We start from the raw sequence: 72089 nt of genomic DNA, 5'->3' as shown, positions 1-72089 counted from the left end.
AAGATTTCCATCCGGGAAATATTTCGCACGGAGGATATCCGCCCAGAGTCTCGACTCATTTTGGGCAAGGCGCCACCACAACTTGGTGAGCAAGGCCACATTCATTAATTTAGAATTCCTAATCCCCAAACCACCGAACTTTTTAGGTCTGCAAACCGCCGCCCATTTCACCAAATGGTACTTGCGTTTAGTCCCGGTTCCTTCCCAAAAGAACCGGGATCGCGGCGTGTCAAGCTTGGCATGAACACCGTCCTCAAGGAGAAACATCCCCATTGTGAATAGGGGGAGCGAGGATAGGCTCGAGTTAGTTAAAATAAGCCTAGCAGCCGAGGACATAAACCTCGCTCGCCACGGGCTAACCCGATTGGCCACTTTGCCATATAGTGGCGCCCAATCCGCAATGGTCAGATTCTTGTAAGAGATCGGGAGGCCAAGGTATTTGATTGGAAATCTCCCGATCTTGCAATTGAGCAAGTTGGCAATCCGAGTACTTTCATGATCCGCCATCCCAATGGTGATCACTTCGCTTTTTAGGAAATTGATCTTAAGCCCCGACAAGATCTCAAAAGCGAGGAGCAGCAACTTTATCGAGGCGATACTATGGTCGTCAGGTTCAAAGAGAAGCATTGTATCGTCTGCGTATTGTAGGTGGGTAAAGCCGCCGGGGATGAGGTGCGGGACAAGCCCTCGAATGTGTCCCGCCACTCTGGCTTTGTTAATCATTGCCGCTAGGGCATCCGCAACAAAGTTAAAATTAGTGGCGAGCTCGGGTCGCTCTGCCGAAGGCCACGTTTGTTGCGGAAGAACTTGCCCACTATACCGTTGATGGTAACCGTTGTGTGCCCACTACACACTATGTGCATAATACGGTGAACGAAACCCGCCTCAAAACCCTTTTTGAGGAGGACCTCACGCATGAACTCCCAGTTCATGCGGTCGTAGGCTTTCTCAAAATCCAGCTTGAGGAGCACACCTTGTGACTTGTTGCGTTTTAGCTCGTGTACTATTTCGTGAAGCGCGATCGGTCCTTCTAGGATGTTATGGTGTTTGAGGAAACCGGTCTGACTAGAGCTAATGATGCGTTGCGCCACCGGGGCCAAGCGCGAGGCATAGGCTTTGGCACAAATTTTGAACGGGACGTTAATCAACGTGACCGGCCTAAAGAGCTTGATGTTATCGGCCCCTTTCACTTTAGGTATCAAGCTAATAGCACCGTAGTTAAGGCGCGGCAAGTCGACCGTACCCATAGCGAAACCGTTCACTATCTCGAAGAACAGATGCTTGAGGCAGGGCCAAAACTTTTTGAAGAACTCTACAGGCCACCCATCCGGCCCGGGTGCCGTGTCGGTTTTCATGTCATCCAGAGCTTTATCTATTTCGTCCGGGAGAAATGAGAGAGCGAGCCCTTCATTCTCCTCCTGCGAAACCCATTCCGAAGGTTCCCACAAGTCCTCGCAGAGGCAAAGCGATTATTCCTCGGCCGTCCCCAAAAGGCCAATGAAAAACTCATAAATGTGGGATACGATTTGCTCGTTGGTCAAAAGGAGTCCACTGTCGGATTGAAGTAACCCACTTGACTAGTGTTTGCGTCTCCTTTCGTAACCCACTTGACTCCGCCCCTACGTCGCCAATATTCTTCCTCCGCCTAAGAATTGCAATGACTTTGTTTTCTAGGGCATATCTATGGGCCCATTCTCCCTATGAGAATGGCCGGCGATCTGCCTCCACATCCAGCGCTGCAACCTCATCGACAATCCTAGCACGTTCTTTTTTGGATTCACTGCCGTGGTTAGCACCCCACCCACGGAGGAAAGCCCGGGATTTGCTAGCCGCCGCGGTCCAACATTCTGCCGGTCCGTGTTGCGGCCCCAGTTGTGCGCGGATCGACAGCCAGCGCTCGACAGCCATTTGTGCAAACCCTCGAATTCGAACCATGCTATTTTGAAGTAGAATCTAGGGCTACGCCTAATGAAAACCTCCCCAGAGGAAAAAATCAATGGCACATGGTCCGACCCGATACGAGTTTCAGCCACAAGCGTGCATAGGGGGAAAAGCACCATCCACTCGGGAGTAAAGAAGACTCGGTCTAACACGCTTCGCACCGGCTGCATCTTCTTGTTAGTCCAAGTAAATCTGGCCCTGGTCCTGGCAGCTTCGTGCAATGCCGCCGCCGCAATGGCATTATTGAACATGGACACCCTAGTCTAGTCAATGTTAGCATTGTTCTTGTCCACCCCCGAGCGGATTAAGTTGAAATCGCCACCTACCAACAATGGCAAATTGATAGCGCGTTTGGCCCCGACCAAATTTGTAAGCTCGAGCAAGAAATCCGCCGAACGGGCGTGATCAGCAGGTCCGTATATGCACACAATAACCCACGAGTGACCCGAGGCACGATGATTAATAGTAGCCGCAAGGAAAAATACACGAACCTCCCAGCTCAATACATCACAAACATCACGGTTACAACCCATTAAAATGCCGCCCGGGTGTCCCACCGAGGGCACCCAGTGCCAATCGAAACGCTGCAGGGGATCAAAAGCAATAAGATCGCGGAATGAAAAGTCCGTTTTAATCGTTTCCTGTAGTGCAACCACGTCGATCCTCTCCTTGGCCATGTACTCCTTGAGCTGAGTACGGTGCCCTCCGTGGCCACAACCACGAATGTTCCAGAACATGTAGCGCATCTAAATAATCCTATTGCGCAGGCGCACACCCCTGGAGGTCACCGCTTTGGCCACTCGCTTCCGAGCAGGCATCCGGCTGGAGGAAGGAAGGTCAGAAGCCGCCCTGGCTTCTGTCCCCACAAAAGGCTCCGCCTCGACACCAGCCCCAACTGGTACGATGGCGAGATGCTTCTGATCAGCGCAGCGGGCAGCCGCAGTAGCGAGCATGGCCTGCGCTTCTTCCCGCGCACGAACAAGCGAAATGATATCAACATTAGGCGCACTGATCGCCACACCGCTATCATCGAGAATACTAGCGAGATGCTCGTCCGAAAATGCATTCAAAATACGGTATGAGGGTGATACGTCTCCAACGTATCTATAATTTTTGATTGCTCCATGCTATATTATCTTCTGTTTTGGACATTATTGGGCTTTATTATAAACTTTTATATTATTTTTGGGACTAACCTATTAACCGGAGGCCCAGCCCAGAATTGCTGTTTTTTGCCTATTTCAGAGTTTCGTAGAAAAAGAATATCAAACGGAGTCCAAACGGAATGAAACCTTCGGGAACGTGATTTTCAGAACGAACGTGACCCAGACGACTTGGACCCTACGTCAAAAAAACTACCAGGAAGCCACGAGGTAGGGGGCGCGCCTACCCCCTGGGCGCGGGCTCCACCCTCATGGGCCCCACATTGCTCCACCGACGTACTCCTCCCTCCTATATATACCTACGTACCCCCAAACTACCAGATACGGAGCAAAAAACCTAATTCCACCGCCGCAACCTTCTGTACCCGTGAGATCCCATCTTGGGGCCTGTTCTGGAGCTCCGCCGGAGGGGGTATCGATCACGGAGGGCTTCTACATCAACACCATAGCCTCTCGATGAAGTGTGAGTAGTTTACCTCAGACCTTCGGGTCCATAGTTATTAGCTAGATGGCTTTCTCTCTCTTTTTTGATCTCAATACAATTTCTGCCCCTCTCTTATGGAGATTTATTCGATGTAATCTTCTTTTGCGGTGTGTTTGTTGAGACCGATGAATTGTGGGTTTATGATCAAGTTTATCTATGAACAATATTTGAGTCTTCTGAATCTTTTATGTATGATTGGTTATCTTTGCAAGTCTCTTCGAATTATCAGTTTGGTTTGGCCTACTAGATTGATCTTTCTTGCAATGGGAGAAGTGCTTAGCTTTGGGTTCAATCTTGCGGTGTCCTTTCCCAGTGACAGTAGGGGCAGCAAGGCACGTATTGTATTGTTGCCATCGAGGATAACAAGATGGGGTTTATATCATATTGCATGAGTTTATCCCTCTACATGATGTCATCTTGCTTAAAGCGTTACTCTGTTCTTATGAACTTAATACTCTAGATGCATGCTGGATAGCGGTCGATGTGTGGAGTAATAGTAGTAGATGCAAGCAGGAGTCGGTCTACTTGTTTCGGATGTGATGCCTATATACATGATCATGCCTAGATATTATCATAATTATCATAACTATGCTCAATTTTGTCAATTGCTCAAAAGTAATTTGTTCACCCACCGTAAAATACTTATGCTCTTGAGAGAAGCCACAGGTGAAACCTATGGCCCCGGGTCTATTTTCGATCATATTAATCTTCTGACAACGAGCTATTTCTGGCGCCGTTTTTATTTTACTTTCTTTACTTTGCATCTTTATCATAAAAATACCAAAAATATTATCTTATCATATCTATCAGATCTCACTCTCGTAAGTGACCCTGTAGGGATTGACAACCCCTTATCCCGTTGGTTGTGAGGATTTATTTGTTTGTGTAGGTGCGAGGGACTCGTGTGTAGCCTCCTATTGGATTGATACCTTGGTTCTCAAAAACTGAGGGAAATACTTACGCTACTTTGCTGCATCACCCTTTCCTCTTTAAGGGAAAACCAACGCAGTGCTCAAGAGGTAGCAAGAAGGATTTCTGGCGCCGTTGCCGGGTAGGTCTACGCAAAAGTCAACATACCAAGTACCCATCACAAACCCTTATCTCCCGCATTACATTATTCGCCATTTGCCTCTCGTTTTCCTCTCCCCCACTTCACCCTTGCCGTTTTATTTGCCCTCTCTTTCCGTTCGTCGCTTTCTTGCTTGCCTTGTCGTCATGACTAGTTCCTTATCTTCTCCGTTGTCTCCCGAAAATGAAGTTCTCAATTTTAAACAAAGGGAGGGAGAAAATCTAAAAGACGCTTGGTATAGAATTTGCAATGCTCAAAATAGATCTACCAGGAAGCAATCTACTTCCGTTCTTCTCCGCAATTTTTATGTAGGTGCTAATCCTTGGTATAGATATATTCTTGACACCATTAGCGGAGGGAATTTCTTGGGTAGCCATACTTTTGACTCTTATAATGCTATGATAGATTTGTTTGGCTCACCACCTCTTTTGGTTAATGGAACTATTTTAACTTTGGAGCATGTAATGCAAAGACTTGAAATTATTGAAAATAAAGTTGCTACCGTAGAGCTAATTGAAAATATGGATAAAAAGATCCACAACAAAATTACCCAATACGGATCTAAAGTAGGAGTCACTTTGAAAAACATTAAGGAGAAGGAACCCATAGTTAATGAAAGAATAAATCAGGATTCTACTAGAATCGATAAACTTGAGGGTATCATTACCAACTTGGGAACCGCTTTTTCTTCCGTAAAAAATACTCCTAGTCCTCCAACGAAAATTGCCAAGCTTATGTATGTTCCTAAAAATAAGGGTGAACCCTCTAGTAAGGAAACTGCGGATCTCAAATCTATAAGTATTCATCCCGATCTTTTTGCTATCATTAAGGAACCATTTGCTATAAATGAATTTTTTGATCTTGTGCCTAAAAGTTTGTTAATTAATAAAAAGAAAGAAATTCCCAAGGATGATAGATGCCTCATTGAAGAATTGCCTACCAAAGATGGCAATACCTAGATCTATCCTTGCTAGTATGCCTAGCTAGGGGCGTTAAACGATAGCGCTTGTTGGGAGGCAACCCAATTTTATTTTTAGTTTTTTGCTTTTTCCTTCTGTTTAGGAATAAATATTTGTTCTAGCCTCTGGTTAGATGTGTTTTTATATTCTAATTAGTGTTTGTGCCAAGTTAAACCTATAGGATCTTCTAGGATGATAGTTATTTGATCTTGCAGAAAATTCCAGAAACTTTCTGTTCACGAAAATAATTGTTAAAAATCACCAGAACGTGATAAAATATTGATTCCAATTGCTTCTGATCAATAAACAAATTGTCTAGGTCGTCCTATTTTGGCTGAGTTTTCGGAGTTCCAGAAGTTTGCGTTAGTTACAGATTACTACAGACTGTTCTGTTTTTGACAGATTCTGTTTTTCGTGTGTTGTTTGCTTATTTTGATGAATCTATGGCTAGTAAAAGAGTTTATAAACCATAGAGAAGTTGGAATACAGTAGGTTTAACACCAATATAAATAAATAATGAGTTCATTACAGTACCTTGAAGTGGTCTTTTGTTTTCTTTCGCTAACGGAGCTCACGAGATTTTCTGCTGAGTTTTGTGTTGTGAAGTTTTCAAGTTTTGGGTGAAAGATTTGATGGATTATGGAACAAGGAGTGGCAAGAGCCTAAGCTTGGGGATGCTCATGGCACCCCCAAGATAATCTAAGGACACCTAAAAGCCAAAGCTTGGGGATGTCCCGGAAGGCATCCCCTCTTTCGTCTACTTCCATCGGTAACTTTACTTGGAGCTATATTTTTATTCACCACATGATATGTGTTTTGCTTGGAGCGTCTTGTATGATTTGATTCTTTGCTTTTTAGTTTACCACAATCATCTTTGCTGTACACAACTTTTGAGAGAGACACACATGATTCGGAAATTATTAGAATACTCTATGTGCTTCACTTATATCTTTTGAGTTATATAGTTTTTGCTCTAGTACTTCACTTATATCTTTTAGAGCACGGTGGTGGATTTATTTTATAGAAACTATTGATCTCTCATGCTTCACTTAGATTATTTTGAGAGTCTTAAATAGCATGGTAATCTGCTTAAATAATCCTAATATGCTAGGTATTCAAGAATAGTAAAAACTTTTTTATGAGTGTGTTGAATACTAAGAGAAGTTTGATGCTTGATGATTGTTTTCAGACATGGAGGTAGTGATATTAAAGTTGTGCTAGTTGAGTAGTTGTGAATTTGAGAAATACTTGCGTTGAAGTTTGCAAGTCCCGTAGCATGCACGTATGGTAAACGTTATGTAACAAATTTGAAACATGAGGTGTTATTTGATTGTCCTCCTTATGAGTGGCGGTCGGGGACGAGCGATGGTCTTTTCCTACCAATCTATCCCCCTAGGAGCATGCGCGTAGTGCTTGATTTTTGATGACTTGTAGATTTTTGCAATAAGTATGTGAGTTCTTTATGACTAATGTTGAGTCCATGGATTATACACACTCTCACCTTTCCACCATTGCTAGCCTCTTCGGTACCGTGCATTGCCCTTTCTCACATTGAGAGTTGGTGCAAACTTCGCCGGTGCATCCAAACCCCGTGATATGATACGCTCTTTCACACATAAACCTCCTTATATCTTCCTCAAAACAGCCATCATACCTACCTATTATGGCATTTCCATAGCCATTCCGAGATATATTGCCATGCAACTTTCCACCATTCCGTTTATCATGACACGTTCATCATTTTCATATTGCTTTGCATGATCATGTAGTTGATATAGTATTTGTGGCAAAGCCACCGTTCATAATTCTTTCATACATGTCACTCTTGGTTCATTGCATATCCCGGTACACCGCCGGAGGCATTCATATAGAGTCATACTTTGTTCTAGTATCGAGTTGTAATCATTGAGTTGTAAATAAATAGAAGTGTGATGATCATCATTTTCTAGAGCATTGTCCCAAGTGAGGAATAAAAAAAAGAGAAAGGCCATAAAAAAGAGAGGGCCCAAAAAAATGAGAGAAAAAGAGAGAAGGGACAATGTTACTATCCTTTTACCACACTTGTGCTTCAAAGTAGCACCATGATCTTCATAATAGAGAGTCTCTTGTTTTGTCACTTTCATATAGTAGTGGGAATTTTTCATTATAGAACTTGGCTTGTATATTCCAACAATGGGCCTCCTCAAGTGCGCTAGGTCTTCGTGAGCAAGCAAGTTGGATGCACACCCACTTAGTTTCTTTTGTTGAGCTTTCATATATTTATAGCTCTAGTGCATCCGTTGCATGGCAATCCCTACTCCTTGCATTAACATCAATCGATGAGCATCTCCATAGCTCATTGATTAGCCTCGTTGATGTGAGACTTTCTCCTTTTTTGTCTTCTCCACATAACCCTCATCATCATATTCTATTCCACCCATAGTGCTATATCCATGGCTCACGCTCATGTATTGCGTGAAGGTTGAAAAAGTTTGAGATTACTGAAGTATGAAACAATTGCTTGGCTTGTCATCGGGGTTGTGCATGATGAGAGCATTCTTGTGTGACGAAAATGGAGCATGACTAAACTATATGATTTTGTAGCGATGAACTTTCTTTGGCCATCTTATTTTGAGAGGACATAATTGCTTAGTTAGTATGCTTGAAGTATTATTATTTTTATGTCAATATTGAACTTTTATCTTGAATCTTTCGGATCTGAATATTCATACCACAATTAAGAAGAATTACATTGAAATTATGCCAAGTAGCATTCCACATCAAAAATTTTGTTTTTATCATTTACCTACTCGAGGACGAGAAGGAATTAAGCTTGGGGATGCTTGATACGTCTCCAACGTATCTATAATTTTTTATTGCTCCATGCTATATTATCTTCTGTTTTGGACATTATTGGGCTTTATTATACACTTTTATATTATTTTTGGGACTAACCTATTAACCGGGGGCCCAGCCCAGAATTGCTATTTTTTGCCTATTTCAGAGTTTCGTAGAAAAAGAATATCAAACGGAGTCCAAACGGAATGAAACCTTCGGGAACGTGATTTCCGGAACGAACGTGATCCAGAGGACTTGGACCCTACGTCAAGAAAGCTACCAGGAAGCCACGAGGTAGGGGGCGCGCCCTCCATCCTCGTGGGCCCCATGTTGCTCCACCGACGTACTCCTTCCTCCTATATATACCTACGTACCCCCAAACTACCAGATACGGAGCAAAAAACCTAATTCCACCGCCGCAACCCTCTGTACCCGTGAGATCCATTCTTGGGGCCTGTTCTGCAGCTCCGCCGGAGGGGGCATCGATCACGGAGGGCTTCTACATCTACACCATAGCCTCTCCGATGAAGTGTGAGTAGTTTACCTCGGACCTTCGGGTCCATAGTTATTAGCTAGATGGCTTTCTCTCTCTTTTTTGATCTCAATACAATGTTCTCCCCCTCTCTTGTGGAGATCTATTCGATGTAATCTTCTTTTGCGGTGTGTTTGGTGAGACCGATGAATTGTGGGTTTATGATCAAGTTTATCTATGAACAATATTTGAATCTTCTGAATTCTTTTATGTATGATTGGTTATCTTTGCAAGTCTCTTCGAATTATCAGTTTGGTTTGGCCTACTAGATTGATCTTTCTTGCAATGGGAGAAGTGCTTAGTTTTGGGTTCAGTCTTGCGGTGTCCTTTCCCAGTGACAGTAGGGGCAGCAAGGCACGTATTGTATTGTTGCCATCGAGGATAACAAGATGGGGTTTATATCATATTGCATGAGTTTATCCCTCTACATCATGTCATCTTGCTTAAAGCGTTACTCTGTTCTTATGAACTTAATACTCTAGATGCATGCTGGATAACGGTCGATGTGTGGAGTAATAGTAGTAGATGCAGGCAGGAGTCGGTCTACTTGTTTCGGACATGATGCCTATATACATGATCATGCCTAGATATTCTCATAACTATGCTCAATTCTGTCAATTGCTCAGCAGTAATTTGTTCACCCACCGTAAAATACTTATGCTCTTGAGAGAAGCCACTAGTGAAACCTATGGCCCCCGGGTCTATTTTCCATCATATTAATCTTCCGACAACGAGCTATTTCTGGCGCCGTTTTTATTTTACTCTCTTTAGTTTGCATCTTTATCATAAAAATACCAAAAATATTATCTTATCATATCTATTAGATCTCACTCTCATAAGTGACCGTGTAGGGATTGACAACCCCTTATCGCGTTGGTTGCGAGGATTTATTTGTTTGTGTAGGTGCGAGGGACTCATGTGTAGCGTCCTACTGGATTGATACCTTGGTTCTCAAAAACTGAGGGAAATACTTACGCTACTTTGTTGCATCACCCTTTCCTCTTCAAGGCAAAACCAACGCAGTGCTCAAGAGGTAGAAGAGGGCAAAGCATTATCTGAAGATTCGAGATTCTTGTCGGCGAGTCGAAGCTTGGCGCTCTCCATGGATGACAGCTCACCCAGCTTGGCCTTGGCCCGCATGCTGGGAGCCCGCTGCACCACCGGTGTCGCCTTGGAGCGCCTGGCCTTGCTGCCCGCTTCGGGCGCTCCCAGGGCCGCCCCCAGCTCCCCCCCAAGCGTCGCCGTCGCCGCCGGAACGGATGTAGCCTGCTTGTTGGCCGACTTTCAACTGGTCATCTTCTTGGCCTGACGACCAGAGCTGTTGGAGCCACGCCTGGGTGCCGGCGTCATGTCGCAGCCCTCGTCCAGAACGCACCCGGAGTCCGTCCCCATCACCACTGGAGACGAGGACGGCAGGAGTGCAGGAGTGATGGCCCCAACCATCTTGTTGGGCTCGGCCAGATCCGGAATTCGAGCTGAGAAGGTTGGACCCGTACTCGTCAAAGGTCAGCGCGAGGGAGCGAGCCAGCGGCGGCACGCTCACCGCCATGTCCTGGGTCGCCACCCCCCTGTTGGGGAACGTAGCAGAAATTCAAAATTTTCCTACGTGTCACCAAGATCAATCTAGGAGATGCTAGCAACGAGAGGGGAGGAGTGCATCTACATACCCTTGTAGATCGCGAGCGGAAGCGTTCAAGAGAACGGGGTTGATGGAGTCGTACTCGTCGTGATCCAAATCACTGATGATCCTAGCGCCGAACAGACGGCACCTCCGCGTTCAACACACGTACGGAGCGGGGACGTCTCCTCCTTCTTGATCCAGCAAGGGGGGAGGAGAAGTTGATGGAGAACCAGCAGCACGACGGCGTGGTGGTGGAAGTAGCGGGATCCCGGCAGGGCTTCGCCAAGCGCAAGCGGGGAGGAAGAGGTGTCACGGGAGGGAGGGAGGCGCCAGGGCTTGGGGTGCTGCTCCCATGCGCCTCCCCACTATATATAGGGGTGGAGGGGGCTGGTTTCTTGCCCTCCAAGTCCATTGGGGCGTTGGCAAAGGTGGGGGAAAGAAATCCCATCATTTCCCTTCCCCACCGATTGTTATCCCCCTTTTTTAGGGATCTTGATCTTATCCCTTCGGGATATGATCTTATTCCTTCTAAGGTGGGATCTTGGTGCGCCTTGACCAGGGGTGTGGGGCCTTGCCCCCACTACCCACGTTCATGTGGGTCCCCCCATGCAGGTGGGCCCCACTTCGGAACCTTCTAGAACCTTCCCGGTACAATACCGAAAAATCCCGAACATTTTCCTGTGGCCAAAATAGGACTTCCCATATATAAATCTTTACCTCCGGACCATTCCGGAACTCCTCGTGACGTCCGGGATCTCATCCGGGACTCCGAATGACTTTAGGATTTCCGCATACTAATATCTCTACAACCCTAGCGTCACCGAACCTTAAGTGTGTAGACCCTACGGGTTCGGGAGAAATGCAGACATGACCGAGACGACTCTCCGGTCAATAACCAACAGCGGGATCTGGATACCCATGTTGGCTCCCACATGTTCCACGATGATCTCATCGGATGAACCACGATGTCGAGGATTCAATCAATCCCGTATACAATTCCCTTTGTCAATCGGTACGTTACTTGCCCGAGATTCGATCGTCGGTATCCCAATACCTTGTTCAATCTCGTTACCGGCAAGTCACTTTACTCGTACCGTAATGCATGATCCCATGACCAAACACTTGGTCACATTGAGCTCATTATGATGATGCATTACCGAGTGGGCCCAGAGATACCTCTCCGTCATACGGAGTGACAAATCCCAGTCTCGATTCGCGCCAACCCAACAGACACTTTCGGAGATACCTGTAGTGCACCTTTATAGCCACCCAGTTACGTTGTGACGTTTGGTACACCCAAAGCATTCCTACGGTATCCGGGAGTTTCACAATCTCATGGTCTAAGGAAATGATACTTGACATTAGAAAAGCTCTAGCAAACGAACTACACGATCTTGTGCTATGCTTAGGATTGGGTCTTGTCCATCACATCATTCTCCTAATGATGTGATCCCGTTATCAATGACATCCAATGTCCATGGTCAGGAAACCATAACCATCTATTGATCAACGAGCTAGTCAACTAGAGGCTTACTAGGGACATGTTGTGGTCTATGTATTCACACATGTATTACGGTTTCCAGTTAATACAATTATAGAATGAACAACAGACAATTATCATGAACAAGGAAATACAATAATAACCATTTTATTATTGCCTCTAGGGCATATTTCCAACACCCCCATGGCCCCAGCGTCAGCCGACAAAGCACCCAACTTATCCCACGTCTCCGTATCAATTGAAGTGTCTTGAAGGCTGTCCTCTTGGTCGTCTCCCATGTCTTGCATCTTGGTATCCGGGTCCGCGGCAGCGTTAGTAGCCCCGCCAGCCTCCTGATGTGTCTTGCCAGCCCCAGCACTGCCAGGTCGCTGCCTGATGGGCGTGATCCCCCTTGCAAGTCAGAATCCTTGGGAGGGGGATTGGACGGCCCCGCTCCAGGCTCCACCCGATCGCCCCCGCGCTTGGGAAGCACCTCTCGCTCCACCTTGATCTGGTAACCCTCGTGATTGAACCATACTTCCACAAATCCGTTAAGCTTCTCCGGTGCCTTGCACGCAATCTTCATCCTCACTAGCCCCAACTTGATGAGGGACAGCTCGTCCACCACGATTGGCCGACCAAGCATTCGGAACCCTTCCTTGATGCGGTCCTCACGCCTATGCTTCTTAGGGATGCCGTGCAATTTCACCCACGTCTCGGGCATGACCATTGGCTGCACTTCCTCGTGAAGCATATCCCGCACCGAAGCAGTGATGTCATTGATGGACAAGAACAGCTTCCCACTAGACTTTGCCATATGCAGCAGATCAGCAGACGGGAAAACCACCAAGAAATCAGCGTCACCCACCTGAGTCACTTGCCAGTCCCAATCCCCGGTCACCATGTGTTGTTAGCTCTTGCTTGAGGATGCGCAGGTTGAGCTTCCCAGGCTCCGCAGATAGGATAGCCGCGTTCTCAATGCGAGCATCCACGGGCAGGTCGGCCTCGGTCTCCTTGTCAAACTCAAGACAGAAGAAACCCTCGCCAGAGATGGCGCTACCCATGATCTGCATGTGCAGTTGACGGCCTCGCGACGGGCAATGGGCAGAAGCATGACACTCTTCCTTATAGAGCACGTAGAGAGGCTTGTACTTGCACTTAGATTGGAAGTGTCCCAAGCGCCCACACTTGAAACACTCGGCGTCGGGGGCCTCCTCCCCCGGAATGGGCTCCTCCGTCGTGCCCTTGGACAAGGAGGGCAGCGCCATCGCCAGCGGCTCTGCGAGCGCCCGCAGCTTCTTGGCCAGCGGGTCACCGTGGCCCCCACCACAGTTGGGATGCGCCATCGGCTTCCGTTCAAGCTCCCGACGACGTTGGTTGATCTTCTTCTTCTTCTTACATTCCTGTAGTTGGATCCACCACGGGGGAGGAGGACCCCAATCCCCCTCGCGCCCGCCCTGGTCACGGGATCCTCCGCGCTCCTCCCGGGCCTCGCCGCCACCCGAGCGCTCCCGCATCGCACGCTTCGCCTTGTCGCGTAGATCACGCTCCCTGTGCATGTCCGCCTCATGGTCGGAGATAAAGGACTTGAGAAGAGGGGAAGGAGGAGGAGAGATCTGGAGTGTGCGGGCGGAGGGAGCGAGGCTCCGCACCTCTCTGGAAGAGGCTGGAAGCCCTAAATGGGGATCCCGGCAACCGCGCCGCAGCCATATATAGCCCGACACGGGCCTTGGAGCGGGCCGAGGCGCCATGGGCCTAGCAGGCCCCGCAGGCCCCGTGGGAGTCGGAACGATATCCGCGGCCTGTCCCACCCCAGCAGGCACCACTGTCACGGGCCTCTGTGGGCACACACGCCCAGGGCCATTAACAGTGACCGGCCCAGCCGTGCCAACCCTAGGCACCGGGGGGGAAGTCGACGTCTCCCGACCGCGCTCCGCCGCCGCCGGCGCCGGAGGGGACGGTGGAGCAGGCAGGCATGGCCAATCCTCCCTAGATGGCACTGCCCCGCCCGCAGCCACCAAGCACGCCGCCGCCTTGGATTTGATGTACCGCGCCGCCCACGCCGCATCACCCGAGCTCGCCACCGACGATGGCTGCCAGATGCGTGAGGCCAAGGCTTGTGAACCCCGGTCGCCCGGTGCGAAACGGCAGTCGCGCCCCGTACACAGACCGCGCGCCTCCGCCGCAAACGCCACAAAGTCTCCTACTGATGGCCCCGCCGGCACCGCACGTAGCAGCTGCTCCTCCTCCGCACCCATCTTGTCGTCCTCTGAATCCTCTGTCTCCAGCGCCCAGAAGCGGTTGCGCCACGAGCCAGCCCCTGCCACCGGCGAGCCGGCGCGGCCAGCCGCGCTCACCAGAGGGGACCCCGCGCCGCGGCGTACCAGAGTCCACCCCGCCGACGGAGAGTCGCCCGGCGCCCGCACCACTGCGCTCTCGCTGTCGCCATTCCGTACGCCCAACGGCTCGCACATTTCGAACCCCCTTTTAATATTGTAGAAAAGGATGAACTGGAGCAGATGCAAAATAAACAAGTGGAGAGTAAATTATTTAATAGCCACTTCAGGGAAAATAGGAGAGTAGTTTAAATAATAAGGTGTATCATACTAAGGAAAAGGTGCAAGGAGGAAGATGTTATTTTGGCAATGGGCAACACAAGAGAAAATGTATTTGTAGTCTTCAACAACATGTGGGCCTCGAGGGCGTGGCCTCCCTTAAGGCGTATATTACGAATTATTATACAGGCCTATTCGGAACTCCACATGAGTGTCGTTTCTCATTAGAAGCTGCCCAAATAGAAGACACCCCACATGTTTCAGATACTAGAAATGAGCTCCTCACCGCCCCTTTTCCTGAAGAGATGAGGAGTGTCAGTTCTAGACGGAGTATAATAAAGCATCTGGACTAGATGGATTCTCAGCTGAGTTCTATCTGATAAGTAAATAGACAGTTTTTTGATTAAATTAATCCATGAATAAATCATGAGCATGACATGGACAGCATTGATAAAATTACGATCTAACAGAGCATGTACTACGCACATAGTAGAAACATCTACGCATATCGCTAGTACTGCTACAACAGAAAGAAACACGAAGGGGATAAGCGATGTATACCCTCCAATCGGCCACACGGCGGCGGTGGCGGTGGCAGCAGCCGCGGCATCCTCGGCGGCCTTCTTGTCGGCCTCGGCCTTCTCAGCGGCGGCACGGTCGGCGTTGGTCGACATGGTGATGACGAAGGTGATGCGAACGTAGATGAACAGAAGCGAGCAGTCGTAGTTGCTACCCAAAAACCTAATCGCCCCTCTCCCGTACAGTATCCGAAGAGGCAGGGTTTCGGAGGCCTGTTCTCCCATCAACCGTGTACGCGGTGAACAGGATGGAGTCGCCGGCGGCAGCAGTAGCAGAGGAACGACGTGGGCGTGGAGGCGGAGATGAAGATGCGTTCTGTTTTCGCGGCGGCTAGGGTTGGCATTGCCCCACATATATATGTGCGGCCGCGCGTGGAGAGACGTGGGCTGAACCCACGTCCAAGTCGGTAGCCCATGATCCGACGTCTCAGATCGTGGCCCTACCTGTCAAAGACTCTCCGTTCCTGACCGGCAAAAAGAAGCGCATAGGAGTGAGCTCGGCTCGGCTCAATCCCGCAACCCTCGTCGCGTCGTGACGAGGCGTGGCGTGCCGAGGCGAGCGGAGGAGGAGGAGTGCGCGAGGGCTTCTTTTCTTCTCAAGCTCCAATAGCATGAGGGAGAGAATCCCTTATAAACCACCCCAACTCTCCTTCCACTAGCGGTATGGGACTAAACTTCCCACCACCTTGTCATGCCACCTACATGGGCCCTTAGAGATTAAATCTAAAATTGTCATATGGGCTCTAGGCCCATCTCATATTTCAACAATCCCCCACCAGATCTCAGGGGCCCACTTGTCCTTTGTTCCAAACGTTGTTTTGATATACCAGCATCTCAGTGGAGACCGATTAAGGTTGAGCTCCACCTAGACCAAGTAGTTACACTCCTTCACAACTGAACAATGGACAATGCCTTGAATTGTCAGTTTGGCGTCAAGAAGTTTCACCACAAGTCTCACTGATACGAGGCTGCCGAAGGCCGACCCCTCGGGTGGAGCATATTTGTCACACTCCTGGCCTGTTCATGAGCTTGCTAGAGATCACCCCAATCTCATAGACTGTGACCAGCAGTCAGGCTCATATAGGTGTGTTCCTCCAAAGATCGCTCTGTAGGATAGCATCTTGCTTATACATATAAGCCTTGGAACACATTAAGGCAGTAGTCATCCTTCCATACAGTTTCCGAGAGTATTGCATCTCCAACGGAGTGGGTTAGTAAAGTTACTCTCCTCAGTTCACCACTGGCTTGTTTTCCCAGGTCCTACTTCACGGGATCTCCGATCACATAGGTTGGGTTACTACCATGGCAACTCATGTGGGTCTCACACCCATCTCCCTTGATGCGCTATCTATCACAACACGTGATAGCCCTTTAGTAAAGGGATCTGCCAGATTCTTAGCCGTTTGAATATAATTCAGTGCTATCACTCCGGAGTTCCTCAATTTTCTGACAGCTTTCAATCTCATTCTTATGTGTTTGTTGGACTTCATGTTGTCCCTTGAACTCTTCACCTTGACAATAACTGTTTGATTGTCGCAGTTCATAAGGATGGCTGGAACCGGCTTCTCAACCACTGGCAAGTCCATCAACAGATCTCGAAGCCATTCCGCTTCGCCATCCGATGTGTCTAATGCTGTTAATTCTGCTTCCATTGTCGATCTTGTTAAGATCGTTTGCTTGCAAGACTTCTAGGAAACAGCACCACCTCCAAGAGTAAACATATACCCAGTTGTGGCCTTCATCTCATCAGTATCAGAGATCCAATTCGCATCACTATACCCTTCAAGTACCGATGGGTATCCGGTATAGTGAAGTCCATAGTTCATAGTACCTTTCAGATAGCGCATAACTCTCTCAAGAGCACGCCAATGTACATCGCCCGGTTTGGAAACAAATCGGCTCAGTTTGCTAATAGCAGATGCGATGTCAGGCCTCGTTGCGCTCGCTAGATAATGGAGTGAACCAACAATCTGAGAGTATCTCAATTGATCTATAGTTGTGCCTTTAGACTTTCGAATCAGCACACTAGAATCATATGGTGTTTGAGATGGTTTGCAGTCCGAATATCCAAAGCGACTCAACACCTTCTCAACATAATGGGATTGCAGAAGTGTAATCCGACCCTCATCATCTCTCAATAGCTTGATGTTCAAGATAACATCAGCCACTCCAAGGTCCTTCATCTCAAAGTTCTGAGATAGGAAAGACTTAACCTCCTCGATCAACTTGAGATTAGTTCCAAATATCAGTATGTCATCAACATACAAACACATTATAACTCCTTCGCCCCCACCATAGCGATAGTATACACATTTTTCGGCCTCATTAACAACAAAGCCAACAGATGTCAACATTTCATTAAACTTGTCATGCCATTGCTTAGGCGCTTGTCTCAGGCCATACAGGGATTTCACCAACTTACACACCTTTCCTTCCTGACCATCTATCACAAAGCCATCAGACTGTTGCATATAGATTTCCTCCTTTAGCTCTCCGTTCAGTAAAGCCGTCTTAACATCTATCTGATGAATGAGAAGACCATGCGAGGCCACCAACGAGAGTAATACTCGAATGGTGGTCAGTCTGGCCACAGGTGAATAAGTGTCGAAGAAATCTTCTTCTTCTTTCTGGGCGTAGCCCTTGGCCACAAGCCTAGCCTTGTACTTTCCTATCGTACCGTCGGGCCTAAGCTTCTTCTTGAACACCCACTTGCATCCCAATTGTTTGCAACCATAAGGACATTCAGTAAGCTCCCAAGTCCCATTAGCCATGATGGAATCCGTCTCGCTATGGACCGCATCCTTCCAGTAGTTAGCTTCTGGAGATGCATACGATTCTGAAATAGAAGTGGGATTATCCTCCACGAGGTATATGAAGAAATCATCACCAAAGGTCTTTACAGTCCTTTGTCTCTTGCCCCTACCAAGGGTTTCCTCATTATCCTCCTCAGGATTTTCATCATGTGTTTGTTTATAATATTCCATCGGAATGGCAAGTTCAGGAGTCTCCTCAGATTCCTGTCTAGAAATGCTTTGTACATCTCTCATGGGGAAAATGTCCTCAAAGAATGTAGCATCCTTAGACTCCATAATTGTACCGACCTTCATGTCAGGTACCTCAGATTTCACTACTAGAAATCTATAGCCAACACTATTCATAGCGTAGCCCAAATTAACACAGCCCACAGTCTTTGGTCCAAGCTTACGCTTTTTGGCGATCGGCTCATTAACTTTCGCCAAGCAGCCCCAAGTACGTAAGTACGAGAGTGTTGTCCTTCTCTTGGTCCACTTCTCATAAGGAGTGATCTCGTTGTCCTTTGTCGGAACTTTATTCAGGACATGACATGATGTCATTATAGCCTCCCCCCACCATGCCTTGGATAAACCCGACGTAGCTAACATGGCGTTAACCAAATCAATTAGAGTACGGTTTTTCCGCTCGGCAACCCCGTTTGACTAGGGTGAGTAGGGAGGCGTCCTCTCGTGAATAATACCGTGTTCCGCACAAAAGGCATCAAACTCTTTCGAGAAGTACTCTCCACCATGATCTGACCGGACTCGTTTAATTTTCTTTTCAAGTTGATTCTCAACTTCTGCCTTATAGATTCTAAAGTAGTGTAGAGCCTCATATTTAGTATTTAACAGATACACATAGCAATATCTAGTGGAATCATCTATCAAAGTCATGAAATATTTCTTTCCACCTTTAGTCAACACACCATTCATCTCACAAAGATCAGAATGTATGAGTTCCAGTGGCGCCAAGTGTCTCTCCTGTGCTACCTTGTGAGGCTTGCGAGGTTGCTTAGATTGCACACACGAATGGCACTTAGAACCTTTGGCTAAAGTGAAACTCGGGATTAAATTCGATTTTGCTAGCCGCGTCATAACGCCAAAACTAATGTGACAAAGACGTGAATGCCAGACTTCAGATTCATTAACACTCAAATGAATATTGTTCATGACTTTATTACATAGATCTGCAAGAGAAAGGCGGAACATGCCTCCGCATTCATAACCCTTTCCAACAAATAGTCCATATTTCGTAACAACTAATTTATTAGACTCGAATACCAACTTAAACCCTTCTCTACATAGAAGGGAGCCACTAACGAGGTTCTTCTTGATGGCGGGGACATGCTGCACATTCTTCAGCTGCACGATCCTTCCCGAAGTAAACTTCAGATCGATCGTGCCAACACCAAGAACAGAAGCACTCGCGCCATTCCCCATCAGTACGGACCCGTGACCTGTGGCCTGGTAAGAAGAAAACAATGAAATGTCAGCACACACATGAACACCTGCACCTGTGTCGACCCACCAATCGGTGGACGGCCAAACTGAAAATACAGCAAATAAATTACCGTACCCAGATGCACCACACTCATTGTTGCTCACAATCATATTGACAGACTTGGAGTCCTGCCCTGGCTTCTTGTACTTGTTTGGGCACTTGTTGGCCCAATGTTCAACCAAACCACAAGTAAAGCAGCCCTCATCCTTCTTGTTCATCTTGAAGGCCTTCTTACCCTTCTTCTTAAAGTCGGCATTCTGTTGGACACCGTTCTTTCCCTTGGGCTTGTGGGAATTGGAGTTCTTCTGATGCACCATATTGGCCACAGAAGTTCCTTCGACCCCTTTTTCGTGCGTGTCATTTGCCCTTGAATTCTGCTCAACACTCAGATGGCCAATGACATCCTCCACAGAGAATTCACGCCTCTGATGTTTCAGAGTGGTGGCAAAGTTCCTCCAGGAATTGGGGAGCTTAGCGATTATGCAGCCCGCGACAAACTTGCCCGGTAACTCGCACTTAAGAAGCTCAAGCTCCTTAAAAATGCATATTATCTCATGAGCCTGCTCCAATACAGGACGGTTTTCAACCATCTTGTAATCGTGCAACTGCTCTATAATATACATCTCGCTCCCTGCATCGGCCGCCCCAAACTTAGATTCGAGCGCCTCCCACAAGTCCTTGGCAGACCGCACATGCAAATATGCGTCAACCAGCTTATCTCCAATCATGCTCAGAACTGCCCCGAGGAACACGGCAGTGGCCTCCTTGAACGCCTTCTCCTGTTCAGGAGCGATCGTTCCTGTGGGAGTCACACCGGCGACCCAGAACACGTTCATGGCCGTGAGCCATAAGGTGGTTTTAGTCTGCCAACGCTTAAAGTACGTCCCCGTAAATGGGGACGGTTTCAGTGCAGCAGCAAAACCAGAATTCGTAAAACTCCTACACAATTTAGGTTTTTGGATTGATGAGAAATAGGCAGTTTTTTGATTAAATTAATCCATGAATAAATCATGAGCATGACATGGACAGCATTGATAACACACTGATTACGATCTAACAGAGCATGTACTACGCACATAGTAGAAACATCTACGCATATCGCTAGTACTGCTACAACAGAAAGAAACACGAGAGGGATAAGCGATGTATACCCTCCAATCGGCCACGCGGCGGCGGTGGCAGTGGCAGCAGCCGCGGCATCCTCGGCGGCCTTCTTGTCGGCCTCGGCCTTCTCAGCGGCGGCACGGTCGGCGTCGGTCGACATGGTGATGACGATGGTGATGCGAACGTAGATGAACAGAAGCGAGCAGTCGCGTAGTCGCTACCCAAAACCTAATCGCCCCTCTCCCGTACAGGATCCGGAGAGGCGGGGTTTCGGAGGCCTGCTCTCCCGTCAACCGTGTACGCGGTGAACGGGATAGGGTTGGCAGCGCCCCACATATATATGTGCGGCCGCGCGTGGAGAGACTTGGGCTGAACCCACGTCCAAGTCGGTAGCCCATGATCCGACGTCTCAGATCGTGGCCCTACCTGTCAAAGACTCTCCGTTCCTAACCCGGCAAAAAGAAGCGCATAGGAGTGAGCTCGGCTCGGCTCAATCCCGCAACCCGCGGCGCGATGAGGAGGAGGAGTGCGCGAGGGCTTCTTTTCTTCTCAAGCTCCAATAGCATGAGGGAGAGAATCCCTTATAAACCACTCCAACTCTCCTTCCACTAGCAGTATGGGACTAAACTTCCCACCACCTTGTCATGCCACCTACATGGGCCCTTAGAGATTAAATCTGAAATTGTCATATGGGCTCTAGGCCCATCTCATATTTCAACACTATCGAACTATTTGAATGATTATGAAGGACGACCTTGAGCTAAGTAGGCTAATCTTCACCGAAATAATTTGCACCCTAAAGTAAGAAGGCTTTTCGGATTGTACAATGCATGTTGTACCTACGTAATGTGGGCTTTAATTTTTTTTTAAGATAGCAAATGACTGACTTCATGGACCACTTTCATGCAGGACAGAATCATCCTCTCGATGGGGTCGTGATTCTTCATGAGTTGTACCACCATATGATGGTCCTAAAATTAGATTTTACGAAGGCATATTGTAAAGTCAAATTATCAATCCATGCTCCCAGATAAAAGAAGTCCTCCTACATGTCTTTTATTCCCGATGTTATTTAACATTGTAGCAATTATATCAGCAAGCCTGATTTAGCATGCATGTTAGAGGGTCAAAGGTCATGCCACATCTAGTGAATGATGTTTTTTTTATGGTAATCTAGAACTTTGGATGATGGTTTGTCCACGGTTGCAGCTAGCAGGAGGTACGTGTGAGGTGTACAAGGCCAGCGCACCTGGAAGCATATTACGGCGAGGTGCTAAATGTGTTGTGACGAGAGAGATATTTGGTCGTGATATATTGAGTGTGCATGTAAAACAAAGGAATCGATCCTGGAGTTCGTTAGTAGAGCATGCAGCATTAGTTTATTTTTGTTGCGGGGTAGCATGCAACATTAGCTAGTCGTGTGGATCAGCCATTCAAATAGGCTGGTCTAATGAGAAATGCATCGGCAAAGCTAACTTCATTTTTTTCTTGTACGTGTGTGTTCTTGAGAGAAAAAATGGGAGATGCTAGAGGTTGTAATAGAAAAAGGGGAGCTGAGCCATTCTCCAAAACTTTACTTATAAATATGGGAAAAGCAACCACCTCATATGCCTGCCCCTAAATACTAGAAAATGCACGATGACTTTGAGGGAAGCAAGGGTACGATTGATATATACTTTTGCTATTCTGTGCCACACCATCCAACATACATGCAACTTGATATGGGGTTTCTTCAATAATGCCATCAAAATATTTCTTCCATTATCTCCAAGATAATAAAGTGCGGCTAGGTCTAGAGGCACCGGTCAATCCAACATCAGGATGAATAATATGAGGTTTCAGGTTGCCTTGCTCTGAAAATCACCAATACCGTATCTTTCAGTTTTCCTTTTAAATGTTAACTATTAGGAGGGAAAATAACTTCCTTTTGTCAAATTTTATTTACTGATTTTGCAGCAGCTAGTATTTTATCATGCAATAGGTAAACATGTTTCAACTGAATATCGCCATTTTATCAATGAAAGTAGCATTAGTGAATGGTTTTAATTTTATCCATATGGTTGCATCATGTACCCAAGCAACTATCCTATGCTTTACTGTTCAAGAACATGCACATGAAGCCGACACATGCGCTTCTCCATTAATTGGCTACAGTCTTTATTCCTAAAGCAGGGAGAACAAATGATCAAGGTATTTTTTTCGAAAAGGAAATTATCAAAGTACGTGGAGTTAAAGTATCACAGTGCTTATCTCCATGCCTATCCAGGCTTAAGTTTGTCTCTGTGCAAGTATATACAGTATGGGCACCAACAGATAGCAACACTTCTAATAAATAATCAGGGACTGCTTTACTTTTCGACAAAAAGACGGCCCTAGGGCCGTATTTCATTGATTAATCAGGATATAAAACGTAAAAAAAGTCTTAAACCAAGGAAAAAGGTCTGGAGCTGGCTTCCAGAATTTACAACCAGCAGTCAGCAGGAAAACAGGGCACACTCTAGGTGGCTCAAACAATCAGTTGAGCAGGCTTAAGCTAGCCGCCGACCAACATATTGCCTCTTCCATGATTCGCCCCATGAGCTGTGGGACAGTGCAACTGGAGCCATTGAAGACACGGTTGTTGCGTTCTTTCCATAGAATCAAGGAGACCAAGCAGATGACCAACTTCCAAACTTTCTTCTTATCAACCGGGAGTGAGTTAAGCTGCTTCGTACAGTTGGATTTCAGAGAATGGCATGGCTGGGTCATGATCACCGTTGGCGCTATGAAGAGGAAGGGGCCTCAAAGATTGCTGATGGTAGCCATCCACAGCTGCTTGGCGTAGCTGCTTCACTAATCCGTAATTTTGTCAACTTTTTGGAAATTTTACAGTATGGTCAATACATGTATGTATCGCAGAGCTATGTGCATGTTTGAGGATGCAGCTGTGAGAGCATTCGATCTACACCTAACTGCAACGAAAATTGCATGATTTCATAAAAACTAACTCAAACATATCCAATAAGTGTTTGCGAACAGTTAAGTAAATGGTAAATGAAGACAGGCATTTATCTGATTTAATTAGGAAACACAATAAATTCATACTCTAAAACTTCTTACTGTAAGTTTCTGGCTGATTAATCCTGTAATGAGCTGGTATAAAAAACATGTAATGCGCTTCATTAATATAGAGAAATCTGCTGCCTATAGGAAACCATTTATAACTCCGTCAGGAAGTCCATCAAGCAATATCGGTGCTATACAGTTTAATATACTGCACAATTCACAAAATGCAGCCTTTTTTTTTTGAGAAAGAAAAGTTGGTCTTCATAAGCGAGTACAGCATGAACAAGATGTGTGTGATTGTGTCCATTACTCTTCCTATAAAGAGCGGAGAAGTGATGCCTAACTCGACATTTCTGAGAAGCTGGCTGACTATGAGAACATTTGGATGTATGTAGTGGGACTAAGCATGGGAGGCATCGGAAAATCCAGCCGATGCTGCTTTGTTTCTGAATCGTATCGAATGTGAGATTACAGCAGTCGGAGCTATAAAAAAAGCTTCTAGCTAAAGCTCTCGGGTGCGAGCCAGTTCTGGTAAACATGCTCCAAAATGAACAGATGCGCTGATCTGGCCATCCAAAGGATTTTGGCTGATTTGGTTGGGAGGAACGGGTTCGCTGTCGTGCACTTATCCGGGGATTCTGATAAACGCTTTTCGATGGATTTGGTTTCAACTTTCAATGCGAGGACGACTACATGGCATGGAAAGGCTTAGCTGTCACCTGTGATACTATGAAGAACTCCATGCGTTGTCTCTGTTATTATTTCCTCGTCTAGCGTTCAGCCTCTGTTCAACATTACCGTCTTCTATGATGCGAAAACAGAGCTCTGCTGTTCTTGTCAAGCATTTGGAGTTGCTGCCTTTTTGTCTGCAGACAACACTAAAACATTCCACGTGGCTGGCTATCTCTCCATCCCTAGCATGGTTTCGTGTTGGTTTATCGATGATTGGGAAAACAATTGAACAACAACAACATGGAAGTTATTTACTAAATTGACATCCCTGCCAACAGCCTGAAGGGACGGCTAGACTTTTGCCAAACTGCAAAACGAATTTCCAACAGGGTTCTCGTATTGGAAGGGGCCAAAAGAAGAACTTAGCCTATGATCAGTGGAAATAGAAACGTTCAAATCACATAATTTTTATTTTTAAATAAAAAGCAAAAAATGCAACCGTGAGTCACTAATGCCCACTCTGTTTTTTCTCATCTGACTCTACGGTATATTCCCTGTTTCAATACTGGCCAAGATTTCACCTAACGGAAACAGGATTTTGTAATGTAATACAGAGCAACCAGAGAAGCCCCTAAGCCCTGTACATTTGAGGCAGGTGTGATAATGGAAAGCTAGGTACGTCGAGAGTTCGGTGCAATTGAAGGAAGGATGATTTTCATAAAAAGGTAAACCAGTCGTACGTCAAGCGTTCGGTGCAACTGAAGGAAGGATGATTTGCATAAAAATGTAAACCAGTCCAATACCACTTGCGCCACAAGCTGTTTTTTCAAGCCAGTATTTGCATCTTCTGCAGGAAATGCGTTACAAGTAAAGGTTTACCTTGAGAAACTTTGGAGGAGAATGTTGGCTCAGTATGACAGCTTATGTTTATGCTATGTCACTAACTCTACCAACCATGGCAAGATACCGCCGCAGACTCTCATTAATGCAGCAAATGATGAACTAGGCGGTTTTCAGTTTCAGTTTCAGAAAAAATTCAGCACCAACCAAAATCACTGGAATTCAGTGAATTTCACTTATTTCGGTTTGCATTTCGGGCAAAGGTCTAAATATTCACATAAATTGAATTAAATATTTTAAAATGTTGAAAAATATTTGAATTCCCGTGTACTTTTGAAATTGCTGAAAGGATCACACCATACTAAAGACAAGTTTCATGTGTACAACTGTGCAATGTGATCCTGAAACATGTTTATACTGATCAGGTTTTTCTTTTTTTGTTTAGTTTGCGGGAAAGTGGCGAAACGTATGCTTGCGTATTCGTCCATAGGGCAAATCGGATATGATCTGTTGGTATCTGCCTCTCCTGTTGGACCGAACTGGGTGTTGGGAAGGATTGTTTAGCTTGCTCCACCGAACATGGTGCTGGGAGGGATTATTAGTTTTTTTTTTTTTTAATGTTCACCTGTGAGAGAGGTTTTGCACCTGAATTTCATCAGAAAAATTTAGGCCAAAGCTAAGAGTGTTTTACAACTTTGAGGAGTGGGGAGAGAGAGAGGGCATACATGAGGATACATGCTGGGGAGGCTGAAGCAATGCAGGTTGTATAATTCAGTACAATTCACAAGATGTGGTCTTTATAAAGGCAAGTACAGAAGGGTCAAGCTTTCTGTGACTGAGGCACCAGATCGTGTCCATCACTCTTCCTATAAAGAGGGGAAAGGATGCCCAACTTAAAGATTGTGAGAAGTTGGCGCCTGTCTGACTTGAAGTTTATCTCGCCACCCTTACCTTTTGATGCTTGTAGCAGGACTAGGCATGAGAGGCATCGGAGAATGCAGTGGATGTTGTTTTATTTGTGTCTTATCAAATATGAGATCAGAACAACTATATATATTCATTAAGCTTCTGGTGAAATATGTGGGCTGCAGGTTAATTTTGGCAAATGGATTTGATACCTCTCAGAAGCGATGATCTGAATATCCAAAGCATTTTGGCTGATCTGGGCGGAGGAACTAGTCCGCTGTCGTGCACTTCCCCGGCGCTTTCCTTAAGCGAATCAAAGCTAAACTGAATTAAATTTCAACATCTAATTGATAAGATGGCCACAAAGCTGACCGGAAATGAAAGTTGATGTCGAGGCCATGCCATGGTAAGTTGCAGCCATCTGCTAACAACACAGAAACACTATGGCTGGCTATCACTCTGCTACTATCGTGGTATCATTCATGTTTGTCCATCTTTGAGAAAACAAAATTGAACAATAATATGGAAGTTTTTTCACTACATTACCAACCCTGTCAACAGCGTGCAAGAACTTTGCAATGGTACGATAGACCATTTGTCAAACCACGAAACGAACTTCCAATTGGGTCCTCCTATTGAAGGGGAACAAAAGAGTAACTTGAGCATATGTCAAATGGATATAGAAAAGTTCAAAACATATATGTCAACATGAAGCATGAGATTTGTCATTTCTTTTTAATACAACGCAAAGTTTCTAGAGCCGCACACTCTTTTTTTACAATAATATCTACGGTCTACCCCTAGTTCAAAATCCAAGAGCGGCCAAGATTTGTTAAGTGACAATAGAAATAGGGATCGCCCCATTCCATTTGGTCAACTTTTTCCAACGACTTAAACAATGATAACATCCATTCTATTATAGACGCACGGAAGAGGGCCTCCGCTGCCTCCTCCTCCTCCAAAAAAAGCTAGGGTTCCTGCCTCTCGCCGGCATCTCCGCTGGTCCACCTCGTCTCCAGTGGCCATAGGGGCATGGGGGCGCGGTGGATCCTGGCAAGGGCCGACGGGAGGGCTCCGATTTTAGTCGGTCCTTGCAGTTTTGTTAGGGTTTGTGTCTTGCTCAGGAAGGCGAGACGGTGACGGCTTTTTGAAGATGGAATAAAGGTCTCCCCGCCTAGCCCTCGTTCCAGCAATTTGTTTAGCATCGTTGGTGGGCGTGTGTAGGTCTGTCTTCGGCAGATCTATTATTGGTGGATTTGCTTGGATATCGTCGTTGTTCGTATATGTTCGTGTGTCTTTGGGTTGAATCCTTCCGATCTACGTTATTCTTCATCGGCGGCGGTTGTTGTTCTAGTGCGCTGGTTCTATGTGGCCTTAGCACGACGACTTCCCGATTGTCTACTACAACAAGTTGTGACCGACTCCGGCGATGGAGGGGCGATGACGGCGGTGCGCCTTCGACTCGCTACAGTGCTTGTAGTCGTCGCTAGGTGGTCTATGGTCTGGATAAAAAAAAATTGGTGTTCGCTATACTGCCATGATTGAAGATGAATAGATTTGAAGTGTTCACACAAAAAAATTCCAACAACTAAAACATCGTTAACTTTTTTTAGTTTCATGATTTTTTAAAAATTGTGAACACTTTTTAGATACACGAACATTTTTTCCAAAATCACAAACATTTTTTAATCCATGAGCATTTATCATTTCCAGAACATTTTTTAAATTGACGGACATCTTTTTCACAATTCGCAACATTTTTGAAATCCCAAATTATTAAAAAAAAACTTAAATCAGATAGGGGGAAATCCCGCCCCACACTTGGGCTGGCCCATGAGGGTGCGCACGGAGCGGGGGTGCACGTTTCACTGGTTTCCGACACACAGGTCGTCATATAGGAGGTCGCGCGCCTGAGTGCAATGTGTGTGCTTGGGATGGGCTTAGCTCATAACAGGGTCGCTAAATGGGCTGGGACTCATACCTATAATTTAGATAATGCAAAAAGAAATTGTTTCAGTCCGACCGAGTGGACCGGGCCAAAAAAGGACCAGACCGGACCTGTTTTTGGGCCTCTTTTTGCATACCGGTCCGGCTGTTTTTTTCTATCGGTCCTACAATTTCGTTCCGGTCCAGGCCGGTCCACGAGCGGGCTTTTTGGCCCGCTTGCTACGTCTAGCCTGAGACGCATGACAAGGTAGAAACAAACTTGGTCAGCAGTGGGGAATCTCTACTTCTAATGGAGCTTTTGGTATGATTGCGTCCATGATTTATTTTCGTCTGGTTTATTTTCGTCCGGTTTAGTTTTGTCTCATCTTTCATCATCATATCCTCATGGTGAATTTTCGCCCATCGAATAAAAACTTTCTTAACATTTGCAAACCTTCTTAATCAGGCACGTCACAAACGGACCAAGACCACGTAGGGAGGCCCCTCGAACGAAAAAAACGCGGACGAAAAATGTAGCGATGCCCCCGATGAAAAAAACGGACGGACCGGGAGCGGCCCCCTCGCATCCACACCCGCCCGTGCCTCCCTCCCTCCATCTCTTCCTCCCGAGTCCCGACTATGGGCTAGGGTTCCATATGCCGCCGCCGATGTCTCGCCCCCTCAGCATATACGCTTTTCCATCCCCACCTAAGACCGAAACCTACTCACGCCTCTCCTTGTTCCCCCACGCCATTGCAGTCCCAACCACGAACGCCGACGCCGGCTGTCGCCGTCACGCCGCCAGCCATTCGTGCCTCGCAGTCGTCGCAGCCGGTGCTACCCCATAGAACGAGCGCCGAGGAGAAACACTGCGGCGACGTGTTCTTCCCTTCCCTGTCCGCGAGAGCAGTTCATCCCCATCGTCAGACCAGATCAACTCCTCCTGCAACGTCCAATCTTTTCATCCACACGACGACAGCTGTAGCGCAATGACCCAGCGTCTACAGCATCAACAACGCAACTACCCAGTGATGAGCTATTCCTCGTATCCCTCTCCCTCTCCTCAGTATTATACGATTCTTGTTACTTTGTGCATGTGTCTTCATTTTCGTGCCATTTAGTGTTCTTGTGTATCTTGATGTTGGGACATAGCTGCAGCAACTCATAGGTTTGGAAGGCCAAGAAAAAAGGCGTGGTTATAGAAGACACTTTATTATAAAGCTTGTGTAAGACCAGCTACAGTCTGAATGAACTACATAGCTGCAGAAACTAGGGAGTTGTTTCATGAAGTGCCGCAGAGGGTTGTTTGATCAAATGCCGGACAGGGATTTGGTTGTTGGATTTTACAGATGGTGTTTCTTCTTTTTAACAGGGGAAGATAACCACATGGGAACAAGGAGGAGGCGCCCTGTGGTTGTTGTGGGTCTGAAGGCAGATATTGATAAGGAAGGTGAGATTTTTAGTTAATACTGCAATTCGAGGAGGTTGTGAAAGCCGTCGCCTTCATGCTTCCTGCTACCAATTCCAAAGACGCCATCTCCCCTCTAGACATCGTCACATTTTCTCGCCAAGGAACAATTTGGGCCTACACACAGGTGAGTTTTTAATTTGTGTGACCACATAGATTGAATAGTTTGTTTCTTTTGGTTATACCATTGCAATGTGGTGGAGAGCTTGGTGGCTGTTTGAGCCATCCTCATAGGGGTATTTTGTACCCTGGAGCAATCAGACACACTATGTATCCAGAAATGAAATCCAAACATCTATTGTATTGACGTTACACAAATCCATGTAGTTTAGTTTTAATAACTAATGTACCTACTTACAGTGATATTCTAACTCAGATTATAGGCGAAGGCCTTGGGTCGCTTGGCATCAAAGAGCTCGAGCTGCTTGAAAAACAACTTGATTCATCCTCAAGGTACATAAGATCCACAAGACTAATTGATTGCTTTCCATATAATCATGATTTACAAGATAGGAGCACTAGCTCTTTCATTATGTACAGAAAACAATACAAATTGTTCCTTTGTACTGCATGTTTCTACTCTGTTAAATAATCATAGGCAATATTATGCTGCTAGATGGTCATGATCACTTTTGACCAGTGTTGTAGGTAGATTACACCTATTTTTGTCTTGCTTTGTTTTTAAATAAAGTTGATTAGGGTGTGTGCCATGATCAAGCAATAAGCAAAATGGAGTCTCTTCATGCTGCAAATATAGCCCAGTTTCTGTTCAATGGACAAAACACATCTCAGGTTAATGAGCTTCTCTGTACACTACATCTCAATTGAACTATATGCAGTTTTCAGCTTGACATCTCTGATTTAACGTCATTATTCTAGGACTGGAAAATGTTACATTAGAGATATTGATTCCGTAATGCAATGCATCATATGTCCTACAAACTACGAATAATTTGGCTGTGTGAGCCCGGCCTCGATATGTTACAACAGAAAAAATGTTGATCAATTTCATGATTGCAGACATGACATATGCTTCATCATCTCACTGATCTCTAGGGGAAGGTATGCTCTTAAGAAAATAAATTTGATTATAATATGTATTCGTAAATTTTCTCAAACAAATTTGTTCAGACCTAAAATTGACTATTCCTAACAGCGCACTGAATAAGTTTGCAGGAAGAGATCTTGTGTGAAAAATATATGTTCCCATTACACGTATTAATTAGCTTATGAATTATTTCCCTCAGAAGAAGTAATTTAACTCTTCATTTTCTATCATTTCTAGGACTTAAAAATGTTTTCCCAATTTTCCTTCCACCATTTTGTAACCCTCTGCAGAATGGTCCGGGGAGGTTCACAACACTGTCTACTCATCTGATGGGAGATCTGTATTTGTTGTCTATCGTGTGTCTATGGAACTGATGCAGAGGTACACTTTGTCTGGGAGTTGTATGTGCTTCAGATTGCTGCATCTGGTTTGGTTTTACACTCATCTTGCGTGCTCACTTTTTGAGAGTATAACCAGTTTGTTGGTCCTATTTGATCAATGGACGTGACCGATGGGGGCATGGAGATGATGGCGAGGCATTGTGCTGTGCTGGCGGCCATGATGGTAACATCGTCGAAGGCGGAGGCGACGGGTGCTTGTCGACGAAAGCGGCGCGGGGATGGGGAAGGTGGAGTGGCGAGGGATGGAGGCAGAGAAAGGCAGCTCCGGAGACGCAGTGGCGGCAAGATTTGACGCGCTCGCCTGCAGAGCGCGTGCGCAAGATTCTGTTTCCAGGTCGGCTGAGTGCTTCCTTGTCTGTGTGTGCATGCGTGAGTTCACACCCGTACTCCACCAAATACAGTGCATGCTTATCTGAAATTCTAGACAAGTAGTTCACATCCGGGTGGTACAAGTAAGAAGCTCATTTTTTATTTATCAGGTGGCGTCAATAGACCATAAAGTTATCTTCATTTGTAGTGCTAAAGATATGGCAATTCATGTTCTTACATTTAGCCTCCTAAATCTGTTGAATGAATTCTATATACAAGACTTATAGTTGTCCTTCTATAAATTACCGAAAAAGGCTTTCGTCCCGCTTTATATTATAAAGCAAACCGCCCGAGCCAAACATCCAACAAGTTTCACACACACACAAATCTCACACACATAAAAGGTCGCAGGAGGGTTAATGCTGAGGGCACAGCTCAACAAGCCCTAGGAACATAGAACACGCACAGGTCCTGCAACAAGAGCAGCAAGACTAATCAGGCTCCGGCGGCGGTGGTGGAAGCGGAGGCGCCATGCGGGAGGCCACCGATCGAAGGTCGGCGAGGAGGGTGGTGATGACGTCCCGGTCCTGTGGGCGGCTAAGCGGCCGCCAGAGCTGCAAATAACCACACATTTTGAAGATCGTGTCAGTCGCACGTCGGAGAGGCACTTTCTGAATGACAAGTTTGTTGTGGATGTTCCAAACCGTCCAGGCGAGGACCCCAATGCACAGCCATCGAATGTGGCGGTAGCGAGGGGGGAGGCATGGATCTCAGCGAGTAAGTCGAGGAAGTTGGTATTGCACCACGGTCCGCCGACCGTCTCACGGAAGCAAGACCACAGGAACTGGGTTGTGGAGCAGGAAAAGAAGATGTGGTTCGAGTCCTCCACTATGTCGCACAAGGGACACAACCCGTCGCCTGGGCCATTGCGCTTGCAGACTTCAACCCCAGAGGGGAGGCGTCCCCGGATCCATTGCCACAGAAATATCCTGATCTTGAGGGGAAGGCGAATGTCCCATATCAGGCTAAAGGGCTCAGGGGCCAACAAAGGGGCAATGGCCGCGTATAGAGAATTCGTGGAGAAGCGACCGGAGGGCTCCAGGCGCCAAGAGACGGAGTCCGGGGCGCCCTCAACGTCCATCGTCAGGAGAGCGATGTCCTGGAGAAGGGAGTCCCACTCGTCCACCTCAAGGGGGTCAAAGGGGCGCCGGAAGGCGAGACGCCCTAAGTCAATAAGGGTCGTCTCGACGGAGTCCTTCTATAAATTAAGACCGCACTTGCTAATCTTTGCTGCATTGTTATTCATGACTCTATAATTGTCAACCTGGACAGTAACAACACTCAACATAGTCTCTCAGTGTGAGCAAATAACATAGTTTTATTCTTTTGGAAAATTTTCCTATTACAGAAGTTGATGCTCAATCTTGTTATTCATTTCCTGGGATCATTTACTGATCTACTGCATCATTAACAAGAGCTTGGGGATTGCTTCTAGGATTCTATGCATTTTATCCCATAACCTCTTGAAGTGATGCAATGCTGCGATATTCAACCATGAAAATGAAACTGTCAGCACTGACAGACTGCTCCTATGATCTCACAAGTACCAAAATGTAGCTTGTAGATCTCTTTTTTAAGAATTGGGTCGTGATGTTCTTACATTTAGCTACTCCTGCATAGCTTTTAGATTTTATCTTTTTTTCTCTTTGTAAATTTTGGTTTTTGTTTGCTCACCTTGTAATAAACTCTATATTAGATGGTTTAGAAATGAGTCCAGGCGCCTGGAAATGAATTCAGTTTAACTCTGCAATTAACCCTTAATAATATAACTGTTCTGGATGCACTCATCCATAATTCATATGGCTTCACCAATGGTGATAGCATTGTTATATGATGCAGGTGGAGAGGGAGAAAGAGAAAGGGAGAATGGAAGCCAAGTGATAGACAAAGAGAGCCGAAGATAGAAGACAGACAATAACTTGTGTTATCTTACTAATGCTTTATTTATTTAAGACCCATACAAATGCACGCTGTATGATGGAAACCATATGCCATCATGCTTAACACATAGTATTTCTTAATTAAAAGAATAATTTGATCATCATGTTTATATTTTATTATTCCGTTTCAATGATTTGGCTTCAGCAGCCCGTAGCAACGCACGGGCATTGTCCACCCAGGTGGTGCTCCCTCTGGCGCTGCCCACCCAAGTGGCACTCGATGTCTAGACCGTGCTCGACGGTGTGTGTTGGTTCCCCGATGCAGTGTGCAAGGGCAGGCACCTTACGGTGCTCTCGTTCATCGCCATCCCTTCGACACAAGGCGCCGCGGCGCTTCCTTCATCTCTCCACCCAAGTGTTTCAGTGCCAACCAGAGGAGGGTAGCGGGGGTGGATGCCCTGTCCAGCGCTGGTAGCTACTCCCAACACCTCTTTGATCATCTGTGGCGATGGCAACGCCAGGACATGTCCGTTCCAAATAGGGTAGCATCGTTGGGTGCACCGCCCATGACGGCTAATGGAGCTGCTCATTGGCTAGCGAACCATGGTTGTGCAAATAAGTTATATAAAACTTAGGTCAGAAACCCGTTGGATTGTATTTGTGATATTTTAGACTCGGATTGACTTCGGTCAGGAACGTGCCGGATTGTATTCTTGATATTTTAGACTCAGGTCGTGCCAAGATGAATGAATAATACATTATTACGTTTGATAGTATTATGTGTGTTAGCTGATTGTTAAAATAAAGATGTGTTGCTTTTTTAGGGATAGATGTACTAGTGTCATATTATAGGTCTGATGGGAAAAGTATGGTACTCCTTCAGTCCATATTAATTGATGCAACCTTAGTACAACTTTGTACTAAAGTTATACTAAATGTGTGTCAATTAATTTGGATTAAAGTATATTGTTTACAAATGTATACATGAACATGATTCACACCTGCAAAATAAAAAGAACATGATTCAAACGAGTTCCCAATTTAATTTACTTCAAAATTCCTGACCGCATCCAAACACAAAATTAGATTTAGAATCCCACGACTGCCAGTTCATTTATACTAAAAGTGTTATTTATATCCAAATGATTCCATCCAATGTAACATTAAAATGCTGGGCACCAAAGCTTTGCCTGAATGTCCGGTCAATGAATGATCTCCATTCACGTAGGGAAATCTGCAGCCTGCAGGAACATCCATCAACTGCGTCAGAAAGTTCACCAACCAACAAGCATCTGGTCTTTATATGGCGATTACATAATGACCAGGCTTTGTACGGTTGTTATACAAGATCAATAGGCGTAGTTCCATTTATCTTCCTATAAATAATGAAGGGATGCCAACTGCTTCAATATTTCACAGATGCTGGCCAACTTGAAGTTCAACTCACCACCATATCTCTCGGGGACCATAGTAGAACTAGGACTGGGCATGGGAGGCATCGGAGAAGTTCAAACCAGTACTACTAAAGGGAGCCGTGCGGAGTGCTGCAGCCGCCAGTGCACTTGAAAAGAAGCTAGCGGAACAGCTGCCGTCATGGAGCAGACGCCGGCGAGGAGCAGCTGCAGTAGTCGGGGCAGTAGCTGGCCCAAAACAGACAGTAGAGGCTACTACCGCTGCATCGGTCAGCTCATCAGCTGGAGCCCACCCACCGCTACATTCGTCGTACTACTAATCCTCTCTGTCGACGGTGTAGCATAATTCATGCCCTTACTAGACCACACGGAGCTGCGATCTAGGACGATGGCAGATAATGGCGAGCCGGCGCTACCAGTTATTACTAAACCTTCCCCATCTGTACTGTACCTGGAAGAAGGAGAATTGATGAGCATCTAGAGAGAGAAAAAGGCAGGGACGAAGATGCTACCAGTGAGATGTTGAAGTAATTTTGCTTCTTCAAGCCTTTATGTGCCCAAATATAAATAATAGTGTAATTTACAATAAAAATTTCATTTTCTTGTGGAAATAGCAATCATGTGAATTAATCAGTTGCATGAAACATTTCTTTGGCATGGAGTGATGGGATCCTGGAACATGTTCATGGTGCTCTGTTGTTACCTGACTTCTCTTGTTGTACTATGCCAACAGTTCTCTTCTTTGGTATGCTTATTTGTTGTGTTTCATGTACAAAACTCGGTACTGGGAGGGATTTTTAGCTTGCTCTACCGAACAGTGTACTGGGAAGGATTAACCCCAATGGGGATTGAGTGAGAGGACAGGGATCGAGTAATTCTCTGTGGGGAATTGATCCCAACAACCCAACAATGACATCATTAAGCAATAGCAGGGTTTTACAGTTTAGTACAAATGAAAATCAAACCAGTGCTGCCTTCATCAGGTGAGTACAACATGATCTCAAGCATTCAAGATCAATGTGATTGTGGTCCCGGAAAAGGCATTCTCGAGTGGTCTATTAAACTTCTATAAAGAGGGGGATGCGGGAAATCGACACCTATGGGATCACTGGAATCCCTTCTACGGTTGGCGGGCGCGGGGTTGTGGAAAGAGCGGGTCTGACAGGAAGCACACGGATCGTTTACCCAGGTTCGGGCCGCGAGGATGCGTAAAACCCTAGTCCTGCTTTAGTGGATGTATTGAGTGTTCTTGTGTTCTTGAGCTAGCTACGGGGTGTAATCTCTCCAAAAGATCCGAATCCTTTTCCTCGTCGCCTCGAGCCTCCTTTTATAGGCAAAAGGGGTCGCCACAATGACACACAGGAGGTGGAAAGGTGTACAGTGGATGAGTCTATCTCTGGCACTGTCGGACAAACGCATTTAATGCGCTGCCGACGCGTCCCCCTCGCTTTATCGGGGACGGCAAGCAAGCACGTCCCAGTTGTCGCCGCCTCGCCTGGCTTTGACATGCGCCGGGCTGACGAGGCCTTGCGGCGCCACGTTGGCTGGCTGCTGGGCTGGCGCGGTGGTGGAGCCTTCACGAAGGGTCGCATGTCACCACGCAGGTGCTTGCTGAGTCGGTGTAGAGGCCGCCCGTCGCCACGCAGGTGCCTGCCCAGCTGGTTGAGCTAGCAGCTGCTTGGGGACGGCGGTGGAGTCTTGGCTGGTGCGGGCCTGGCTGTGGCCCTGCTGATGCCCTCGGCAAGGGTCTTGCCGGGGGACCCGGCAAGGGTCTTGCCGTGGCGCTGCGGTCGTCCCCGACAAGGCGCTTGCCGGGGGTCTTGTGGGTTTCCTCGGCTAGGATCCCGCCGAGGGTCGTCGTCTTCTGGTCCTCATCTGATCCTGTGTATTTATGATCTTCACAAAGATCTGCATGCCACCACGAAGGTGCCTCCCGAGCCCTATTCCCAAGGTAGTTGTTGGCGGTGGAACCCTTGGGCTCAAGGAAAGCGCGCTCCACTGGTGTCAGGCAAGTTACCCTGGCAAGGCTCTTGCCGGGGATGCAGAGGCCACCCCGGCAAGGGTCTTGCCGGGGGGAGCCCACCTCGCCCTCTTGCTCTTTGTGTTTCTGGTCTTGGCGTTGCCTTGGTTGCCTCGTGCTTCGGCTTTCCTCCTCTGCCCTGCTAAGTGTGGCCGTGGCACACGACCCTGGCTGCCCGTGCACAAATAAAGGGGTCAAAAGAAGAGCCCCTATTTTTATACACCGACAGGGGGATGCTTGACTTAACATTTCTGAGAAGCTAGCTGACTTGAGGTTTACTTCACGACCATTACCTTTCGATGATTGCAGCAGGACCACGAATGGGAGGAATCGGAGACTGCAGTGGATGCTGCTCTGTATCTGAATCTTATCAAATCTGAGATCAGAACTGTTGTAACGGGCATTGAAGTTTCTGTTAAATCTCTAGGCGGCGAGCCGGTTTTGGTAGATGTGTTGCATACCTGTCAGAGGCTATGATTTGGATATCCAAAGCATTGTAGCTGATTTGGCCGCAGGAACCTGTTCGTGCATTTGTCCGGGGCGTCCGACTCTCACAGAACTTAGAGGCCAGGTCATTTGATTCACATGCCAGCCTTCAGCCTCTGTACAGCTATTTTCTCTTTTGCAATGCCAAAGCAGAGCACGTTCCTTCAGTTTTTTCCAACTTTAGAGAAACAAAATTGAACAGTTACATGATTATTTGTTACTACATAACCACCTCAGTCAACATCGATCGTACAGGAGCTCTGTGACTGTAGACTTTTTTTTTTTAACTGTGAAACAAATTTCCAATTGGGTTCTCCTACTAAACAGGGTCAAAACAGGAACGCGGCCATAATAACTAACGGAAACAGAAAAGGTTCAAATCAGGTATCTCAATATCAAGCATGCAATTCTCATTTGTACAAAGCACGAGTCTCTACACTCAACTCTCGTTGCGACGAATGCTTCCATGTCTCGTCAGTGCCCTGTTTTGGGTAGCTGAGGCAATCTAGGAGGAGCGTGGCGGTGAGTGGCACCTATCCTTCATTGAAACGTCGCGCTACGAAGATGGTGTGTGGCCATTTTCTGGTGGTAATCATGGCCTTGGAGGGACAGTGACAACTCGTGATGTATGTCTAGGTACCTAGATTTACCATTGACAAACGTAGGCGAAGGAAGAGTGGGATTGCCGGATTGTCTCCAAGGTGAGATTTTCATGGTGATGTCCTCTCCCGCGCATGCGATCAGTGACTCTGAGACTGGCTATTTGCTTGGTGTGTGCATGGTTTACAGCTCGCATGGATATCACGTTTGCATCATATGCGCTTACATTATTTTTGGTGGCTGCACCTGCTCGACGAGGATCAATGTTTGCTCTTCTTTTTCATCCGCCTAGGCATAGCATTTGTCTTCTATGGCTTTGTTATTTGTTGGTGTGATCATTTGTGTGCACGAGTGTTAATGATGGTTCTGTACATCCTAACTATGTTTTGTATCCCCTTAATGCTTCGTTATGAGTGAATAAAATGCCCTTTTTGAAAGAAAGTAAAAAAGAATATGATTTACGAAGTTTACTGCACCAAGCAAATGCATTTCGCATGGCTCCCTTCTACACCGTGAACTTTTCTTCGTGTGCCTTGATAGACTGTATATGTATACGTAGACTTGTTTATATGTAGACTTGTGTATACATCTTGTATTTGTACCCTTTGGTACTTATATATAATGAGATAGCCGCACTCCGTTAGGGTGTCGAGCAGTTGCCCAAAACATACGTTTTACATGGTATCAGACTAGGGTTTTCGATGTCTTCCGCTGCACCTAACGCCGCCGCCGCGTCGGCTCCTCCCAACGCCGCCGCCATGCCGGCCTCTGCTATCGCCCCGTCGTCGCCCTTCCTCGCCTCTCGCCCGCTCGCTACAGCCTGGTGGCAGGCTCAACCGCATGGCGGCAACCCCGCGGGTTCTCTGACCGGGTCGGGCGGGCAGGCAGGGCGATCTGCCCTCGCCGATCTCATCCGGTGGCACTGCTCCCTCGATCGTTGCTTCTGCGCCGCCGTCCTTCCGCGGCCCTGCGCCCGTGTATGGGGCGGTTCCCCCCCAACCCTACGGCACCCCTGCACCAACCTACAATGCCGTGACACCGCCGCCCCTGCCTGGCCGGCGCCCCTCTACAGGCCGCCGCCTGCGTCACCCTACGCGGCCCAGCCGCACCTGCACCCCTACGCAGCGGCCTACGGCGCTACATCCGCCGCGTCCTCGGTGGGGCCCGATCGGGTCGGTCGATGCCCTAGCCGCCCCTGGCTATGAGACATCTATGGCGCTCGCTCCTCACGCCGAGACGGCCGATGATGGGTTTTCACGCGCCACCGACACAGGCTCCTGCGGGTTATGCTGCGGCGTCATTGCCATTTTATTTCTCGCATCTCCTTCCGGTGAAGCTTACGCCGGACAACTATTTGTCGTGGCGGGCTCAGGTGCTACCTCTTCTCCGGAGTCGCTACTTGGAGGGATATGTTGATGGCTCCATCCCGTGTCCACCGCCGTATCATCCGGCTTATCACATGTGGGTGGCTCAAGACCAGGCGATCCTCTCTGCCATTCATTCGTCGCTCACTCCGAGCGTGTCGTCGCTTGTCATCTTCGCTGCGACGTCTCGGGATGCTTGGTCAGCGCTTCACAGCAGCTTTGCCTCTCAATCTCAGGCGCGTGCTCACTCTATACGCACTGAGTTGGGGGAGACCAAGATCGACAGCCTAACCATCACAGAGTACTTCAACAAGATGTCCGGTCTTGCCGACACTTTGGCCTCGATTGGCCAGCCGCTTGGAGATGATGACTTCACCACCCATGTGCTCAATGGCCTCGATGATGACTATGATAATCTCATTGAGAATGTCCATGGTCGCGAGGCACCTCTTCCGCCACGGGAACATTATGTGTGCCTTCTTGGTCACGAACAGCGCATCAAAGCGCGTCGTGCCTCCCCGAGTTTCGCCTCCGCTAATGCTGCCACCCGCGGCAAACCACAGAAGCCGTCGCTGCCTGCCAAGCCGGTGGCTTCATCTCAGCAGACTTCGCGGAGCGCCGCGCCATCCATCACTGGCAGGTCTCGGCCAGTGGCTTGCTGCCCTTGCTACGGCGCTCAGCAGGCCTGCCAACTGTGTGGCATTGAGCGCCACATAGCCTCCCGCTGTCATCGCCGCTACAAGCAAGATTTTCTTGGCCTAGGCAACAATGGCAAAGGGAATGAAAAGCAGGCGGCTACTGCGGTGACGAGTCATGAGCACGGACGCACTCCATCCTACTCTATTGATCCTACATGGTACATGGACACGGGAGCTACGAACCACCTCACCAACGAGATGGGCAAGCTCTCCACTCAGGAGCCATATCGCGGTCATGATCAGGTGCACACCGCCAATGGAGTAGGTATGCGCATCTCCCATGTTGGTCAGGCATCACTTCTTGCACACAATTCCCGAAAACTGCATCTTTCTAATGTTCTTCGTATTCCCACTGCTACGCGTAGTTTGTTGTCTGTTCCACAACTTACTCGTGATAATAATGTCCTTGCTGAGTTTCACCCTTTTCGTTATTTAACAAGGATCGGGACACGAGGGTCGTTCTGCTTAGCGGTCGTCTTCGCCATGGCTTGTATGCACTTGACGCGCCGACCGCACCTCCTACGCAGTTTTCTCCTCAAGCGTTCAGCGGTGTTCGTGTGTCATCTACACATTGGCATGCGCGCCTTGGTCATCCTTCTGCTCCTATAGTTCGTCATGTGTTACATCGTCATGAACTATTGGTTGTGTCAAATAAAACTGCTGAAACTATTTGTGATGCCTGTCAGCAAGGCAATTGTCATCAACTTCCGTTTTCAGAGTCTAGTCGTGTTGTGAAACATCCTCTTGAGCTTGTGTTTTCCGATGTATGGGGTCATGCCCAAACGTCTGTCAATGGCCACAATTATTATATCAGTTTCATTGATGCTTATAGTTGGTTTACTTGGCTTTATCTTATTAAGAGAAATCTGATGTGTTTGATGTTTTTATACAGTTTCAAGCACATGTTGAGCATCTCCTTAGCCAGAAAATTATTCATGTTCAAACCGACTGGGGGGTGAATATCACAACCTCAACTCGTTTTTTAACAAACTTGGGATCACACATCGTGTGTCTTGTCCTCATACACATCAGCAGAATGGGACCGCTGAACGTAAGCATCGTCATCTTGTAGAAACTGGCATTACTTTATTAGCTCATGCCTCCGTTCCTTTTAGGTTCTGGAGTGATGCCTTCTCCACTGCCTGTTTTTTGATAAATAGGCTTTCCTCACGACTTCTGAATATGAAAACTCCGCTTGAACTCTTGCTCAATGAAATCCCAGACTACACATTTCTCAAAGTCTTCGGGTGTGCATGTTGGCCTCATTTGCGTCTGTATAACAAACATAAGCTAGAGTTTTGGTCTAAAAAGTGTGTTTTCCTTGGGTATAGTTCCCTTCACAAAGGGTACAAATGCCTACATGTTCCCACCAATCGCGTCTACATTTCTCATGACGTTGTATTTGATGAGAATGTGTTCCCCTTTCATGCACTTCCGAACAACTCTAACACTCCTATGCCAGACGTTCATTCTACCATACCTTCGCCTGATCAATTTGTGGATGTTGCAAATACTCCTGTGTTGCTTCCTAACCATGCTGCAGGTGTTGGACGTGGTGCTCATCTTGAGCTCCTTGATGAACAGGCGTCAACGGATGCCCCGGATCCGGACGTCGATCTCATGCACGGGACATGCATATCGGGCGGCACCCATTAGCCTGCGGAAGCTACACCCGCAGCTGCCCCGCGGGCGTCGCCCTCGCCTGCCTCGGTGGTGGCTTCGCCTGGGCCGGCTGCTACCTCGCCTGGCCCAGTGACCGCTTCTCCTGCGCCCCGGCTCCTGATGGGCCGTCCTCGCAGGGCCCGACACCGCCTGCCTCTCTGATGCCAGAGGGCTCTGGCGCGAGCTCGGGTGGCTCGGCCTCGCCTCTACTGTCGCCCGTGTCGAGCCCGGCATTGCAGCCACAGCCAGCTGCTGCTCTTCATCCTCGCACACGCAGCCAAACAGGGGTCTTCCAGCCAAAGATCCGCACCGATGGGACTGTTGCGTGGCTCGCTGCTTGCATGGCTCATGTTGCTGGGGATCCTACTGCTGAGCCTCGCCATTTTCAGGCTGCACTGAGCATTCCTCACTGGCGTGCCGCGATGGAACAGGAGTTTCAGGCATTGCTGAAGAATGACACTTGGCAGCTTGTTCCTCCAGTATCTGGGGTTAACATCATTGATTCTAAGTGGGTTTTTAAAGTCAAGAGACATGCTGATGGTTCCATTGAACGCTACAAGGCAAGGCTAGTTGCTAAGGGTTTCAAACAGAGGTATGGTCTTGATTATGAAGACACATTCAGTCCAGTTATCAAGCCCACTACCATTCGTTTGCTGCTATCTCTTGTTGTTACTCGAGGATGGTTTCTTCGTCAGCTTGATGTGCAGAACGCTTTCTTGCATGGAGTTCTGGAGGAGGAGGTTTATATGCGTCAGCCGCTAGGGTTTGTGGATCCGGCACGTCCTCACCATCTTTGTCGTCTTGTTAAGGCGCTCTATGGGATCAAGCAGGCTCCCCGTGCATGGCATGCACGCCTCGGCTCTGTTCTCTGGGCGCTTGGGTTTATTCCCTCCACTGCTGACACCCTGTTTCTTCTTCAGCGTCCTGAGGTTATGATGGATCTACTGGTTTATGTTGATGATATCATACTCATCAGTTCCTCAGATGCTGCTGCAGATCGTCTTGTGGCTGCTTTGAGTGGTGATTTTGCTGTCAAGGATCTAGGTGCTCTGCACTTCTTCCTTGGTCTGGAGGTGTCACGGTCTTCTGCTGGGTTAACTCTTACTCAGAAGAAGTATTCTCTGGACTTGTTGCGTCGTGCTGGAATGCTGAAGTGTAAACCTGCAGCACTCCGATGTCGGCCACTGATCGGTTGTCTGCTCTTGATGGAGACCCTCTTTCATCTGATGATGCTACTGAGTACCGCAGTCTTGTTGGTGGTCTGCAGTATCTTATTATCACCAGACCAGACGTCTCTTATGCAGTCAACCGCGTCTGTCAGTTTCTCCATGCACCCAGGACATCTCATTGGTCAGCTATGAAGCGTATCCTGCGTTATATCTGCCTCACTGCTTCTTATGGTTTGCTTCTCCAGCCTGCGTCGTCTTATGAGATCTCAGCCTTTTTAGATGCAGACTGGGCTGGTAGTCCAGATGACCGGCGATCCATGGGGGGGGGTATGCAGTGTTTCTTGGTTCTAACTTGATCGCTTGGAATGCTCACAAGCAGGCTACGGTGTCTCGCAGCAGTACGGAAGCTGAGTACAAAGCAGTTGCTGATGCGACGGCTAAGATCATTTGGGTTCAGTCTGTGTTGAGAGAGTTGATAGTCTCTTTAGCTCATCCTCCGGTGCTTTGTTGTCATAACATTGGTGCTACATATCTGTCATCTAATCCGGTGTTTCATGCTCGGACGAAACACATTGAGGTTGACTATCACTTCGTTCGAGAACGTGTTGCACAGAAGCTATTTAGCATCAAGTTCATCTCGTCAAAAGATCAACTTGCTGACATCTTCACGAAGCCTCTTCCACAACCACGGTTTGTAGGCTGCAGGCGCAATCTTAACTTGGTTTGTACTTCAGGCCACAGTTAAGATTGAGGGAGGGTGTTAGACTGTATATGTATACATAGACTTGTTTATATGTAGACTTGTGTATACACCTTGTATTTGTATCCTTTGGTACTTATATATAATGAGATAGCCGCACCCCATTAGGGTGTCGAGCAGTTGCCCAAAACATACGTTTTACATGCCTATCTTTTTTTAACACGGTACAGACGTAAGCACTCATATAAATGCGAATACACTCACCCCTATGAACGAACACACACACCCTACCCCTATGAGCACCTTCGAGAGACTGAGCGGGCATGTCATCGTGAGATTTTACGAAGTCACCGTAGGCGCCTCGTAGTCGACGGGAACATCTCCTCCATTGAACACGAATCACCGAAAATCTTGAAATAAATCCAGGATAAATTGCAAGTGCCAGGATTTGAACCCTGGTGGGCCTGGGATGCCACTGTCCTTCTAACCATCCAATCACAGGTTGATTCGCCTATCTTAAGATGTTGGTATGCATGGTTGTAGGTCTGTAGTCTTGGACTCATTTTTTAACTACTTATTTTGTTTATTTTTTCACGTCCATTGATTACTATTAAACCTTCCGCATATGTGCAGCCAGAAGAAGGATAATTGAAGAATCTAGAAAATAGAAGGTGAGGACGAAGCTGCTACGAGTGAGATATTGAAGTAATTCTTCTTCCAGCCTTCTTGTGGCCCAACATAAATAATAGTAATCCCTCCGATCCAAATTAGTTGACGCTGCTCTAGTATAAGTCTGTACTAAAGTTGTACTAAAACAACGTCAATTAATATGGATCGGAGAGAGTAGTCCAGCATTTTTGTTAATTTTGTTGTGGAAATAGCAGCCGTGTGAATTAATTAATTGCATCAAACTTGTTTTGCCATGTCGCAATGGGATCCTGGAAATTCATTCATGGTGCTTTGGTGTTACCTTGCTTCTCATGCTGCATGCCAACAGTCTTCTTCGTTGGTATGTTTTGTAGTGTTTCATGTATAGAACTCGGTGTTGGGAGGGATTTTAAGCTTGCTCTACCAAATATGGTACTCGGAGGGATTAAAAAAAGAAAAAAAAAACTCCAATGGGGGTTGAGCGAGAGGATGAGGATCGACCCAACATTTCATTTGTCAAGCAATGCGGGGGTTGTAAGCTTCAGTACAAGCCAGAATCAACATGATGGGGTATTCATCAGTCTGAGTACAACATGATCAAGCATTCAAGTTGTGTGTGATTGTGGCACCAGACAAGGTAGTGTCAAATGGTCCAGTACTCTTCCTATAAAGAGTGGGAAGGGATGCTTGACTTAACATTTCCGAAACGCTAGCTTACTTGAGGTTTATTTCGCAGCCATTACCATTCCATGCTTGTAGCAGGGCTAAGGCATGGGAGGCATCGGAGAATGCAGCGGATGCTGCTTCATTTCTGAATCTTATCAAATCTGAGATCAGAACTGGTGTCATGAACATTGAAGTTTCTGCTGCATTCTCTGGGCTGCGAGCCGATTTCTGGACTTCCAAAGCTTTTTAGCTGATTTGGGTGGAGGAACCGCCTCGCTGCCGTGCACTTATCCAGGGCTTCGTCTGAGTCTTACAAAACTTACACACCAGATCATTTGATTCACACGTCTAGATTTCGGCATCAGCTACTCCCTTCCGTGCAGTGCAAAAGCAGAGCCTACCGAACAGGGTCAAAACAAGAACGTGCGCATAATGACCAATGGAAGCAGAAAAAAAATTCAAATCAGATATCGCAGTATCAAGCATGCAATTCTCATTTCTACAAAGCAAGAGTCTCTACAGTCCACTCTCCCTTTTCAACAGAATTCTCTACAGTCTACTCTCTACTTCAAAATCCAAGAGCGGTTAAGATTTCACCTAACAAAAACAGGATTTTGTTATGCAGTGCAGGGCAACCAGACATGACCCCAAGCCATGCACATTTGAGGCAGGTGTGGGAAGGTAGGTAGCTAAAGAGTTTGGTGCATCAGGAACGCAAGATGTATTTGCATAAAAGAGCAGACTAGTCCAATACCACTTGAGCCACAAGCTGTTTTCCCAAGCAAGTATCTGCAACTTGTGCTAGAACACTGTTACAAGTAAAGCTATACTTTGAAAAACTTTGGAGGATGATGGCCCAACATGATACCTTATGTTTATGCCATGTCACCTACCCTAACAGCCATGGCAACATACACCAGCAGTCCTTAGAATTGCAGCAAATGATGAACTAGTGTGTTAGAAAAACTAAGCACAACATAACAAACACTGGCTTCAAATTTAAAAGGTTTACAGCCTCTTGTAGCAATTACAATAAGGTAGAAACATGAATACAAAATAAGCAGTTCCCATCACATACTGGTCTCATATATAGATATAATATAGTCTGGGGGCACAAGACAGAGGTCTATTGCAAGACCTCAGTCTCCTGACCATTTAAGCTAGACATAACCATAGACTGACATCGCTACTGCTCGATTCTAGAGGCACCAGACACAAGCACTTGTTGATGTCCTGAATACTTATTCCTGAAACAAGATAAAGGATAGTGATCAATCAAATGGAAATTGAAGTGCATAACAATGAGTTTATTTCCAGCATTGTATATGCCTAACCTTTGTCTATATATACAGGCACCCAGCGACCTCGATTCCCTCAGTAGAAACCAGCAGACAAGGGCATGTCATCAAAGGTCCAAAGGCCCATGTTGCCGACCACATCCTGGGGTACATCACAGCTTAGAATGCTGTCAATTGACTCATCTGAACCATCGTCCATCAGGAACTTCATGTATGGCTCCAAGTCGGCAAGATCAACATTAGCATCACCCATCACAGGGGGTACCGTTGAATTGATGCCATTGTTCTGGAGAAATGCAGATTCATTGACCTCTGTTGAGGTGGGAATGGATGCAAGCACAGAAGTTATGTCAGGGGTCTTGATATCATTCTCCCAGCTGAAGTCTGAGCAACTAAAGGAGTTACTACCCTGGTCAGAGGAAAAATTCATGAAAGGGGCCTCAACTGCATTCACTGTAGGCACAAACGACATGTTCTGAGGCTGCACAAATTGCTGATTTAAGGTGTAGTCAACAGCAGGGCAGGAATACACATCTGCGTTGCCCATGGTGTTGAGTGCCGGCTTCTGTTCGGTGTTGAACTCGGGCACCTTCACAGCAGTAGCGCAGCGTTGCTGAGGAGCCATAGGAGCTTCTTCTGGGAAATTGACCTTTGCCTTCTTGCCACGAATTCTGCGGGCTTCAACATCATAGGCTCTGGCAGCTTCCTCAGCGGAGTTGTAAGTACCAAGCCAGACACGGACACCCTTGCGAGGATCTCTTATTTCAGCAGCCCATTTACCCCAAGGGCGGCGGCGGATGCCCCTGAACTGGTTCTTTCTCTTCCTTTTAGCAGACCCTGAGGCACAGTCATCATCACCAGCAGCAGTTGCCTTCAATCCATCTGAATGTAGCAGTGAGATAAAGATGAGACGGTTGATCTTAAACAGATAAAGATGAGGCATTCACTACTCAAAAAAAAAAAACATCAATGGTTCTTCCTCTTCCTTTGAAAAAATTAACGAGGAATTAGACTATAAGCATTAATGAAAAAACAGAGCATAGAACGATTTAACACAAAAATCGAAACTGCTCCACACATGACAATTGCTATCCGATTTCTACACGACCATGGAATTGAGCGGCTGTTTCCCTTTAACTCGCATGAATGTGTGGCTAGATTCTCACTGTCGTGCCGGAATCGTTCGACTCTTGTCGTGCATATCACACAAAATTGTCTGCCATGATTCATGAGAGAAGATTTCCCCCTCAAAAAATTGCAGAGAACCTTAAGTGCAGAGAAATCCCTGGGGCAGGGGAGATAAAATTCTCCAGAACAAGCCACAGCTACAGCACCATATTTTTTTTCCTTTTTTTTGCGGCGGATACAGCACCATATTTTCATAAAAAAATATCAAGCTTCTCTAATCAGTGTGGCATCAAAGATCTTTTTCTCCGCATCTGAGTCGCATGACAAAGCAAAAGTTCAGACATGAAATCGGGGTAAGTTGCAACGAGCATTTGAAGAAATTTAGCACAGATCGAGAGTACAAGCGATTCCAACCACCAACCCGCCTAAGAACCCAAATCTATCCCCCCAAATCCTGACCAGAGCAATCCAACGGATCTCCGAACCGGCGACCTAAACGCCGGATCTATCTATCTCAGGACGGACCCAAGAAACCGGCTGCTCATCTCAGAGCAGAGCAACAAAACCACCCAAATCGACGCGCGGCCGACAGGGATCCTTTCTTTACCTCCGGAGAAGCCGCTCCTGCGGACGGGGAAGGGCTTGGCCTCGCCGTCGGACTCCTCCTCCGCCTCCACGAACCCCTCGAAGTCGGCCTCGAACTCCGCGTCGCCCTCCTCCTCCTGGAACTCCTCCTCGGGCGCACGGCGGGGCCTCCCCGCGGCGGCGTCGGGCCTGGCCCGCCTCTTCTTGTCCGCCCGCCAGACGTTGCCGCCGGTGGCCCGGCGCGGCGGCGGGATGATGTCGGAGAGGATGGCGCCGCCGCACATGGCTGCTGGAGCACGTGGGACCGCGGGTAGAGCGAGGCGAAAGGAAAGGGAAAGAGTGAAACGCTTGCGAGACGAGACGGGTCGGTTGGTGTGGTGTTGGAGTGTGTGTGTGTGATGATGATGATGGGCTGCGCGCTTTGCGTTGCTGCGGCGCGGGGTGAGTGGCGCGCATATATACGTGTCAGGAGATTCGCTGAGGCGACGGCACTACTGGCGTCTGTGCGCGGATGATTGGGTGGGATGGGCGGGGCATGGTCGTGGCCGTCTGATGTGGGATCAACGGCTGAGCCACTTGATCGGGGTTGGCGTCGGAGAGTTTTTTTTTAGGGAATTGCGTCGGAGAGTTTGCTATGGTCCAAGGATGGCAATTTTACCTATGTTAAGTTTTTCTTTTTATAAACTTTACCCATGGTAACTGCACCGGCGGATTTCATAACCTTTGTATACAGTTCAAATATGGGGTGGATACAGGAGACGTGTCCGCCACGTTTGATCCAGCCCACGCTGGCCCATCTGACCACATATATATTCCTTCCCATCCGCTCTGCGGACCAAACCCTAGTCATTTCATTCTCCCTCCGTCACCGAAGCTCTCGTTCGGCGATCTTCGGCCTGCTTCGGCATGACGGGCAGCGGATCCGAGTGCTACACCTCCATATTTGTCGACTGTGACGTCCGGATAATTAAGCTAAGTAACCCTCTACTAATGATGCCATGTCACCTCGGTTATTGTTGTTAATCTCGCGTTAGTTCAAAATTGATTCAAAATTGAAATTCAAAATTGAAATTCAAAATAAAGGCAAACAACAAAAAGTTTTGAACCATTAAAACTAAAATGTTCGGTTTGGGGAAAATAATCCATACTAAATGTTGATGAAGAAACCACACTTCTGTAAAGTATTTAAATCCACCATGGTAATTAAAACAGCGGCAAAACTATTATTTAAATGCTCTTAAAATAATAAACAGATACAAAGTGCTTTATTTAATGTGCCAAAATATTGGTGGCAGTGGCATAATTACTAATACTAAATTAGGTACAACTTTTCTATTTTATAAATCAAACTCAAACAAGTGAATAAAAATAAATAGAAAAGACAAAGCAAAAAGAAAAGAAAAAGACCCTCTGCCCAACTGGGCCAAATGGCCCAACCGGCCCAACCGAGCAGGCCCACTCCCCCATCCCTCCTTGCCGTCTCCTTCCCACGCGCCCTGTTCCTCTGATCGCGCCATGAACAGGGGCGCGTCCCCGTCGAACCCCCTCGCCGTCCCCGCCAGTGGGATAAGGCCGCCAGCGCCGCGGCTCCTCGGTTCCCTCTCCCACTCAGCCCCCGCTCTCCTTCCATATCTCCACCTCCCCCTCGCTCCTTAGATCCGCCCCATCCGAGCGCGCCACCGTCCTCCCCGCATGCGCCAACGTGTCACCGAGCTCCCTCGTCGCCCGCCTCGTCGTCCCCGGCCGTTGGTTCGAGCTCCGCGCCTTCGCAGCGTCGTGGACGAGGTCGTCTTCAACCTCCAAACACCAAGCTCCACCGCATCGGATTCCGCCTCGCCTCTGCGCTCCCGTTCCCCACAGGCCTTTTGTTGGGGAACGCAGTAATTTCAAAAAAAAAATCATACGCACACGCAAGATCATGGTGATGCATAGCAACGAGTGGGAGAGTGTTGTCCACGTACCCTCGTAGACCGTAAGCGGAAGCGTTTTATCAACGCGGTTGATGTAGTCGTACGTCTTCACGATCCGATCGATCCAAGTACCGAACGCACGGCACCTCCGAGTTCAGCACACGTTCAGCTCGATGACGTCCCACGAACTCACGATCCAGCAGGGTGTCGAGGGAGAGTTTCGTCAGCACGACGGCGTGATGGCGGTGATAATGAAGCTACCGGCGCAGGGCTTCGCCTAAGCACTGCAATGATATGACCGAGGTAGATTATGGTGGAGGGGGCACCGCAGACGGCTAAGAGATCAATGATAAACTTGTGTGTCTATAGGGTGCCCCCTCCCCCGTATATAAAGGAGTGGAGGAGGGGGAGGGTCGGCCCTCTACTATGGCGCGCCCTGGGGAGTCCTGCTCCCACTGGGAGTAGGATTTCCCCCCTTCCATGAAGTAGGAGTAGGAGAGAAGGAAGGGGAAGAGAGAAGAGAAGGAAGGAGGGGGCGCCGCCCCTCCCCCTAGTCCAATTCGGACTAGGCCTTGGGGGGCGCGCGGCCTGCCCTAGGCAGCCTCTCTCTCTTTCTCTTAAAGCCCAATAAGGCCCATATACTCCCCGACGAATTCCCGTAACTCTCCGGTACTCCGATAAATATCCGAACCACTCAGAACCTTTCAGATGTCCGAATATAGCCTTCCAATATATCGATCTTTACGTCTTGAACATTTCGAGACTCCTCGTCATGTCCCTGATCTCATCCGGGACTCCGAACAACCTTCGGTACATCAAATCACATAAACTCATAATACCGATCGTTACCGAGCGTTAAGCGTGCGGACCCTACGGGTTCGAGAACTATGTAGACATGACCGAGACATGTCTCCGGTCAATAACCAATAGCGGAACCTGGATGCTCATATTGGCTCCTACATATTCTACGAAGATCTTTATCGATCAAACCGCATAACAACATAAGTTGTTCCCTTTGTCATCGGTATGTTACTTGCCCGAGATTCGATCGTCGGTATCTCAATACCTAGTTCAATCTCGTTACCGGCAAGTCTCTTTACTCGTTCCGTAATACATCATCCCGCAACTAACTCATTGGTTGCAATGCTTAAGTGATGTGCATTACCGAGTGGGCCCAGAGATACCTCTCCGACAATCGGAGTGACAAATCCTAATCTCGAAATACGCCAACCCAACAAGTACCATCGGAGACACCTATAGAGCACCTTTATAATCACCCAGTTACGTTGTGACGTTTGGTAGCACACAAAGTGTTCCTCCGGTATTCGGGAGTTGCATAATCTCATAGTCATAGGAACATGTATAAGTCATGAAGAAACCAATAGCAACATACTAAGCGATCAAGTGCTAAGCTAACGGAATGGGTCAAGTCAATCACATCATTCTCTAATTATGTGATCCCGTTCATCAAATGACAACTCATGTCTATGGCTAGGAAACTTAACCATCTTTGATTAACGAGCTAGTCAAGTAGAGGCATACTAGTGACACTCTGTTTGTCTATGTATTCACACATGTACTAAGTTTCTGGTTAATACAATTCTAGCATGAATAATAAACATTTATCATGAAATAAGGAAATAAATAATAACTTTATTATTGCCTCTAGGGCATATTTCCTTCACCTTTCGTGTGCCGCTCGGTGAGCTCCACCCCCTTCTTCTCCCCGTCCTTACTTCGTTTCCATGCCGTAGCTAGTCGTGCGCGACGCACCACCATTGCTAAGCTACGGCTCCGCCGTCGCGGTCACCGCATGCGGGGCTCGCGTCCGACCATGCAACCTTGCTCCCTGTGTCACCACGACACCGTGGCACTCACTAGTAGAAAAGAGGGCTTTGGTTCAGGCCGGGTCAGCCCATTAGTCCCGGTTCAGTCCAGAACCGGGACCCATGGGGGCACTGGTCCCGGTTCGTGAGGCCAGGGGCCTGCCGGGCCTCGTGGGGGCATTGGTCCCGGTTCGTCTGGCCCCTTTGGTCCCGGTTGGTGGGACGAACCGGGACCAATGGGCCTCGCTCCTGGTCCACCACCATTGGTCCCGTTTGGTGGCTTGAACCGGGACCACAGGCTGCCCTTTAGTCCCGGTTCATGCCACGAACCGAGACCAATGAGGTGCCTATATATACCCCTCGCCCGCGAGCAGAGCACTCGAGTGCTCTGTTTTTCTCTGGCCGGCGAGGGGAGGGCTTTGTGGTGCTCTAGCTCACCTCCTATGCACATGAGGTGTTCGATGAAATGCCCGAGCCACACTAGTTAAGCTTTCTCCTCTCGAAGCTCGACCTCAAAGCTCCATTTTCCTCGAGATTTGTCTAGGTTTAGCGGCCCGTCACGTCCCAATCCCGTCTTCACCGCCGTCGATCGCCCGCGCCGATCTCGTTGCCGGCACCACCGTGGTGAGCCTCTTGTTCTTATCTTCTTTCTGAAAGAAAAAAATTCTTACTTTAGATGTATGGTTTAATTAATTAGATGCTCTGGAGAGCTATATGTTGTTAGATGAGAACTATGTATGTACTTTGGTTTTAATGTGATGATGAACTTCTATTAATTTTGTCACTTAATTATCTATTCATGATGTTCTGTAATGGTTTTTGACACACTTAATTATATATAATGCACGCAGATGAACCGGCAATGGATGTACGGTGACAGACACAGCTCCGAGTACATTAAGGGCGTGCATGATTTTCTCGAAGTGGCTGAGGCAAACAAGCGGTTTTATGTGTTGTCCATGCCCTAAATGTGGGAATACGAAGTCTTACTCTAACCAGAAAATCCTTCACACCCACCTGATTTACAAGGGTTTCATGCCACACTATAATGTTTGGACGAGGCACGGAGAAATAGGGGTTATGATGGAAGACGGCGAAGAAGAAGAGGACGATGACAACTATGTGCCCCCTGAATATGGTGATGCTGCAACGGGGAAAGCTGCTGAAGATCAAGAGGAACCAGACGATGTGCCCAATGATGCTGCAACGGGGGAAGCTGCTGCAGATCAAGAGTAACCAGTGCCCGATGATGATGATCTCCGCCGGGTCATTGTCGATGCAAGGACGCAATGCGAAAGTCAAAAGGAGAAGCTGAAGTTCGATCGCATGTTAGAGGATCACAAAAAAGGGTTGTACCCCAATTGCGAAGATGGCAACACAAAGCTCGGTACCGTATTGGAATTGCTGCAGTGGAAGGCAGAGAATGATGTGCCTGACAAAGGATTTGAGAAGCTATTGAAAATATTGAAGAAGAAGCTTCCAAAGGATAACGAATTGCCCGACAGTACATACGCAGCAAAGAAGGTCGTATGCCCTCTAGGATTGGAGGTGCAGAAGATACATGCATGCCCTAATGACTGCATCCTCTACCGCGGTGCGTACAAGGATCTGAACGCATGCCCGGTATACGGTGCATTGCGGTATAAGATCAGACGAGATGACCCTGGTGATGTTGACGGCGAGCCCCCCAGGAAGAGGGTTCCTGCGAAGGTGATGTGGTATGCTCCTATAATACCACGGTTGAAACGTCTGTTCAGAAACGAAGAGCATGCCAAGTTGATGCGATGGCACAGTGAGGACCGTAAGAAAGACGGGAAGTTGAGAGCACCCGCTGACGGGTCGCAGTGGAGAAAATCGAGAGAAAGTACTGGGCTGAGTTTGCAGGTGACCCAAGGAACGTATGGTTTGGTTTAAGCGCGGATGGCATTAATCCTTTCGGGGAGCAGAGCAGCAATCACAGCACCTGGCCCGTGACTCTATGTATGTATAACCTTCCTCCTTGGATGTGCATGAAGCGGAAGTTCATTATGATGCCAATTCTCATCCAAGGCCCTAAGCAACCCGGCAACGACATTGATGTGTACCTAAGGCCATTAGTTGAAGAACTTTTACAGCTGTGGAATGGAAACGGTGTACGTACATGGGATGAGCACAAACAGGAGGAATTTAACCTGCACGCGTTGCTATTTGTAACCATCAACGATTGGTCCGCTCTCAATAACCTTTCAGGACAGACAAACAAGGGATACCACGCATGCACGCACTGTTTAGATGACACTGAAAGTATATACCTGGACAAATGCAGGAAGAATGTGTACCTGGGCCATCGTCGATTTCTTCCGACCAACCATCAATGTCGAAAGAAAGGCAAGCATTTCAAAGGCGAGGAAGATCACCGGAAGAAGCCCGCCATGCGTACCGGTGATCACGTACTTGCTATGGTCAATGATTTACACATAATCTTTGGAAAGGGTCCCGGCGGACTAGCTGTTCCGAATGACGCTGAGGGACACACACCCATGTGGAAGAAGAAATCTATATTTTGGGACCTACCCTACTAGAAAGAGCTAGAGGTCCGCTCTTCAATCGACGTGATGCACGTGATGAAGAACCTTTGCGTGAACCTGCTAGGCTTCTTGGGCGTGTATGGGAAGACAAAAGATACACCTGAGGCACGGGAGGACCTGCAACGTTTGCACGAAAAATACGGCATGCCTCCGAAGCAGTATGAAGGTCCTGCCAGCTACGCTCTTACGAAAGAAGAGAAAGAAATCTTCTTTGAATGCCTGCTCAGTATGAAGGTCCCGACTGGCTTCTCGTCGAATATAAAGGGAATAATAAATATGCCAGAGAAAAAGTTCCAGAACCTAAAGTCTCATGACTGCCACGTGATTATGACGCAACTGGTTCCGGTTGCATTGAGGGGGCTTCTATCGGAAAACATCCGATTAGCCATTGTGAAGCTATGTGCATTCCTGAATGCAATCTCTCAGAAGGTGATCGATCCGGAAATCATACCAAGGCTAAGGAGTGATGTGGCGCAATGTCTTGTCAGTTTCGAGCTGGTGTTCCCACCATCCTTCTTCAATATCATGAGGCACGTCCTAGTTCATCTAGTCGACGAGATTGTCATTCTGGGGCCCGTATTTCTACACAATATGTTCCCCTTTGAGAGGTTCATGGGAGTCCTAAAGAAATATGTCCGTAACCGCGCTAGGCCAGAAGGAAGCATCTCCATGGGCCATCAAACAGAGGATGTCATTGGGTTTTGTGTTGACTTCATTCCTGGCCTTAAGAAGATAGGTCTCCCTAAATCGCGGTATGAGGGGAGACTGACTGGAAAAGGCATGCAAGGAGCGGACTCAATAATATGCAGGGACGGGCATTCTTGGTCTCAAGCACACTACACAGTTCTACAGAACTCTACCTTGGTGACCCTGTATGTCGATGAACACAAGAACAGTCTGCGCTCCAAACACCCGGAGCATTGCGACGACTGGATTACATGTGAACACATCAGGACTTTCAGCAGTTGGTTGGAAACACGTCTCAGAGGTGACAACACTGTTTGTGATGAGCTGTACTCGTTGTCCAGGGGACCATCTTTGACTGTATTGACTTACAAAGGATACGAGATAAATGGGAATACATTTTACACGATCGCCCAAGATCAAAAGAGCACCAACCAAAACAGCGGTGTCCGCTTTGATGCAGCAACCGAGAGGGGAAAGGACACATATTATGGTTACATAGTGGACATATGGGAACTTGACTACGGACATGATTCTAAGGTCCCTTTGTTTAAGTGCAAATGGGTCAATCTGTTAGGAGGCGGGGTACAGGTAGACCCACAGTACGGAATGACAACAGTGGATCTGAAAAATCTTGGGTACACTGACGAACCGTTCGTCCTAGCCAATGATGTGGCAAAGGTTATCTATGTGAAGGACATGTCTACCAAACCGAGAAAAAGAAAATATAAGGAAGCGAATACATCATACGATGAGCCAAAGCGCCACATAGTTCTTTCAGGAAAAAGGGACATCGTGGGAGTGGAGGGCAAGACAGACATGTCTGAAGATTATGAAAAATTTCATGAAATTCCTCCCTTCAAAGTCAAGGCTGACCCAAGCATCCTGATAAACGATGAAGATTATCCATGGTTACGCGCAATAAGAAAATGACACAAGCGAAGAAAAAGTGAAGACTTTCTCCCGCAACTATTATGATGATACCATGCCAACTTTGTAACAGACGAGTATGATACCATTGTCCGTTTTGTACACGAAGTGCATCCAGTTTTTGCCGTAACCCTCTCAACTTTCTTGCACATGCTATGTGGATGAAATGATGATACCATACCAACTTTCAACCTTTTCACAGTTCATTTGAAATGCTTTTCAATTTCAGGGTCTTATAGCTCAAAATAATCAATAAATGCATGAAAAATAACAAATGAAGTCAGAAAGGGTTGAAAATTGATGATGTGGCTTTGAATGGTGCATTTTGAACAGACAAAAAGTCAGGAGTTCAAATAAGTTTTAAAAAATGAAATCCCTTTGTAACAGACGAGTTTCCGTATGAAATCCTGATACTTCGAAAGAGATTGTCCGTTTTGTACATGAAGTGCATCCAGTTTTTGCCGTAATCCTCTCAACTTTCTTGCACATGCTATGTGGATGAAATGATGATACTATGCCAACTTTCAACCTTTTCAGAGTTTATTTGAAATGCTTTTCAATTTTAGGGTCTTATAGCTCAAAATAATAGGTAAATGCATGAAAAATGGTGCATGAAAAATAACAAATAAAATAAATAAGTAATTAGAAACAAAATAATATAAACTTTAATAAAATATATAAGTAGAAACAAAATAAAATAAACTTTAATAACATAAATAAAATTTATGAAACTAAAATTATCAAAGTATTTTCTGTTCAAAACATTATAAGCAACCTCTAGTATTATTGAAACTAAAATTATATAAAATTGATGCAACTAAAATTATCGAAGTATTTTCTGTTCAAAATCATTGAAAGCAAAAAGAATTTTCATAGAGAATTTTTTTTGTCAGAAACTTTAATAGCAAAAAGAATTATAATAAAGTAAAATAAATAAGTAATTAGAAGCAAAATAAAATAAAATAAATAAGTTTTTTGTTGTAAGTAGAAACAAAACAAAATAAATAAAGCAAAAAAGAAAACAAAAAAAGGCAAAAAATAAAAAATATGCCACCTACTGGGCCACCACGGCCTGAATACGACTAGAAACCCATCGATGGGCCAGGATTCAGGCCCGCAGAAGGCCCAGTAGGCCCATCAGGCATAGCAGTGACAATTAGGCTCGTAAGCCTGCAATGGAGAGGAGCTCGAGAGGGGAGCGACAGTGGGGCTTATAAACCACTGCGCGCCCCTCTCAACTAGCGAGGTGGGACTAAACTTTCGACGCGGGCGCAACAGCACAAGGCCTTTGGTCCCGATTGGTGGCACCAACCGATACTAAAAGGGTGCATTGGTACCGGTTCGTGGCACTAACCGGTACCAATGCCCCCCCTTTAGTCCCGGTTGGTGCCACCAACCGGGACCAAAGGCCGCCGCTTCCCGCCCTTTGGGCTGCTGAAAAGAGGCCTTTGGTCCCGGTTGGTGACACCAACCGGGACTAAAGGGTGGCATTGGTACCAGTTTGGGCCATCAACGGGTACCAATGGGTTTGCTATATAAGCCAGCATTTGTGAAAATTTCATCAGTTCTTCGATCCCTCCGACGATGACGTCAGGCTGCCCGAGCTCGTCGTGCCTCTGCCGCGCCCCCGACCACGCCGCTGTCGCCCCTGCCCCCCGACCACGCCGCGCGCCCTCGCCGTGCCTCTGCCGCGCCCCCGACCCGCCCCGTCTACGCCGTCGCCGCCCTCTTCCCCGTCGACGCCATCACCCCTGCCCCGACCACGCCGCCATCGCCCCTGCCCCCCGACCACGCCGCGCGCCCTCGCCGTGCCTCTTCCGCGCCCCCGACCCGCCCCGTTGATGTTGTCGCCGCCCTCTGCCCCGTCGACGCCAGCGCACCTACCCCGACCACGCCGCCGTCGCCCCGGCCCCGACCACGCCGTCGTCGCCGCCCTCTACACCGACGTCGGCGCCGTGCCTCTGCCCCGACCACGCCGCACCTCTCCTTGGTCAGGCCGGCGCCGCCCCCCTGTCCTCTCCTCTGATTATATGTCCTTTTTTTAGATTTTTTGTTCATATATATGATGATTTGTTTTTTTGCATTTTTATAAAAATGTATATATGTATGTATGTTCTCTGTGCATATAAAAGTTAGATTTTTAGTACATTTGGGTACATTTTAGGTTAGTTTTATCTATATATGTTCTCTGATTTAGTACATTTTAGGTTAGTTTCATTTTTAGAAAAGTTTTATATATTTAGGAGAAAAAGGAAGAGAAGGAAGAAGGAAGAAGAAGAAGAAAAAGTTTTATATATGCAAAAGTTACATTTTTAGAAAAGTATTATATATCTAGCTAGGAAGATAATGAAGAAGAAGAAAAAGAAGGAGAGGAAAAAGGAAAATAAGAAGAAGAAAAAGAAGAGGAGAAGAAGAGAAAATAGAATATCTATTTTCTCTTCTTCTCCTCCATTCCTTTCTTCTTCTCCTCTTTTTTTTCTTTTTTTTTCTTCAATCTTCTCCTCTATTAATATCTTCTTCTCCTCTTTTTATTTCTTCTTCGTCTTCTTAGTTTTTTATCGGATATGTCGTTGTCGATATACCCCGTGTCCCGATAACTTCAACACGAGGGGGGGGTTCGACCTACCCCCTCCCCGATAACATAATTTTCCTATGTATGTATGTCGTCGTTGTCGATATAACCCCCTCCCGGATAACTTCGACCGTGATAACTTATACCTCGGGAGCACCCCCGGCCCTCTCGCTCGACCAAAACTCTCGAGGACACCCAAACCCTAGAAAAAAACGATGTCCGTCTCCTACCCCCTCCCGCCGCGCCCCTACCCTTGAAGCGTTGCCGAGGCCACCCCAAACCCGGAATAAGCTAGGTCTACGTTTGCACTAATATATCCACCTGCTGTCATGTTTGTGTAATAATTGCCGTGTTGTAATATTTGTAGAAACAATGGAGCACGGACGAGACGAGGAAGCAGAAGAGGTGTTGGGGGACATAATCTTAGCCGGAGGTGATGTCTTGTCGTATCTTAACGACAATGATGGTCTGGAAGAACAGGGTGAAGAAGCAGGCTACGGTGATCGAAGAGTGGAGGAGGAAAGACATGATTATGATGGCTCCGATGACCCAATGCTGGTGCAAGAAGGAGCCCGTGGTGACGGCTCCGGTGACCGAACAGAGTCCGGCCAGGTAAATATATTAGTTAAGCATGTGCTGACTAGCTAATTGATGCATTCATTGTTTTGGTATGTACACATATTAATTAACTCTCATCTTTCTTCTTTTTTCTAGCCCTCCGGATCGAGCACAACTTTGGTAAAGAGACGAGGCCCGAAGAGAAAGTTGCGCTCGGATGAAAGGTTTGAGATCACAGCAATCGCGCGCGACGGCCAACCGATTGAACCCATCCGGACAAAGGAAGCATTTGCTGCTCGGTGCGGGGTTCTTGTTAGGGACAAGATCCCGATCAGCATCCACCAATGGTATAAGCCTAAGAAGGAAGACCCTGAGGTGTCTTATGTCAATGATATGCAGAAAGATGATCTTTGGACTGAGCCGAAGGCAAATTTCACCCTACCGCCAGAGGAGGATCCGGAGAAGCCAGTTAAAGAGCAATTAATCAAGTCTCATGCTCTTAAGAAGATGGCAGACCTATTCAGGAGGTGGAAGAATGAGCTGAAAACGTTTGTCGACAAAGAAGAGACACCAGAATTCATCGGCAAATATGAGAAGATCAGAGATCACTGGCCCGCATTTGTGGCCCACAAGACATCAGAAAAGAGTAAGAAGTTATCAGCGACAAACAAGAAAAATGCTGCGAAGAAGAAGCTTCACCATCGCACAGGGTCAGGTGGCTTCCTCAAAGCCCGGCCTAAGTGGGCCAAGGCTGAGAATGATCTGCTTGATAAAGGGATCGAACCAGAGACAATGAAGTGGCCAGACCGTTGCCGGACTTGGTTCTTCGGGGCTGGCGGAACCTTGGACCCTGTATCAGGGAAGTGCGTTTGGACGGACAAGCAAATGAGAATACCAGTCAAGAGGCTTCAGCACTATATCGATGCAGCGCAGCAGGGGACGTTCGTTCCAGACAGAGAGAACGACGAGCTCACAATGGCCCTCGGGAATCCTGAGCACCCTGGACGGGCACGAGGCACACGAGGCTCCGTTCCATGGAAGGCTGGTTTTTCGGACGCAGGCGGTTACAAATGCCAGGAGAGGAGGAAAAAAGTGGAGCTGACCCAAATTCAGAAGCTGCACGAAAGGGTTCAAGCGCTAGAGGAACGAGACGTAGCTCGCAGCAAGCGACCTGCCGAAACTACCCCTGAAGCTACCCCGCCATCTCAGCAGAGAAGCAACGTGGCTTCCACCGAGCTGCTTCAGCCCGAGCATGTCTTGACGGCTCCTGCTAGCTACCCCGTGGATGCTATCACGGAGTCTCAACATTGCCACCTTATGACGCAATGGCAGAACTTCAAAGTCAAGGCGGCTGTCGGCTCTATTCGACCTCCTGAACCCGGCGCAACTTTTCACTGTCGTCCGATTCCAGAAGGATATGCTAGGGTGACGGTGGACGAAATAATGGAGGGATTTGAGGACCTCCAGCTTGACCACCCTACCGGTGAAGGGGAGACTCGGATGGGTTCTGCTCTGAAGACTCCATGCCTATGGCGGAAGGAGCTCATCAACCTTCCGAACTGGACGCCTCCGCCTCCTCCTCCTCCTCCGGCGAGTAAGGGCACTCCGCCTCCTCCTCCGGCGAGTGATCAGGGCACTCAGCCTCCTTCTTCGGCGCGTGGCGGCACTCCGCCTCCTCCTCGGCCTCCTCCTCCGGCGAGTGATCAGGGCACTCAGCCTCCTTCTCCGGCGCGTGGTGGCACTCCGCCTCCTTCTCCGCCTGCGCCGGCGCGCCCGAGCAGCCAGCCTCCTCCTTCTCCGCCTCGTCGGCAAGGGCGGAAGAGACCCGCCGCCGCTCCGGCTGCTCCGGCGCATCGTAGTCCTTCTCCTCCGCCTCGTAAGCAAGGAAAGAAGACAGCCACAGCTGCTCCGTCTGCTCTGCCGGCGTCTAGCAGTACAGCCACAGATTCGGTCTTTCTCTGAAGACTCCAGAGAAGTTACCATACGAGAGGACCGAGGAGGAAACCACGAAGATCGTGCGAGCCGAAGTGACGAACTTCTTTGAAGGGGTGAAAGCAAAGAAACATCCACCTCCGGAGGACAAGGTAGATCCGGTGAAAGCGAAGCGCACTCTGGCTGCCCTGACAAAACCACCAAAGTCTCCGCCGAAAGGCAACTATGAGTGCATTATTGCAAAGACATTTGTCGAAGCGGAGCGGTCGGGAAGTACTGTCAGTGATCAAAGGTTAAAAGAACGACGAGCTGGGAAAAAAATTCCCAGCTCGGCGAACAAGCGAACCAATCGTGCCCCCCGCTCAAGGTGTCTAGCGACATCGTCGCTAATGATCCGAGAATGGTGCCCGGTTATAGCAATCTTGGAGATTACCTGCCTGACGATGTACATTATGATTTCTTGGAGGTGGACGAACACAAATACCATTACGGGAAGCCTCTCGTCAAAGATGAAAGATCTCTAACAACGATGATGCGAAGATTACATGATTGGTACATGAAAACCTGCAGAGAGTCTGGGGGGAGGAATACTTTGACGCTGAGAGTTAAAGAGGAGCATCACCTCGTTGGAATTGAAATGTTGAATGTTCCATTTGAGGAGTTCTTCCAGTTTTTCAATCAAAAGGCCCTCGATAAATCAAGGATCACTTGCTACTGTCATTAAGTCTCTCTATATAGGTCAGCTCTTTCATTGCATGTATTTATAATTATCCTCACTATATTGTGCAGATTAAAGATCGCCGAATTGAAGAAAAGACAAATCGGTGATATTGGATTCATTAACACAAATCCCATAGATGCAACTGAGGTTAAATATCATGACGAAAATACCGAGGCCAACTTGCTACGATCGTTGGTAATAAATGAAAACAAAGATATAATACTCTTTCTTTACAACTTCAAGTGAGTGTTACTGTCTTGTGCATATTCGGTTTCCCTTATTAGTCCAGGTTATAGTAATGTAATTGATGACTTATGCATGCGTGCGCAGCTTCCACTATATTCTCCTAGAGATTAAGCTTGAGCAGGGACTAGTAACCATCTTAGACTCGAGACGAAAAGATCCCCAGGACTATGCGGACATGACTCAAATGCTCGAGAAGTAAGTTAAATCGATCATTATCCACCATATCAGCAACTTTGTTCATTTCCTGATATCAAGTAATTTTTTTCTTTGTCTGGCAGAGTTTGGAGAAAATTCACCAAAAAAGCTCCGGGACTGCCGAAGAAGCTGCAATTTAGACACCCGAAAGTAAGTACTATAGTAGCATGTTCCGCGCATCTCCTAGTGATTCAAGCACTAGTTTCATCAATACCATTTAGCATGCTTGCTTATCAGTTTGATTGACCTCTATTTCTTGTAAAGTGGTTGTGGCAGGAATAAGGGAATGATTTCTGTCGATACTACGTTTGCGAGTCCATACGCTACATGACCTGTGAGCGGGGCTACTCTGACGAACAATATGAAGTGCGTAAGCAATAATATTCACAATTTTATTTTATTACCATCATTTGTGTTGAGTTTCATTTATTCATATATATATGTATTGACCCCTTCTTCAAATTAGATCTTTCGGATGCGGGATGAACTCCTAGCACCAGATCGTATGCGAGCAATTCAAGAGGAATTGGCGGCATTCTTCCTTGACCACGTGATCGCTGAAAACGGAGAATACTATGTGGACCCTGTGTTCATATATAATTAGGAGATTATATTGTAAGAGATAATTATTGTATATATGTAGCCGGTAGTGTCGGATAGATATACGAGAACTTGTTGTTCGACCAATCTCTCGGAGAAGGAGAGGTGGTCGATATCACTTCTCTCTATATGCATATATATGTTTATGATGATCTTCTGTTTCCTTCATTTGCTTACTAGCTAGCATGTCTAGTCCTCTCTATACGTATATAGTACGTAGCGTCGACCAAGCACGGAGATAAGAGAGGACACTTCTCTCTATTAATTAGCTAGCTAACACAATATATGAAACACCTAAATTAACCCCCCAAAACCCCCAACCCCCCCCCCCCTTCAAAAACAAAAACAAAAACCCTAGCCCCTGAAATGCTGACGCGTGGATGCCTATTGGTCCCGGTTAGTGCCACCAACAGGGACCAAAGGCCCTCCTGCCTGGGCTCGCCGCACCGGCCACGTGGAGGCCCATCTGTCCTGGTTCGTGTAAGAACCGGGACTAAAGGGCTAGGGCATTAGTAACGACCCTTTAGTCCCGGTTCAACAACCGGGACAAAAGGCCCTTACCAACCGGGACAGATGACCCTTTTTCTACTAGTGACTCTCCAGTGCATCCCCTCGCTGCCCCTAGCTCCGCCCCGTCGAGCTTCGATTTCCGGCCGTCTCCGGACCTCGACGCACCACTCAACTCTGGCCACCCCCGTGCCTGCGACTACCGCCACTCGATGCGCGCTATCGCGTGCGTTCGAACGCACCCAGCCCTGCGACGAACCGTGCCCTGCAGCCACGCCTTCGAGCTCGCCCGAGCCCCGGCATCCGCCCCGCTCATCGCCGGCGATGCTGCGGTCCTCTTCCGGCCAAGCCACCGCCTCCGTTCAATGCGCCATGGCGCGGGCGTTCGAAAGTACCCACCCGCGACCCCTTCCATGCACCGTGGCGTGATTCCGTCGAGGTCCACGCGCCTCCGCCGCGTTTTTGGTCACCGGCGGTGAACCTCCGCCGCTCGCCGACGTGGCCTGCCGCTGGGGCCCATCTGGGTCACTGCCTGGTGGCCCTAGGGGCCGGGCTGGCCCAGTTGACCATGGTCAACTTGCTGACTGGGCCGGTCCCAGCAGCTAACCGGTGGCCCCCACCCTATAAACTAATTAAATTAGTTAAATTAATTAATATATACTAATTAGCAATGTTCAAGATATCTTCTGATATTCTGATAAATCGGCCAATTTATCGCTTGCCATGGTCTGACCGATAAGATAAATCAGCCGACAAATCAGGCGATATGGCGATAAATCGGCCGATATGCCGATAAACTGGCCGATTTACCCCTTATCATAGGTCGACCGATAAGTTCCCGATAAGCGATATCCCCAACATTGCTAATTAGTGACTGACTAGTGGGCCTAGTGGCTTAATTAGATTAGATTGAACTCCGAGTAGTCCAGTGTGTATGAGAGGTGGAAAATTTGACAATTTTGACCTCGGGACGAAATCATTTCACAGAATGAACTGGGTGCGAAACTATTTCACTCCCCTGACCTTTTTGTGTAGCGCTCGCCACGCCGGCGCCACACCGTACTGTGCAGCGCCTAGCGCGGCGGCGTTGCACACCTGTCCACAGTGGCAGCCCCTGGGCCCGCACCCAGCAGTGCAGCGCCTCCGAGCTAGGCGCCACACATGGAATCTGCAGTGCCTAGACGCTGGGCGCCACACATGTAATGTGCAGCGCTGCACTGTGACTTATCCAGCCACTTTGCTGGCCCCCTCCCCCACCCCCCCACACCACACACTCTCCCACTCTCTCCCCGAGCTTTGGCCCCTCTCCCACTCTCTCGCCCTCTCAAATCCTCTCCCAAATCTTGCAAATTTGAAGAATTTGTCCGTGGATTTCAAAGTCAAACCCTCCCTCAAGGTAATATTCTCCGATCCCCTTGTTTTGATCCAAGTAAAGTTCTCCCATTGCTCATTTGTTGCTAGTTTGGGGAAACCCTAGTTTTGTTTGGATCTAGAGATTTGCATGGAGATGTGAGATGTTTGTTTGCCAATTTCTATGATTAGGCTTTGTTAGTATGCTAGGGTTATTCTTATGGGTGTTCTTATGTTGGTGCTAGAGTTAGATTTAGGGCTGGGGTTATGGTTATGGTTATGGTTAGGGTTAGGGTTAAGGTTAGGGTTAGGGTTGTTGTTTGATATATATATTAGGGTTTGTATTCCGTGTTTATCCTTGGATTAGTCTCATGGAAGCAATGTTACCTTGTGTTCTTTGAATGCTTATAGGGATGGGAAGAACATGTGTGTTTGTTCATCATGGGGACAAAGACGCCTTTTTGAAAGGCAATATAGAACTGGACCCGGATGAGCTTGACATGGTGTTTGATAGTAGTCCTAGCTATGCGGAGCTCTTGCAACAAGTTAGGAAAGATTTGAATTGGATGGACCCTAGTGATATCATTGAGTTGGAGGGAAGGCATAATGTTGGTTTTGGAATGCACATCCGTTGGAAGACAATGCGTGTCAACTCGGAGCAACGTTGGGTTGCATACAAGGAGACGGTGGCCGAATCACTAGACAAGGCTCTTGAGTTATTTGCAATGAAGAAGGTTGATTCAAGTTTGCATTTGGACTTGAACCGGAACCCCTCTCCTTTGGTTGCTAGTAGCCCCCCACCCTTGAAGCGAGATGAAATTGTTGAACCTCTTTTGACCCAAGAAGTGAGGCCAACATTGAGCCCGTTTACAAACAACCAAGATGAAGCTTTGCAAGAGGACAATGATGAGTATGCGGACGATGACAATGAAGTTGATCTCCATGACAACAATGTGGGTGATCTCGACAAATATCATTTGCAAGAGATAATGGACCATTCCATCCCTTTTTCCCGTGCATATGCATCGGACTCGGATGACGATGGTCCCGATGAACAAGTTGATGCGGAGGGGTTCACGGTGAAGGAGGCCGAAGCTTTCGAGAAGGTATTTGGTCGGGATCATCGGACTACATTGTTCAAGGATGTTAGTCTCGCGGATGAAGCCGTGGTAGATGGTGGCCAATGTGTACCTCTTGGGGTTAGGCCAAGCTCTCACCGTGATTTGGTAGACGACAAGAACCGGATTGCTAAAGGTTCTAAGTTCGACACCTTGTTGGAATTGAAGATGTGGCTCGATAACTACTCGGTTACGCATTATCGTCCACACAAGGTGGTGAACTCGGACGTCAATGTGCGCTACACGGTTGCATGTGCATGTGAAGATGAAATATGTCCGTGGATTGTGCGTTCAAGACCATGGAAAGGAGGTCCAACTTGGCATGTAGTGAGTTGTGTGCCAACTCACTTGTGCCAAGGCAAAAGGGTGGATGGCAAGATTGTGTCCCAAGACCACAAACAACTCACGTCCGAGTTCATCGCTTACAGGCTCTCCAACTCAATATCCACACTTCCAACAATGAGCGTCCAACATGTCATTGATCTTGTGAAAGCCATCTTTCATTACAAGGTGAAATACAGCAAGGCATGGAAGGCGAAGCAAGCCGCATTTAAGATGTTGTATGGTACATGGGAGGAAGCATACAACCGAATCCCTAGGTTGTTGTTAGCCATGGCCGCGACAAACCCGGGCATGGTTCATGTGGTCGAGCCTCATGGGCACCAAACAACGGTTCATGAAGGAAGGAAAGTCAGAGTATTTGGCCGTGCTTTTTGGGCGTTCGAGCAATGTGTGAGGGCTTTCAAACATTGTAGGCCGGTCATCGCAATTGATGGCACGTTCTTGACTGGACAATACAAGGGCACCTTGTTGGTTGCGATAGCAAGTGATGCCAATAACCGGGTGTTGCCATTGGCATTTGCTTTGGTTGAGGTGGAAAACAATGACAACTGGGAGTGGTTTCTGCATCTTTTGAGGACGAAGGTGTTACCCGCTCAAAGGGAAATTTGTGTCATATCGGATCGGCATCCAGGAATTCTTAACGCGGGGGAGAATGACATTCCCGGGCATGCTCTGTTGCACCATCGTTGGTGCATGAGGCACTTTTGTTCGAACTTCTATAGGGCATGTGGCCTTAAGGAGTTGGCCGATGATCTTCAAGATTGTTGTCTCGCTTTCTCCGATAAGCGCTTCGCCACTTTGTACAACAAATTGCTCGCACACAAAAAACTTGATCCCGAGGGTCAAGACTTTCTCAATAGGCACATTCAATACCGGAACAAGTGGGCACGTGCTTTTGATGAAGATGGCCGGAAATACGGTCAAATGACAAGCAATATGGCCGAATGCTTCAATAGGGTGCTCAAAGGTGCACGTGTATTACCCGTGACGGCAATAGTTCAATACACATTTGACAAGATGAATGCGTACTTTGTAAAGTACTCGATGGAAACCGATGCACAGATAGCGGGTGAGAACCCACGGAAGTACAAGTACAAGTTCCCACCCAAAGTTGATGAATGGTTGGTATTTCAATCACGGAAGGCGGACTCACAAGAAGCTATATTATATGACAACGAAGAGTGGAAGTACGAAGTGAAAGAGCCAGGAGGAATCACAAACGATGGCCGGCAACATGGAGGTCGGGCTTTCAAGGTGTCGTTAACACAATGTGATTGCACTTGCGGGAGGCCATTGCTGCTTCATCTCCCATGCTCACACTTGTATACCGCCGGTCGCGTTAGGAATGTGGACATCAATCACCCACGCACCATGAGGGAGTCGGAGTTCTCAATCATGACGGTCAAGAAAACATGGGCTCCCCGCTTTGCCCATACTTTGACCAATCACAATGGCCGGAGTATCATGGAGTTCAACTATGGCCGGATCCGGAGTTGAAGGTTGTTAAACGGGGTAGACGTAAGCAAAGCGTCTTAGAGGCGACATGGACGGATGGGGCCATGGTGGCTGCCGCGAAGCGGGCAACGACCAATTCCAAGAGCCTCGTGAGAGCTCCCGTTGTGGGGAGTGCAAAGGTCATGGCCACAACAAAAGAAAATGTACGAAACCAAGGAAAAGGTCCAAGAAAAATGATGCAAGCACAAGCCAACAAGGAGCTACACAAGGGAGCCAACCAAGTGGTAGCCAACCTAGTGGTAGCCAACAAGTGCCAAGCCAACCAAGTGGTAGCCAACCTAGTGGTAGCCAACAAGTGCCAAGGCAACCAAGTGGTAGCCAACAAGTGCCAAGCCAACCAAGTGTTAGCCAAAGAGGATCTAGGCAACAAAGTGGTCGGCAACTTGGACTTACAAGAGGCCGTGGTGGTGGTAGAGCTCGTGGTGGTGGTCTAGGCCGTGGTGGTGGTAGAGCTCGTCATGGTGGTAATGGCCGTGGTGATGGTCTCGGCCTTGGTGATGGTCTTGGCCTTGGTGGTGGACTTGGCCGTGGTGATGGACAAGGGCAAGTTCGTTATAGAGGAATGTTTGGATACCTAGATGGACCGTTTCCGTATGTTCCTCACTAACTATAATGTATCATATGTTCTTGTTTATCATATGTTCTTGTTTTTCCATATGTTCTTATTTTTCATATGTGCTTCCATTTGTTCTTATTGTCCTTACTAACCATTATGTTTCACTTATTGTAGGTATGGCGGCTTCCCAACCCAATAAACCAACGATGAAGGAGGATGGCGAAGATGAGATGGCGGGATGGTGGGAGAAGGCTGCGAAGAAGCTTAGAGAGGAGGATGGAGCCAAGCTAAAGAAGAAGAAGGAAGAGGAGCTTGAGAAGGAGAGGAAGCGAAAACGGAGAGAGGCAAATGCGATGCGCGCTAGGGAGCAAGCGTTGGTGAGGAAATGTGAGGAGGCACAGAAGAAGCGTCAACAGGATTTTGAAGAAAGAACCATGAAGCTTTGGGCAATTGCAGCTGAAAAAGAAGAGAGGGACAATCAGATATTCATGGAGAGGGTGGTTAAGGAGGCTCACCTCATAAGAAAAAGGGAGGAGGAAGAGGAAGAAGAAAGGAAGAAGAAGAAGGGAAAGGGGCCTTGCTCTACGCAATAGAGCTATGTCATCCTCTTCGATTTGGTTGTGAACTACTATGTGCCGTGAACTACTATGTCTCCTCCTCGATTTGGTTGTAAGAACTACTACGTGTCGTGAATTACTATGTCTCCTCCTTGATTTGGTTGTAAGAACTACTATGTGTCGTGAAGCACTATGTGTTATGAACTACTATGTGTCGTGAAGTACTTCATGCATATGTTCTTTTCACAGTTGTTTGCTTGCTACATATCAATCCTAGTTCACATCTACTTACTATGTTTGCATATGCTAAAAAATTCACTAAGTCCAAGTGCAACGCCTAGCATCTGGGCGCTGCAATCTACAGTGTGGCGCCTCCAAGCTAGGCGCTGCACAGGTCTGTAGCTATCCAGAGAGCAACAGAAGGTATGGCAAGTTACAGAGATGTGTGGCGCCTAGGCAGGAGGCGCCACACTGTACAGTGCAGCGCCTAGACGTTGGGCCTTGCACTGTAGAGTGTGGCGCCTTCCGGCTAGGCGCTGCACATGTCTGTAGCTATCAAGAGAGCAACAAAAGGTATGGCAAGTTACAGAGATGTGTGGCGCCTAGCCTGGAGGCGCCACACTCTACAGTGCAGCGCCTTGCCGCCAGGCGTTGCACTGTATAGTGTGGCGCCTCCGAGCTAGGCGCTGCACAAACACTTAGCGAAATTTTTGCCCCAGACTGGAGGCCTACCTTCTGCTGCTCTCTGGATAGCTACAGACCTGTGCAACGCCTAGCCTAGAGGCGCCACACCATACAGTGCAACGCCTAGCTATTAGCCCATACTGCTCCACAAAGAATACCTACGGTTAAAAGGGTAAATCCTAGGCTAATGACACGATAACTCCAAGAATCCAAACGCTCCGTTAATTGATATTTGTAATAATTTGGAAATGAAGGGACAGAGGTTCTTTTTAAAGCACTTCTTTTTGCATAAAAATATTTAATATCACTAAAGAAAAATGTTTTATTTAAAACATTTTTTTTCTTTTTAGAAAAGAAATGGAAATTATTTCGAAGTCTAATGATTAGAATAGCGGCAGATAATAAGGATCCGCACAAAAGAGTTGCATAGCTTAATAACATCATACTGACATGCATCATTAACCACTGAGATTGTAGAGCAGGTACTAGTATCGTGGATTGATGCATTTCAGTTAAAAGACCCGATGTGGCAAAGCCTTGCGTTAAAATAGTACTTGGTGTAGTTATTGTGCTTAAATCATTTTTAGAGTTCTGTATTTTAGGAATGGTATCAAGAATATACAGGGCCCATGAAAGGAAGATCAATGACTCATATAAATTACTTGCACTGTATAGTGTGGCGCCTCCAGGCTAGGCGCTGCACGGGTCTGTAGCTATCCAGAGAGCAACAGAAGGTAGGCCTCCAGTTTGGGGCAAAAATTTCGCTAAGTGTTTGTGCAGCGCCTAGCTCGGAGGCGCTATACTATACAGTGCAACGCCTAGCGTCAAGGCGCTGCACTGTAGATTGTGGCGCCTCCGAGCTAGGCGCTGCACAAGTCTGTAGCTATCCAGAGAGCAACAGAAGGTAGGCCTCCAGTTTGGGGCAAAAATTTCGCTAAGTGTTTGTGCAACGCCTAGCTCGGAGGCACCACACTATACAGTGCAACGCCTAGCAGCAAGGCGCTGCACTGTAGAGTGTGGCGCCTCGGAGCTAGGCGCTGCACAAGTCTGTAGCTATCCAGAGAGCAACAGAAGGTAGGCCTCCAGTTTGGGGCAAAACTTTCGCTAAGTGTTTGTGCAGCGCCTAGCTCGGAGGCGCCACACTATACAGTGCAACGCCTAGCGGCAAGGCGCTGCACTGTAGAGTGTGGCGCCTCGGAGCTAGGCGCTGCACAAGTCTGTAGCTATCCAGAGAGCAATAGAAGGTAGGCCTCTAGTTTGGGGCAAAAATTTCGCTAAGTGTTTGTGCAGCGCCTAGCTCGGAGGCGCCACAGTGTGGCGCCTCCGAGCTAGGCGCTGCACAAACACTTAGTGTTTTTTTGTCATTCATACTGGGTCATTTTCAGCCACAGTTCAACATTTCGTATAATAAGGGTTCACCAAAGACATCATTTCTTAGAGAGGACCATCAAAATAAGTTCAAGTTTAACATAGAGCTACCACCACTCCAAGTTCAACGACATAACAAATTCCACATTACTAATAGCTACGACCACTCCAAGTTCAACGACATAACAAATTCCACATTACTAATAGCTACCACCACTCCAAGTTCAACGACATAACAAATTCCACATTACTAATAGCTACCACCACTCCAAGTTCAACGACATAACAAATTCCACTCTAAGTTCAACATTATAAATAAAGGACGATGACTAGTGCTTTCCGCGCTTGCTGGCTCCTCCCCCCTCTTGACGCTTATCTTCTTCACCTTCCTAGGAAGAGGAACCCGCTCCGGCTCCGGCTCCGGTTCCTCCACGTCATCTACATAGTCATCCGAATAGTCATCCAAAGCCGCCATCCGCGAGGTGCCGACCGTCGTTTTGCCTCTTTGGCCTCTTTGGGTGAAGTCTTCAGGTGTGTATTTGCTGATTCCCTTCCTAGGCTTCAACTCGTATGCAGACCGAGCCTGGTACGTCCCCACGGTCATATCATCAGCAACCTATGCATCAACAGAAGATATGGAAAGACCGTGTGTGAGGATATAGTTAGCAATGCATCAACAAATGGATATATATCGTCATGCCATACCTCTTGGGTGACCACACCCACATCCTCATCCTCGAAAGGTTCACCATGGCCCTGCCCCGAAGCGGGATCTGATGGTGTCGCCGACCTAGACCGTTCTGGTGATACATACTCGGGGTCACGACAACCGAAAAGGTTTGATAGCCGCCTTAACTTTTGGCCCTGGCGCTACAACATGTACAAGTGAATGAGACATGGAACGTAGCAACAAATGTTAAGTGCTAGTTTGAAGGAGATGTGAACCTTAATGAATGCTCGAAGTGCACCTTCCCCATCGCTTTTGCCAGTCAGGGTTGTTTCTAGAATAGTCTCGGTCTCATCAGCTGCTTTCTTGATCTGGGCACGCTATGAACAGAAACGGTATCAAAGTGTTAGGCAAGCAAAGATGTGAATAGTGCGAATGGAAAAGCAAAAAGGGCTAACCACAAAGTTCATCATTGGAGCTGAAGGGATCACTGAGTTGCCTTTCCTGACTAATGCGTTGTACTGGTGCTGGGCTACCTCATCAAAAAATTTGGGTTCTTCCAGAATCTCCTCAGCATACGCCGGCTTACATGTGTGGCGCCTACCTCGTAGGCGCTGCACTGCTGGGTCCGGGGCCCAGGGCTGCCACGGTGGACTGGAGTGCAACGCCCCTGAGCTAGGCGCCGCACCGTTGGGTGTGGCGCCCGCGTGGCGGGCGCTGCACAAAAAGGTCAGGGGAGTGAAATAGTTTCACGGGCAGTTCATTCTGTGAATTGATTTCGTCCCGAGGTCAAAATTGTCAAATTTGCCGTGAGAGGTGGGACCCAACCGTCAGGTTTGACCTGGACTGGTTGGGTTGACTGCTGATGTCAGGCTAATGCGATTAATTCATTTTTTAATTAAAATAATTTTAAGAAATGAATTAAAACTTTGAAAATTAATATAAAATAATCCGTAACTCGGATGCAAATACTTTGTACATGAAAGTTGCTCAGAACGACGAGATGAATCCGAATACGCAGTTTGTTCGTCCGCCACACGTCCCTAGCATAGCGAACCTGCAACCGTCCCCCTCCGGTCCGTCTGTCCGAAAATGCG

The 72089-nt window shown here is 47.4% G+C and overlaps 1 protein-coding gene and 1 long non-coding RNA gene across 2 annotated transcripts; one reads left to right on the top strand and one right to left on the bottom strand.

Annotated features, from left to right (window-relative positions):
- Positions 1 to 28580: 28580 nt before the first annotated feature.
- LOC141028017 (uncharacterized) lies at positions 28581 to 31464 on the top strand. The gene is made up of 2 exons (XR_012190150.1): positions 28581 to 30882; positions 30979 to 31464. It is a non-coding gene; the product is annotated as an uncharacterized lncRNA (long non-coding RNA).
- A 14090-nt stretch (positions 31465 to 45554) lies between these two features.
- Positions 45555 to 48020, bottom strand: LOC109768707 (ethylene-responsive transcription factor 1). Its single transcript, XM_020327445.4, has 3 exons — positions 47610 to 48020; positions 45911 to 46756; positions 45555 to 45823 (listed from the first exon to the last, which is right to left on the bottom strand). The coding sequence occupies exons 1-2, from the start codon at positions 47869 to 47871 to the stop codon at positions 45951 to 45953; spliced, it is 1068 nt and encodes a 355-aa protein (XP_020183034.1). The 5' UTR covers positions 47872 to 48020; the 3' UTR covers positions 45555 to 45823; positions 45911 to 45950.
- Positions 48021 to 72089: the final 24069 nt, after the last annotated feature.

This window comes from Aegilops tauschii, chromosome 7 (genome assembly GCF_002575655.3).
Source record: "Aegilops tauschii subsp. strangulata cultivar AL8/78 chromosome 7, Aet v6.0, whole genome shotgun sequence".
NCBI classification, from domain to species: Eukaryota; Viridiplantae; Streptophyta; class Magnoliopsida; order Poales; family Poaceae; genus Aegilops; species Aegilops tauschii.
This window is presented reverse-complemented; position numbering and strand designations above follow the sequence as displayed.

Bases quoted from the DNA above. Each gene is read 5' to 3' on its own strand.
- LOC109768707 (XM_020327445.4), bottom strand. From the start codon at position 47,871: ATGTGCGGCGGCGCCATCCTCTCCGACATCATCCCGCCGCCGCGCCGG. The intron at 46,757-47,609 runs GTAAAGAAAGGA...TGCTACATTCAG, and splicing joins CAGGAGCGGCTTCTCCGGAG to ATGGATTGAAGGCAACTGCT.